Source organism: Cheilinus undulatus, linkage group 3 (assembly GCF_018320785.1).
Source record: "Cheilinus undulatus linkage group 3, ASM1832078v1, whole genome shotgun sequence".
In the NCBI taxonomy this organism is placed as follows: domain Eukaryota; kingdom Metazoa; phylum Chordata; class Actinopteri; order Labriformes; family Labridae; genus Cheilinus; species Cheilinus undulatus.
Window position 1 is genome coordinate 2571435 of NC_054867.1, and position 72089 is coordinate 2643523.

General features: G+C 42.9%; 1 protein-coding gene across 2 annotated transcripts; it reads left to right on the forward strand.

Moving 5' to 3' along the window:
- Window positions 1-10532: 10532 nt before the first annotated feature.
- On the forward strand, window positions 10533-57348 carry LOC121528005 (dystroglycan-like). 2 transcript variants are annotated; one of them, XM_041815108.1, is made up of 5 exons: window positions 10533-10868; window positions 11861-11936; window positions 32932-33598; window positions 49463-49927; window positions 52062-57348. In XM_041815108.1, the coding sequence occupies exons 3-5, from the start codon at window positions 33179-33181 to the stop codon at window positions 53886-53888; spliced, it is 2712 nt and encodes a 903-aa protein (XP_041671042.1). In that variant the 5' UTR covers window positions 10533-10868; window positions 11861-11936; window positions 32932-33178; the 3' UTR covers window positions 53889-57348. The 2 variants fall into 2 exon arrangements, with proteins under 2 accessions (XP_041671042.1, XP_041671033.1); XM_041815099.1 differs by lacking the exon at window positions 11861-11936.
- The last annotated feature ends 14741 nt before the right edge of the window (window positions 57349-72089 follow it).

Below are 72089 nucleotides of genomic sequence, written 5' to 3' on the forward strand. Positions count from 1 at the left end.
TTGACATTGATTGTATCCTTTACAGCAATAAAAAGATTCAATCCTTGCCTCTGAAGTTGATTTCACCCTTAAGAGTTTAAGAGTTAATAAAATATTCCATCCTTGCCTTTGAGGTAGATTTCATCCTTTTAAGCTTTAAAAGTATTCCATCCTTGCCTTTGAAGAATCAATTCATCCTTTCCATTATAAAGATGATGCCATCCTTTTAAGTTTAAAGGATTTTCTATCCTTGCCTTTGACATTGATGTCATCCTTTTAAGCTTTAAAAACATTCCATCCTTTCCGTTTTATGTAAGCATGTCTACCTCTACTGTAAACAGGGACGTTTTAACATGGGTGTAGATCGGGCTTGTGCTGGTTCAAACACAGCCTCTAGTGGGCAGGAGAGGAACAGCAGCCTCTTTGTTCTTCTTTTTCTAAATTACAAACTATGGAGGTCTGTGTCTGGTGTTTCTTCCTCTCTGTGCTCCTCATAGAGCAGCCAGTATGTGGGTTAGGGTGTCGTCCTCCTCTTTAATAATTCATCTCAGAGAAGTGGGCCAACACACAGCAGCTCTAATGGGACAGTGATGTGTATGTGGTCTGATCTATTTTTCATTGTTCCTTTCCTCCTGGTTTCTTAGATCTCCCTCTAACTGTTTAAAAGGTGTTACTATGACGGCTCAGCCTGTTTCTGTGAGCATGTGCAGGGTGTTACTTGTGCTGTAGTGCTGCAGTAGTGACCTGTATTTTAGGCTCTGTAGGTGTGATACATGTATGCATGCCTCCTTCTCTCTTTTCTGTTTTTGATTCCCAGTGTAATCTGAAATGCCTGGGTATCTTAAATCTACTGCACCACCCCAAACTGGACTGGACCAGACCCCTTGGTAAAAACTTGGCGTTACGTGTGGATCATCCACACCTCCACAGGAAGCTCTCAGACTCCTGTAGGAGGAAGTTAAAGGTTTCTGAGTTCCTGTTTCTGAGCATGTGTGAGGTTCGAGTCGACCTTCAGTCCGAGCTCGGCCTCTTTGTCTCATCTCTGCAGGACGGCGTTCCGCTAATGGACATACATCAATGAGGACGTCAGAGAAACTGCCTGTTAAAAACCGGTCTGCTCGATCAGAACGGCATTTTAAAAGGCACTGCTGGTCACAGTATGATGTTGGCGAGGTGAACACAGAAAGAGCCATTACAGCTGCAAAAACACGAGGCTTTTATCACACACAAAGAAGGATTTTATCAATTCATACATCACTTAGTCCGGCTTTTATATCCAATCAAGCCTGATTTCATGCAGCGCTAAGAGCACGAGGCCGTCTAAAACCACTCCAGGTGCTGTCTGCATGTCCACGGCATCGATACGAGCAGACAGGGACACATAATGAGGCTTTTACCAAAGACTGAAGACACTTTTCTCTTTATTTTGCTCACAAAGTGGAGAGAAAACAGCCAGCTTATTTTTGTGTCCATCTCTTTAAAACTGAGAGACGGCGCTGTAGTGCTCATCTGTGTTTAACCACGTCAGACTGAATCTCATCTTTGACTCTGACGATTATTAAACCGTGAATCCATATCTCAGAAACCTTTCGCACGTATTTCCTACCTTAAATTTTAATGAAGGTAGCAGCTGAGATGGGAGAGTCTGCAGACAACAACTGTTGGCCGGGTTCTTCACCAGTCAGAGCTTTATGGGAGAGTGGCAAAGAGAAAGACACTGTTGAAGAAAACTCAGATTCAATCTGGACTAGAGTTCACCAAAAGGCATGTGGGGGACTCCATGGTCAAGAGAAAGAAAGTTCTTTGGTCTGATGAGACCAGAATGGAGCTTTGAGACCATCAGACAAGACACCAAACACTGACATCACCACAAACACACCATCCCCACCAGGGCTGTTTCTAGCTTTGTGGGGTGCCAAATGCTGTTTGGGGGCCCCTAGTTTGCCAGACTATGATGGAAAGATTCCTCATCCAGTGGATGATCCACAAACATGCTAATGCTGCATGCATGGATGATTTGCATGGTAACCTCTCATATTAAAATTAAAAAACTTAAGTTGAGCCACTCAAGCAAAATAACAAGGAAAGCAAAAATCCTCTATGTCAATGAATAAAACACATAGAGTGTTTACTTTAAAAGCAAGAACACAACTGATGTCATTCACTAACTAGCATTCATCCAAGGCTAGCTGAGGGCAAGTAAACTATTTTGGTGACCAACATGAAAAAAAAATGAGAAAATCACCAGATTTTTTTTCCTTTTTGGGGGGGTTCAAGTATAAGCATATATACTGCTTTCCACCTTATTATGCAAATGAAATTTTTCTCTTATTTTCCTTAATATTAATGCAAATGCCATGTCCCAACAAGGCTGTGACATCAGCAAGAAGGGGGCGGAGTCATGTTATGGGCCGGATTCATGAGGAGAGAGCTGGTAGGCCCCTTTAGGGTCCCTGAAGGTGTGAAAATGACCTCGGCAAAGTATATAGAGTTTCTGACTGACCACTTTCTTTCATGGTACAAAAAGAAGAACCATGCCTTCTGTAGCAAAATGATCTTCATGCATGACAATGCACCATCTCATGCTGCAAAGAATCCCTCTGTGTCATTGGCTGCTATGGGCATAAAAGGAGAGAAACTCATGGTGTGGCCCCCATCCTCCCCTGACCTTTAACCCTGTTGAGAACCTTTGGAGCATCCTCAAGCTAAAGATCTATGAGGGTGGGAGGCAGTTCACATCAAAACAGCAGCTCTGGGAGGATATTCTGACATCCTGCAAAGAAATTCAAGCAGAAAATCTCCAAAAACTCAAAAGTTCAATGGATGAAGAATAGTGAAGGTGATATCAAAGAAGGGCTCCTATGTTAACATGGAACTTGGCCTGTTAAGATGTTTTTGATTGAAATAGCTTTGATTTCAGTAAATATGACCTCCTAATGCTGCAAATTCAACAAATGATCATTTTCAGCTCTTTACAACCTATAAAATCTTTTAAAACTCTGTTTTGCTTAATAATGTGGAACAGTGCATTTTGAAGTTTTTATTTTTAATAAAATAACGGTTATCATTATGAAGTTTGTTCAAAAACATTTGAATTATGCTCTAACGGCTGATGACTTGAAAAATATTCTGTCATTTGCATTGGTATTTAGGAAAATAAGAGAAAAATGTCATTTGCTTAATAATGTGAAAAGCGGTGTGAATGAAGGGATAAAGACAGAATCTTAATTCTCGGCAGATAAGGCTGAACATTCAGCTTGGGGCCCCCTATTGGCCTGTGGGGCCCTATGCATTTGAATAGTCCGCATAGCAAGAAATGGCCCTGATCCCCACTGTGGAGCACGGTGGTGGCAGTATCATGCTGTGCTGTGGGGATGCTTCTCAGCAGCCGTCCCTATAAGGCTTGTAAAGGTAGAGGGTAAAATGAACGCAGCAAAATAAATGACAATCCTAGAGGACAATCTTATTCAGTCTGACAGAGAACTTTGGCTTAGGAGAAGATTTTTTCAAAGAAATGGTTTAAAGACAACATGCATGCTGATCTTACACATGCTAATATTAATAAATCAGATCCGGATGGACACCTCCAGGGTTGAGCTGGCTCCTAAAAAACAATAATTCATTACTCATTACCAGAGATGTCAAGTAAGTAAGTACAAATACTTCATTACCTTACTTAGGTAGAAATTTTGGGTATCTATACTTTACTGGAGTAATTATTTTTCAGCCGAATTTTTACTTCTACTCCTTACATTTTCAAGCAATCATCTGTACTTTTTACTCTCTACATTTTAAAAACAGCCTCGTTACTCCTATTTCATTTCAGCTTGTTTTACTTCCGGCTTGGCATCGTTTACAAAAACACAAATAAAAAAAACCAAAACCTATCCAGGTAAATCACGCCATCCGGATAGAGTGAATTTGATTGTGGTTGGATGAGAAGTATAAACATAATACTATTCTGACACCCTATTGGTTTGTATGCAACCCATCACACCTTCAAACATGACAGACCATGTCACACTCCAGTAAGGAAATAGCAGACGTATGTAGCCTAGTACGAAGATGTCCGTGGTAGAGACTCAAGAGAACTGGAGCGAAATGTCCCAACCAATCACAAGCAAGGAGGTTGGTAGTACACGTATATGGTTCTTGAATGTATTTACATTGTACTAAAATGTGTTCATTTTCAATGGGCAAAGATACGGCTGAAACAGTTGCATCCAAAATTTTTCAACATTAACATTTTAATATAACATTATAGTCATTACGGCCTTTAGAAACATGTTTTTTGGGGAGGTGGGGTAGAGCACTGTGGTAGCACGGAATTTATGGAATGGTAGAATGGGAATGGAATGCTATAATGGAATGGAATAGTAGAATGGAAATGGCCCCTGTGGTGCGGCCTAAGGTTTTGTCCTTAATGGTGTTTTTTCCCTATTACATAACTTTTACTTTTATACTCTAAGTAGCTTTGAAACCAGCACTTTTATACCTTTACTTGAGTAAAAAGCTTGAGTTGATACTTCAACTTGTACAGAAGTCTTTTTAAACCCTAGTATCTATACTTCTACCTGAGTAGTGACTGAATATGTAACCAGTGTTTGCTTATTATTGTGTAATAATAATGTAACAGATGTAATAGGTAGTAAATAATGTAGGCTAGAAACAGAAGACTAAGAACGTCTGTTGGAGGGCAGGGACCAGTAAATAAAGACCAGTAAAAAGGGTATTTGAGTTACATGATGTGTATCATACAAATTAAAGGTGCAAATGGGATCCCAATATTTACAACACTGCAGATTTACAAAACAGTTCAAGAGTGTGAAAACTCAATAGTCTCTGACGAATAGTTCAATCAACATGCAAAAATCCAAAAGTCCTTTCTTCCACAAATGTGAAGCAACGTATCATAACCTAGTCCGTTATGTTTATTGTTTAGGGTGGATTGTCCGAGAGCGCATAGATGTCCGAGGAGTTGTAGGTGGATTAGATGCGTAGCTTCGAGTTGGAGGGAGAACAGAAAGACAGGCAGCACAGCCTCCTACCAGACCATGGATAGTTGCACACAGAACAGGGAACGGGGTCAGCTCCAGGCCGATGGCACTAGCTCGCCATCACTTTAAACCTTTCATAGGGCACCTGGCCTGTATACACAAACAGGGCCATTAAGAACCACAAGACATTTCTTTCCTATTCATGTGTGTATATAACATGGTAATAACATGAAATGCTAATAGCTAAGCTAGCATTAGCATAGCTGCAAACACCATAAAATTTACTCTTGAGTACAAAAAATGCTTATGCAATACAACCGACCACATGTTAGCAATTAGCATTGTAGTTAGCATTAGCTTAATCAACTTTAGATAACAAAAATTATACACAGAATACAAAGACAGTTTAATCAAACATGTTAGCATTAGCATGTAGCTTGTGGCTAATGCTAAGGTCATTGCATTCATTTGTGTTTAAACTCACCAGTTCAGTAAGCACAATGCACAAGACAAGACAAGTTCCCCAGTCACAAGATGATCTATTTTGGTTCCTGAAGAGGGGTATACAAACTCTTAGTTTCAACCGACTTAAGATGAATTGTGAATTGTTTCAAATGTTTGGAGGTACTGACCTGTAAGCTGCTGTCCCTTGACTTCTCTCCCACACAACTAAAGGAAAGTAAGTCATGGCAGCTTAAACATTACCTCCAAGGGAATGGGATTCAACAGGGAATGGATTTCAACAGGGAATGGATTTCAACAGGGAATGGGATTCAGCAGGGAATGGATTTCAACAAGGAATGGGATTCAACAGGGAATGGAATTAAACCCTGGGTTACAAATACTTCTGACACCTCTGCTCATTACTAGTTGATTGACACAAACAGTTCTGAGTTACATAACTTAGTTACTCACAGCTAAACTATACAGTCACATTACTTTAACATATCTTCTTCTTCTGGAACGCAACTACCAGCTAAAAATCCGATGTTAAACCTCACATATGCTGGGTGTAAGGATACGTGAGTGATGTGGTTCTTAGTGTATCTGTGCTCCAGGAAAAGTTAGTCATCAGTGGAGTCCGTCTGTCCTGTTCAGTCATGTTGATAAAGTTAGCTAAAGACACTCTCTGTACACAAATCCTTCTAATGAGGACAGATCTCTCCCTGCTGCTCTTTAATAGTTAAAAGGTGAAAATCAGACCAAAACAGATAAATCTGTCCAGAACAAGACCACAGAAGGGAACATTTCCTGCTTCATATCTTCTGCTACAAGCCTATCTGTCCCAGCTTTTGTGGTAACCTGTAAATGGAGCTTTGACTGTTTGGTAAGTGTTGTATCATGCGGTTATGTTGATCCTCTCTCAGGCTCTGGGCATCTCTAGCTTCTAGCTTTGTGTAAGTCTGCTGCCTTTGCAGGAGTGTGGACAGATCTGAGGGTGAGTTCACAGCAGAGAGATGATTCCGTTTAAACTTCACCGTCACATTCTGCTCCTCTTAAGGCCGGCTCAGGCTGCACGAATTCAGCCAGATTTAAGCCCGACTGCAACGTCGCAGCTCATCATCAAAACTCGGGGCCGATTTAGAGCATCAGGAAGGACAAACGGTCTTGTAGTGTGACATAATTAACGACCCGTCCACGACCACGATTCAACAAGACTAGCATGTCAGAATTTTTTGTACATTGTCGTCTAGTTTGATACCCTGACCTGACGTTAACAATGTGAATCCTGACGTCTACCAACAGGAAAACATTTGCCCATTACCTTTGCATCATTTACAAGATTTACCACTTTGATCCACTTTTATTCCCTAACCCCCCAAAGCCAATTGTTTCATATTTGCTACACACTTTTTTGATACCTCTATCTAATCAAATTGATTAACAATTTCCTAAAAAGGATACAGTCCTGCATACAGTCATATAAATGATAAAAATGCCCTCCAGTGGATTATCAGTTTCAAACTTTTCCTAATGTATCAAATGTGGTACAGAACGTGTAAATGTGAAATTGTATGGCCTTATTTCTTATTTCTAAGACAGGGCAAGATTTGGTTACAAGGTCTGGAACGGTGCCGTCATGAACAACCAAAAATATTGTGTAGTCTGAGCCTTAACAGAGCTAAACTAGTGTTTTTATCTCCAGTCATTTAAAGCGGAGTACACACATAAGGAGCTTCTAAATCTGAAGAGATTTTTTATCTGTTAGAGACCACACACACGAAGATAAAATATCAGGCACTGAACAGTTTTGATCGTACTGCGTGTGGTGTGCTCTGATAATCTGAACACAGCACACCACACACATCATGATTCAAAAACCAAGAAGAAGAAACACAGCAACAACAGGAACACACAACGCAAAATGGAAGAGGACATATAAGAAGAGGGAATGATGGTGTTCTTGGGACTATTTTGAACGGAAAAATCCCGAACTATAAAAAAAAAAAAAAAGACTGCAGAGAAAATCCTGGAGACAGCACGAACACGGACTTTACAGTCTACTAGAGGTGAGTTGTTGTCAAATGAAGCTAATGGCTGCTGTTATTAGCCTTGTAACACAGGAACAGAAGTCCGCCGAACTTTATGATGCTTCAGCAGGTCAGCCATGCTTGTTTTTATTTACGCCTGCTTCCTTGTTCCTCACTCAGCTCGCTTCTTGATTGGCTACATTCTGTTCCACGTCACAATGGAGTGGTGCAGGAATGAGTCCTAAAACATGGAAGTGAGTTTGCATTTGACTTCCGGTTCCCTCGTCTGAAAGTCTATAGGAATTTTGAATGCGTTTTCGGTTAAATGCCTGAAATAAGGTCGGTGGTGAACACAAGTTCAAGAGAGTTTAACATTTTATCCTACAACATAAAATACATCTGAAACATGCCTCACCTTTGAATTGTGTATCTTTTCACGTCTTAATAAAAGCAGTTGCTAAAGGTAGCTAACAAGGACTACATACGTCATCATCTGAAGCGCGGCAACCCAGCTGTTCAGTTGTATCCGCGTGTGATGACGTTATATTTAGTTGACCGTGTTGTAGTTCAATATAACATGAGATTAGCTTTTTACTTTCGCCAGTTAGATTAATAAACCAGATACGATTCTAATATTATCAGTTTATGAAGATTATCTTTATGAACAAAATGTGTGAGATTTATAAACTTTTATTGGACACAGATTATTTTCAGCAATGATCCAAAAAAACCATTGAAAAATCCCATAGGCTCGACGCTGAGGGAACCCATGCTACGCGAACTCGAGCTAGCCTGTCAGTCGCCTGGATCAGAGACCGTGGCGTTAAAAGGAGTGTTTGATTTGTTTTCTCCACCAGGAGCCTTTATCATTTTACAGAAACAATAATGTGATAACTTATGGTTTCAGACAGGCCTGCTGACGTTAGAACATTAATAACCTAAAAATCCAGTGTTAATCCTGTTAAATCATTATCCTCATAAATTAACTTTAACCCTTTTGCCCTTCTCAGGTATTTTTGGCCATTTTTCTCATCTTTTTTTTTTTTCAAATTTGCAGATTTACAGCTTGTGGCATGAATTTTTACAGGAACTTTTCTTTCTAGTTAAATTTTACTGTACTCTTAAATGTCATTCATACTCTCTCAATGAATTTTGTACCCTCGGGACACCCTCGAGGCAAAAATGCACGTACAACAAAATTGCTTTTGAATCAGCATACGTCAATATTTTTTTCAACTTTTTTTTTCATAAATCTCTTAAACAACTTCAGACCTGCTCAACACTACCAAACATTCAATAATTTTCAAAATTCTAACCCTTTAAATGCCAGTTTGATTATTTGAAATATTCATTTTTTACTGCTAAAAAAAAAAAAAAAAACACAAAAAGGGAATTATTTTCCATAAAATTAATAGTGGAAAGAAGGGGCTTTGGTGCTGATGAGAGTCTTGGATGGGTCAAAGATTAGCAACAAAACTGATTTTATGCACTAGTATTTTTTATGTAGTGCCGGCTTTGACATTCGGGCAACCTCGGGACACCTTCAAGGCAAAAATGTACATGTTAAAAAAACTGCCATTAAATCAGCATACATCAATATTTTTTCTACTTTTTTCATAAATGTCTTTAACAACTTCAGACCTGCTCAAAACTACCAAACATTCAATAATTCTCAGAATTTTAACCCTTTTAAAAAACTCCCCATAATTTAACAGGCAAAAATAGAAGAATTTGGTGCATGGTCCTACAATGGGTAAATGGTTGGATCTGGTGGAATACGGTAAAAATGTCACATTTCACTAGACTTCTTCACATTGAAATGCTGACATTAAAGAATGCATGATTTTATACTGCAATGACAGTGAGATTAAAAATCCTGGTTTTAATGGAAGTCAGTGGGGGCATTTTTGACTCAAAGATGTCCAGAGGGGATATCTGACATTACGTAAAAAATACTAATGCAATCAAATCAATTTTGTGGCTAATCTTTGACCCATCCACGACTCTTATCAGCCCCAAAGCCCCATCTTTCTATTATTTCTAATATGGAAAATAATTCACTTTTTGCATTTTTTTTGCAGCAAAAAATGAAATATTTCAAATAATCAAACTGGTATTTTTAAAATTCTGAGAATTAATGATTTTTTTGTAGTTTTGAGCAGGTCTGAAGTTGTTAAAAAGATTTATGAAAAAAAAGGTAGAAAAAATTCTGAAGTATGCTGAGTTAATGGCAGTTTTTTTGAACGTGTACATTTTTGCCTCGTAGGTGTCCCGAGGGCAGTAAATCTGAGGAGGGCAGAAGGGTTAATCTCTTTAACAGGTGATAATAATGATGTTTCTATGACTTTGGTCTCATGTATGACTGTAGAACTGTCCTTTGTTTGGACCTTTTTTATTTACAGATTTTGTCATAAATTTGCAACAGTAATCCTGTCTAAAGATTTCTTTAATCTGGTAAAATTATGATGCTAATCTGGTCAATTCATTCTTGTCAAATCAAAATTTAATCTACAGGTTTAATATAGTTTAATTCAGAATTTCTGCCTTTAATCTTGTAAATTTACAACTTCAAAGTTCAACAAAACAACAACTTTAAACCTGAAATCTTATCTTTACTTCTTTAATTTCTGACTCTGTTTAATTTAGAGGGGGTAACATATTTTATTATATCCCCTTCCTCCATTAGTACCCTGGGTAGTTGACCCCTTGGCCCCCCACTGCTGCGCCCCTGTTCGGGTAAAGAAGGAATACCAGAAATAATAAGAGATATGTGATGTAAAAGAGAAGAAGCGGTGACTAAGAGAGAAATAATATACAGGCCCCCTCTTCCATTGGGGCCCGGGGTAGTTGGCCCCTTGGCCCCCCACTGCTGCGCCCCTGTTAGGGTAAAGGCGGAATAAAAGAAAGACAGATGGATGTAGAGGAGATGAAGCAGTGAATGAGAGAGAGAGAGTGAAATACTGAGAGCAGGGGTGAGGGAGGGTGAGGGAGGAGGGAGTCAGTGTGGAGGAGGAGTAATTCAGAGAATGCAGCCCCCCCCCCGCTCCTCCTCCTCCTCATAGACATCCCTCCTCCTCTGGTAGCGGACATTAGTGAGCAGCTACTCGGCAGGAAGACCGCCGCTGCTGCTGTCACTGGGAGGACTGGGAACACTGGAGCTCTGTGGTTTTTCTCCTCGGTGGTTTTTCTCCCATTCCGGTCTCGGTCTGAGGATTGTTCTGGTTCCTGGTCTGGGTGGTTCGGTGGCTTATGTCGGCCCCGGAGAGCCAAGCAGCTCGGAGACTTCGTGTCGCCTGATTCCGTCAGAGGAGATCCGACACCGAGCACCGAGCCGAGATTTATCCGCCCCGAGGAGCGTCTAAACGGGGGACGAGTGGAGGATTTACCCCGGGATTTAACGGAGCCTGGAGCCGCGCTAACGGTAAGTACACCACCTAATCAGCCCCGGTACGCGGACGGGTCTCCTTCGGTAGGATCCGGGTCTCTCCATGGATCCGTGTCTGTGTGGGTCTGTGGTTTCTGGTGTTAGTGGGGCTGTAGTGTGTGTGGATGTGTTAATCAGATTTATTATGAAAGTATGATTAGCCTATATGATTTAGTATTAAGCTACTGTGACCATGCCCCCCCCCCCCTCCCCGTATTTGAGGTCTAAACCCCCCAGCAGGTCTCCGGAGCTCCGGTTGTTGTCAGATCAGCTCTCAGTTATTTTTAGGATGGGTGTTATTAGCTCTCTGCTGCCTGCCTGCTGCCGGTGTTATGGCTTAAACAGTGACCGTGTTCACTGATGACTTTCAGGAGAACGTTGTCGTGGTGACGGCAGAGAACAGGAAGTGTCTCAGTGTTTCTGTGGGTTTTCATTTAAGATATTTTTAATAAATTCATTACAAAAGTAGAAAATAGAAGACTAAAGACATTAGTGATAAATAAAAGTATTATATTATTAGAGAAAATGAAAGACTGAAGACATTTAATAAACGAACATATGATAGTTGTATAGAAATAAAAGATTCAACGTATTTATTATCAATAAACATTTTCATTATCGGAAATAAAAGATTAAAGACACTGAGATATTTAGAGTAAACTTATAGCATTAATAAAGTAATCAAAGGTCGAACTAACTACATTTTTGACATTAAAATGGAATTATTTAAAATGTAAGACTTTTCAAACACATTATCACTTTATAATAAACGAATAAAGATCCCTCAGGACTCTATCGTCATCATAGCTGCTCTGACTAGGACAAATACGGACACATTCAGCTGAATGTCACCAGTTAACACGGTCACTAATTAAAATATAACACCAGGCTACTTAACCTGCTCCCTCCCTGATGCCTCACTCTCTCCCTCCCTCCTCTCTTCTCCTTCGTTCTTTTCCTCGTCTCCTTCCTCTCTGTGGATGGAACAGGTGCATTTTTACTGGTGGGAAACAGGTGGCCCTGGATCCCCATGTGGCCCCCTTCTTGGCTCAATGTGGCCTTCTAGTAAGTACTAAGTATTGGAGACCAGCGTTGGTAATCAGTCTCTTTACTAGGCATGCATTCATGTATCGGTTCAAGATAACTATCAGTCCTATAGTCAAACATCAGCATCAGTAATAAGGATAATGAGGATTTGACCAATATCAGCAGATGTGATATTTTAACACTGCTTTATTGTTTAACCAACTCATGTATACCCCAGTATCCCCCCAGTATCCCCCCAGTATCCCCCCATGTTGTCTGAACTGTAGATTTAAACCTCTATATCTGTACTAGCCATAATTTTTCCAGTTAGTGCAGCTCTACTGTTAACTCTTATAAGACTAATGAATATTTCAGTCATAAATTCTTAATCAAACCAGAGCTGAAAGTCTGACTGTGAAGTGTTAATGGATAATGGTAATGATTTTTAACAGCAAGTTATTGACCAGTCAAAGACAGTTTGAACCACCGCTACAACCAACCCCGGCCGTGGGCCAAAGAACATGGAAGGTTATCCCATCAGGGGGGTCTTTAACCTCGTGTTTTTAAACTAGAGACAGTAAGGTGGTTTTACTACCATCAAAAGTGTTTTATGTTCCCTATCTTAATTAAACTTTCTGACTGAATTAAAGTAAGTTTTTGATGGATATTTACCTCTTACTTCCATGTTTATGTGTGTGTGTGTGAGACAAAGAAAATGCATCATCACCAGATTTAACGACACATCTATACCAGTAAAAAATATCAGTCTATTTCAGCTGTAAATATCAGTCTATGTCAGCTGTAAATATCAGTCTATTTCAGCTGTAAATATCAGTCTATATCAGCTGTAAATATCAGTCTATATCAGCTGTAAATATCAGTCTATTTCAGCTGTAAATATCAGTCTATATCAGCTGTAAATATCAGTCTATTTCAGCTGTAAATATCAGTCTATTTCAGCTGTAAATATCAGTCTATATCAGCTGTAAATATCAGTCTATTTCAGCTGTAAATATCAGTCTATTTCAGCTGTAAATATCAGTCTATTTCAGCTGTAAATATCAGTCTATTTCAGCTGTAAATATCAGTCTATTTCAGCTGTAAATATTAGTCTATATCAGCTGTAAATATCAGTCTATATCAGCTGTAAATATCAGTCTATTTCAGCTGTAAATATCAGTCTATTTCAGCTGTAAATATCAGTCTATATCAGCTGTAAATATCAGTCTATTTCAGCTGTAAATATCAGTCTATATCAGCTGTAAATATCAGTCTATATCAGCTGTAAATATCAGTCTATTTCAGCTGTAAATATCAGTCTATTTCAGCTGTAAATATCAGTATATATCAGCTGTAAATATCAGTCTATATCAGCTATAAATATCAGTATATATCAGCTGTAAATATCAGTCTATATCAGCTGTAAATATCAGTCTATTTCAGCTGTAAATATCAGTCTATTTCAGCTGTAAATATCAGTCTATGTCAGCTGTAAATATCAGTCTATATCAGCTGTAAATATCAGTCTATATCAGCTGTAAATATCAGTCTATTTCAGCTGTAAATATCAGTCTATTTCAGCTGTAAATATCAGTATATATCAGCTGTAAATATCAGTCTATATCAGCTATAAATATCAGTATATATCAGCTGTAAATATCAGTCTGTTTCAGCTGTAAATATAAGTCTATATCAGCCTTAAATATCAGTATATATCAGCTGTAAATATCAGTCTGTTTCAGCTGTAAATATAAGTCTATATCAGCCTTAAATATCAGCCTATATTTGCTGTAAATATCAGTCTATTTCAGCTGTAAATATCAGTATTTATCAGCCTTAAATATCAGTCCATATCAGCTGTAAATATCAGTCTATATGATCTGTCAATATCAGCCTATATTTGCTGTAAATATTAGTCTATATCAGCTGTAAATATCAGTCCATATCAGCTGTAAATATCAGTCTATATGATCTGTAAATATCAGTCCTTATATGCTGTAAATATCAGTCTGTATCAGCTGTAAATATCAGTCTGTAACAGCTGTCAATATCAGCCTATACTTGCTGTAAATATTAGTCTATTTCAGCTGTAAATATCAGTCTACATCATCAGTAAATATCAGTCTATATCAGCTGTAAATATCAGTCTATATCAGCCTTAAATATCAGCCTGTATCAGCTGTAAATATCAGTCTATATCAGCTGTAAATATCAGTCTATATCAGCTGTAAATATCAGTCTATATCAGCTGTAAATATCAGTCTATATCAGCTGTAAATATCAGCCTATATCAGCTGTAAATATCAGCCTATATCAGCTGTAAATATCAGTCTATATCAGCTGTAAATATCAGTCTATATCAGCTGTAAATATCAGTCTATATCAGCTGTAAATATCAGTCTATATCAGCTGTAAATATCAGCCTGTATCAGCTGTAAATATCAGTCTGTATCAGCTGTAAATATCAGTCTGTATCAGCTGTTAATATCAGTCTATGTCAGCTGACAATATCAGTCTATATCAGCTGTAAATATCAGTCTATGTCAGCTGTAAATATCAGTCTATTTCAGCTGTAAATATCAGCCTGTATCAGCTGTAAATATCAGTCTGTATCAGCTGTAAATATCAGTCTGTATCAGCTGTAAATATCAGTCTATGTCAGCTGACAATATCAGTCTATTTCAGCTGTAAATATCAGTCTGTAACAGCTGACAATATCAGCCTATATTTGCTGTAAATATCAGTCTGTATCAGCTGTAAATATCAGTCTGTATCAGCTGTAAATATCAGTCTGTAACAGCTGACAATATCAGCCTATATTTGCTGTAAATATCAGTCTGTATCAGCTGACAATATCAGCCTATATTTGCTGTAAATATCAGTCTGTATCAACTGTAAATATCAGTCTGTATTTGCTGTAAATATCAGCCTGTATCAGCTGTAAATATCAGTCTGTATCAGCTGTAAATATCAGTCTGTATCAGCTGTCAAGATCAGTCTGTATCAGCTGTAAATATCAGTCTATATCAGCTGTAAATATCAGTCTGTATTTGCTGTAAATATCAGCCTGTATCAGCTGTAAAAATCAGCCTGTATCAGCTGTAAATATCAGTCTGTATTTGCTGTAAAAATCAGCCTGTATCAGCTGTAAATATCAGTCTGTATTTGCTGTAAAAATCAGCCTGTATCAGCTGTAAATATCAGTCTGTATTTGCTGTAAAAATCAGCCTGTATCAGCTGTAAAAATCAGCCTATATCAGCTGTAAATATCAGTTTATATCAGCTGTAAATATCAGTCTATATCAGCTGTAAATATCAGCCTGTATCAGCTGTAAATATCAGTCTGTATCAGCTGTAAATATCAGTCTGTATCAGCTGTAAATATCAGTCTGTATTAGCTGTAAATATCAGTCTGTATCAGCTGTAAATATCAGTCTATATCAGCTGTAAATATCAGTCTGTATCAGCTGTAAATATCAGTCTGTATCAGCTGTAAATATCAGTCTGTATCAGCTGTAAATATCAGCCTATATCAGCTGTAAATATCAGTCTGTATCAGCTGTAAATATCAGTCTGTATCAGCTGTAAATATCAGCCTATATCAGCTGTAAATATCAGCCTGTATCAGCTGTAAATATCAGTCTATATCAGCTGTAAATATCAGTCTGTATCAGCTGTAAATATCAGTCTGTATCAGCTGTAAATATCAGTCTGTATCAGCTGTAAATATCAGTCTGTATCAGCTGTAAATATCAGTCTGTATCAGCTGTAAATATCAGCCTATATCAGCTGTAAATATCAGCCTGTATCAGCTGTAAATATCAGTCTGTATCAGCTGTAAATATCTATCCTCTGCTTTGTAAATGTCCATCTATAACTTTGTCTTTTTCAGCCTATACTCTATTCTATATGAACCCTCAGGAGGACGTGTTTTTCCTCCATAAAGGTGAAGTCCTGGCTCTCAGCAGGACGTGTTGGCTCTTCTCTTTTTCATTCTGCTCACGTCCTTTTTGCCATGGAGACGTTAGACAGCCTGCTGAGGTCTGTGTGCCTCCTCTGACCGAGGGGGGAGGATGGGGAGGAGGGGGAGGAGGGGAAGGAAGGAAAAGTGAGAGGAGAGGAAACCACTGTCACTCTGACAGGAAACATTACCTGGATTGAAACATCTCTCCTGGTCCTGAAGTTCAAATCTATCTGAATATCAAATATCTCTGTAGTTCTGTCCTGGAATAATCAAATGGTTAAATATCTGATGTTTACTTTGATTTTTTTATGGTCAGTGTTAGTTTAAGAATCCAGTTTTTCCTCTGACTTTTAAAAGTTTGAGTTTGAGTAATCATTGTGTTCTGGGATGATTCGGAGCTCTCTAAATGATCCTGTGTTTTATATCTTGGGTCGTCAAGATATCAGATAATAATCATTGATATGGTTTTCAGAAATCCATTCATTCAGACCTGTTTGAGAGATTAATCTCATAAGTAGTCCCAGGTCTTGGTCAGTCAGTCTGAGATGGTCTAAAGTGGGTTTTTTTTTGTTTTGTTTTTTTTTGTTAATGTTGCTGAGGTAGTAGAGGAGTAACTCGTCTCTGTAGAGGTCTGAATGTTCTAGAAAGTCCTCAGACCTGGATCCTGTCTCTTACCTGGTGGTGATTTTATTACTGTAGTTAAATGGCTCAACTGCGCCCTCTTGAAATCTCTGCTAAGGCACCTCTGCAGAGGTTCTTTAAGCTCCATGGACTATATTTGGTGGTCTGAGATCTACAGAAAACTCTCTGAGTTCTGACCCTGAGTCCAACAGGAAGTCCACCATCTTTGATAAACTATAGGACAGAGGAACAGCTGTCTGTAGAGGTTATTATAGGTCAGTTAGTGCACCTGTAGATTGACCTGTAGTTACCATGGGTTCAGTGTTTATAGTGATTTAAGTAGGGATGTACCAATGTATCTGTTTAACCTTGGCACTGGTCCATATCAGCCTAGTTTACAAACATCAGACAGATCATAGCCTGAGCAGATATCAGTCACAATAATTATCAGGTGTGTCTGATGCTCCTGTTTGACCTTAAATCGAGTCTCCAGGATGTCGGTACATCCCTAGATTTACTGTTAACTAAACTGTATCAGACTTTAAAGTCTCCAGGATGTTGGAACGTCCCTAGATTTACCGTTAACTAAACTGTGTCGGCGTTTAATACCTCTGGGATGTTGGTAGGTCCCTAGATTTACTGTTAACGTTGTCACCATTTAAGGATGTCAATATCGTGGTCACAGCTCGCCCTCCCTCGGCCCTTCTGTCTGGGTTAAACAGAGAGCTGATTGGCAGTTTAAGGTTCTGATTCATCCCCTGGGGGCCGTTACTCTGACGCCAGCTGAGGGGCCAAGAGGGCCACGAAATTTACTACACCCCCAAATACTCACAAATCAACACTGAGCCGCAGTGACAGACCACACTGGGTCATACTCCAACTATTCTAGTCAGCCTGTCATCTGTGTTTCTGTTGTTGTTCTACAGTGTTGATGTGTCGCTGATTTTCAGGAGCGAGAGCAGCTGAGCACACTCACCATGTGTGTTGTTGTGTTATTGTGTTAGTGTGTTGCTGTGTGTTGGTGTGATGGTGTTAGTGTAAACCTGTGTTGGCTGTAGGGTTAGGGTTAACTTAACTCTGACCACAGAGATCTCTGTTAGTTTCCTGCTCTGATGATGGTCATACGTTTGTGTTAGTTTCCACACTGAGCTGCTGGTTTATCCACTCAGGTGTGTTTTGAGCAAACAGTGGGATGCATGTGTGTGTGTGCTGTTGTGTGTGTGTTGGTGTGTCAGCAGTGCAGCAGTCGTCCTCTGCAGCGTCGTCATGTGTCAGTGAAGCTGCAGCTCTCTCTTAAAGGAATAATCTGAGTTTTTTATTTGATCCAGATTATGAAGTCTAATTATCATAGGGTCCAGAGGAACCCTGGGCTCAAACTGTGACTGTCTTTTATCTAACTGTTTGTCTTGAAGTGAATTTCTGCAGCGGTGCCATCATCCCTAGTTTAAACAGTATTGTTACAAAACTCTAGAGCTCATTTCAACATTCTGAGATCCTGACTTCTTGATTCTGGTCTCAGATTTTTCTTCAGTCTTTCCATTCAAAGTTGCCTTGTCCTCTAAACGACCTCCTTGTTCTGAGATTTCTCAGCTCTGACATCTCAGATCTTTAGATGTTTGTTAAGCGTTGTGGCAGGATAGCTCAGTGGTTTACATCACTGACTGTGTTTCCGGAGATCAGGGTTTGAATGAGTACCTAGCGTGGGACCTTGGGTAAGGTCCCTGACACCTTGAACACCTGATAACACCTGTCCCACATGTACATCGCTCTGAACAAAAGCGTCTCCTAAATAACAGTAGATTTCCTGTTCAGTCCATTCTCCTCTCTTTCAGGCTGATTCTGATCGTCAAACTGACTCTCTAATTTTTCTCTGTGGCGTACAAAACTTTGATGAACCAGCCAATCAGAAAAAGGTAGACAATTGACCGATCATGTTAGCTCTGCCCACCAGGAGACATTTGCTTTGATTTCACTTAGAGAGTCCCAACATTTTATCACACACACACACACCCCCCCCCCACACACACACACACATACATCATCTCAGTCCTATAACTCTGCCTCAGCTCCTCCTACAGACTTTATTGTGGCTTTAAAAGCAGACACATTTTTTTTAGCTATTTATGCTGGATTGACTGTTTTACTATCTTGGACAGATTTGAATAATTTCTGTTAAAGTTTAATGATTTTTGGCTCTCAGAGTGTGTATGTAATAGAATGTTGGGACTCTCTTTGTGACAATTCTGGTTTAGCAGTACTGTACCAGATAGGGTTTTGTCCATCAGATTGGTCATGTGGTAAAAGTTTCAGTGTCTGTTGTTCTTTTGTGGCCATAGAAATAATTCTTGTTGTTGATTTATTATTAGAGATACCGAGTACTGATAATGGAAGTAGAGAGCAGTGTGGTCCTATCATGCAGTTCTCTTTCCGTATCCAGCTGAGTAGATAATGATGATGGTGACGATGATGATGGTGATGATGACAATGATGGTGATGATGACAATGATGATGGTGATGATAGTAGAGAGCAGCATGGTCGTATTGTGCAGTTCTCTCTCCGTATCAGGCTGAGTAGATGATGAGGATGACGATGATGGTGGTGATGACGGTGATGACAATGATGACGATGACGATGATGGTAGAGAGCATCATGGTCGTATTTTTAGTTCTTTCTCTGTGTCAGGCTGAGTAGATGATGATGATGGTGATGACGATGATGATGATGATGATGGTGATGATGGTGATGACGATGATGATGATGATGGTGATGATGGTAGAGAGCGTCGTGGTCATATCGTGCAGTTCTCTCTCTCTATCAGTCTGAGTAGATGATGACGATGGCGATGACGATGATTATGATGATGACGATGATGGTGATGATGATAATGATGATGATGACGATGACGATGATGATGATGACGATGACGATGACGATGACGATGATGATGACGATGATGGTGATGATGATGATGGCGATGATGATGGTGATGATGGTAGAGAGCTGCGTGGTCGTATCTACTCAGTATCAGTCTGAGTAGATGATGACGATGATGATGACGATGATGGTGATGATGATGATGACGATGATGGTGATGATGATGGTGACGATGATGATGACGATGATGATGACTGTGATGGTGATGATGACGATGATGATGACGATGATGGTGACGATGATGATGACGATGATGGTGACGATGATGGTGTTGATGATGATGATGATGGTGATGATGATGATGACGATGATGATGATGATGATGATGGCAGAAAGCGGTGTGGTCATATCGTGCAGTTCTCTCTCTGTATCAGTCTGAGTAGATGATGACGATGATGATGACGATGATGATGACGACGATGGTGATGATGACGATGACGATGACGATGATGATGATGGCAGAAAGCGGTGTGGTCATATCGTGCAGTTCTCTCTCTGTATCAGGCTGAGTAGATAATGATGATGGTGATGATGATGATGACGATGATGATGGTGATGATGATGATGATGATGATGATGATGATGGTAAAAAGCGGCGTGGTCGTATCATGCAGTCCTCTCTCCGTAACAGGCTGAGTAGATGACGATTATGGTGACGACGATAATGGTGATGATGACGATGATTATGATGACGATGATGATGGTAGAAAGCGGCGTGGTCATATCGTGCAGTCCTCTTTCTGTATCAGGCTGAGTACATTATGTTGATGGTGATGACAAAGATGGTGATGATGACGATAATTATGATGACGATGATGATGATGGTAGAAAGCGGCATGGTCGTATTGTGCAGTCCTCTCTCTGTAACAGGCTGAGTACATTATGATGATGGTGATGACAATGATGGTGATGATGACGATGATTATGATGACAATGGCAGAAAGCGGCGTGGTCATATCGTGCAGTCCTCTCTCTGTAACAGGCTGAGTAGATGTCGATGGTGGCAGACTTCTCTCCATCCCCCTCTGATCAGATCCTGATCCTGATCCCCATGGTTCTCTAGGCTAAAACAGGGATGAGACATGTGCCGCGTTTATCCGCCCACACGCTGTTTCTATTCTGTGTGAGTGTGAGTCACGCCGCCGACACGCCTCGCTGTCCACCTGTCCACACACGGCGGTCAGAAATAAACGGCTGTTTGAGGAGCTTTAAAAGGAGCGGGATGGAGTGAGATGACGCCGTCGCTATTCTTAGTCTGACAGGAAGTCAGACACAAACACTCTCCCTGCTGTCATGGTTACATTCCTGGTTAAAATAAACGCCAAGAAAAGTTGGGACAGGCTGTCTGTGTTCTGATTGGCTGATTTACCTCCCTCATCCTGGTAGCAGAAATTTAAACATGAATATTATAGGAGTTAATTCCTGTTAATGATAATAAAACTAGGTGTCCTGTCTGTTCATGATCAGATATTGATGACTCCTACAGGCTGGCTAAATTACACAAAAACAGTTGACAACATCTGTGTAAAGAGAGGTTAGAATGTCCTAACTATCAGTCCTACTGAGAGTTCACTACAGCAGCTGGTCAATATGACAGTAAAGAGGTTTAAGGATCCTAAAGTTTCACTGTTTTACTCCGAGATCCTAGAAAATTAAAATAGTCTGTTTATATTAGATATTAATAAACACAGATACAGGCATATTTCATGTTTTAATCTTTAAACTAGTCCACTAGTATCAGAAAAGGATAAGTTTAACGTCTGTTTAAAACAGCCCTACTGTTTTTGTAATGAACTGATTATTAGCTAGCATCAGCCCTCAATTAGCTGCCTGAAGCCTTTGTTTTCATCACTGCTGTTCAGCTCGTGTCTTTATTAATAAAATAATTCAGTTAAGATCCTCTCATCCTGTTTAGAAGTTCAGGTTATACTTTGACTTTATAGGACTCGTTTAGTGTTGAATATGCTAACTGAAAATTAGCCTCGTGAGGTTATAGGTAGGTGTTGATGCTAACTGAAAATTAGCCTGGTGTAGATGTAGGCTGGTGTTGATGCTATCTGCTTATTTTCCTGATGTAGTTGTAGGCTGGTGTTGATGCTAACTGCTAATTTTCCTCATGTAGTTGTGGGTTGGTGTTGATGCTAACTGCTAATTTTCCTCATGTAGTTGTGGGTTGGTGTTGATGCTAACTGCTTATTAGCCTGGTGTAGATGTAGGCTGGTGTTGATGCTAACTGCTTATTAGCCTGGTGTAGATGTAGGCTGGTGTTGATGCTAACTGCTTATTAGCCTGGTGTAGATGTAGGTTGGTGTTCATGCTAACTGCTAATTTTCTAATCCAGGTTCTCTGGTTCAGTCTTTCGACTTTCCCGTCCATGTTAGAGCTAACTTGTTTTGATGCGAGGCATTCACTCTATCATCCAGTTTCGCCTCTGCTGCCACCTGGTGGCCGTTTTAGTCCCACTGTAGGGGATTAAGCTGCTGTTAAAGCTTCACTGTAAGGACCTGGAGAACATGAAGATCTACCACCGTGTCAATCTGTATTGCTCAGACCTGGTCAGTTTAGGCCCCCTGGTCTGTTTCGGGCCTCTGCTCTATAACAGAGCTAAAGGCCCTCAGGAGGGGCTCCATGGTCAGTCAGTGATCTGCAGATGAATCTGTGAGTTTGCCATGTTTAACCTCTGGATTGGGGCGTTGAGTAACCTCAGTCGGCTCAGGGATGTGGCCTATACCCTGGAGGACTGAAGACTGGCAGTTCTAGCTCTGCTAACACTAACCACAGTGGGCTGGTCTAGGTGTACCTGCTGACTCCTTGGTGGGTCTAACAGAAACAGGTCTTGGTGTTGATGGTTTTCCTTCAGGGAGTCTGTGAAACATCAATTTGACTTCAGTCTCAGCTGATATCAGCCCTGATCAATAACTGATATTTATTATTATTATGATTCTTTCATTCAAAAAAAAATTCTAATGAGTCAAATCCAAACATTAAATCTCTAATTTTTAATGGAAAGGAGCAGAAAGTAGAATAGTCTTCTATCTGAACAGACCAGCTTAACTTTCGAGGTTTACGGGACGTCCAGGACACTAGCAGCTAATACAAAGATGAGGAGGTCAGCAGGAGGACTGACTCTGATCAGTTTTAGGGTCTAACAGGAGAGAAGAGGACTTCACAGTCAGAGTCTGATTGAGATTTTCAAAAACACTGGTACGGGTCTTATCCCTGATTTTAAACTATGAAAACTTCAGACTGCTCATGCAGTCTTCAGACCCCTAAATGTCACCGTTGTTTAGATTTTTATTCTCATTAATCCAATCAATAGTTTTTTTTATACACTCTAGTCAGGCTTTCCTGTGTCTGAGGAGAGTCTTCATCTCCCCGCTCTGCCATAAAGCCCAGATCAGTGGAGGGCTGCAGTGATGTTTGTCCAGCTAGAACTCATGGTGACCAGCTCTAGAAGAGTCCTGGTTGGTCCAGACTTCTTCATGTGAGAATTTTGGAGGCCACTGCTCTCTTGGGAACCTTCAGAGCAGCAGAAATGTTTCTGTAGTCTTCCCCAGATCTGTGCCTGTCAACAATCCTGTCTCTGAGCTCTGCAGCTCTGAGCTGGGCAGTTCCTTTGACCTTTGACCCTTGGTTTTTGCTCAGATATCATTGTCAGCTGTGAGGCCTTCTATAGACAGGTGTGTGCCTTCAGAATCATTCAATCATTCAGTTTATTTTTGATAGATTTACAAAGATTTCTATTATTCTTTGTCATGTTGGGTACTAAGTGTAGATTAATGAGAATAAAAGATGAAATGAATCGACTGTAGCATCAGCATAAAAACAGAACAGAACTGAAAATAGTGGAAGGGGTCTGAATAGTTTCTGATGAGCTGTAATTTAATGTTTAACCACATCATAGAACATCCCTACCTCTGACATTATCACCATCACTGTTCTCTAAATTATTAACCCTCCAGTTCTCCTTCAGTAGTTCTGTTTCCTCCTCTAAACCGTCCCTCTGCTGTCCAATCAGATGAGTTCTCACGGCAAGAGGAGTAGATTTACTGCCTGTCTTTGTCTGCTGCTGTGTCTTTGTGTATCAGTGTATATTTATGTGTATTTCGGTGTGTCTTTGTGTCTTTTGTGTCTTTGTGTGTCTCTGTGGCGCTTCTCGGCTCGGCTGTGAGAGCAATGATTAGTTCTGGAACATTACTCGTGTATCACTGCTCCGTTTTATTAGCCCTCTCTTGTTTTGGCGGCTTCGTTTCACGCACACGCGGCCAAACCGTTTCCTGGTCGACCGTGAAGGAATTCAGCCGTCAGAGCCCGGCCAATCAGAACGCTGGAGGTGGTCAGCAGCTGCCTGATCTTCTCAGCTCGTTTGTGTTTTACAGATACGGCGTGACCGTTGAACTGGTGGTCGACCATCAGATCCTCTGGTCGGAGAAGTTAAACATCTGTGTCAGCGTGGCGTGTTTGAGGAGGTTAAACAGCTGAAGGTGATGAAGCGGCACGTTTACCACCAGTAAATGTTTAAGCAACAAAATCAACCCTGAGTGTTTTTCCTCTGTTTCCTCTCCTGATGGACTCACTGCTCCTGATCCTGGTCTCTAATAATCCATCTTGAAGTGGGGGAAACACATCCACATGTTAAGGCCTGCTCCTGCCGTGGCGCTCGCTAGTCCATGTAAGAATTCGTCCTTAACATGGCCGGCTGAGCGTGTCAGAACGAGCTATTGCGGTTCACATGGAGACACCTGCTGCAGCGTGGCAGGGTTCTTCTCATTCAGGATGACTTAGGGTGTTTTCAGACAGACACGGTTCTGGTTCTGGCACTGGTTCCGTTCTGGAGACTCAGAACCTTGGTGCTTTCTGGCGAAACAGCCCGTGTTTACACCAGATTAAGCAGAACCAAAGCGGGAGGACATGATGGACATGTATTACCACATCCTGCTTCACTTTTGCCAAAGTCTTTCATGCAGTCCCGGTATTCCTTCTTCACTTTCTTAAGTAAATCAATTAATTGGTCTGGTGTTCAGGTGAACCCAGCCTTTGCCATCTCTTCCACACGTTCGGTATATAACGTGCTCTTCCTTGTACTACTCTGCAGCTTCACCTGGAATTCTGTCATTGCCCAGATCACAGCCAAACATTTTGTCTCCCCAGACCACTTTTTCTTTTTTATTTCTACTGATCTTCACAACCTAGAATGTGACACACCCACTGATGATGTCACAGTTTCCAAGAAAGAACCTACTATTTTTGGATCCAGCTGAGACCCAACTTTTCAGGTTCAGAAACAATTTTTCCCAGTTTGAACTCGGTTCAGGAACCGGAACCAGCACAGAGCCCTGCCAGTCCGAAGGCCTAACAGACACTCGTCACAGGTATCTGAATCACACCTCACACAGTAAAACACACAATGATGGTGGAATAAAAAACAACAAAGGTTCTAACCTAAAAAACCATAAAACCTTCAACAGCCCAGGTACTGGGACATATTGACCGTTCAGTACTGTGACGTGTTAAATGTTCAGTACCGTGACATGTTGGCTGTTCAGTACTGTGACGTGTTGGCTGTTCAGTACTGTGACGTGTTGGCTGTTCAGTACTGTGACGTGTTGGCTGTTCAGTACTGTGACGTTTTAAATGTTCAGTACCGTGACATGTTGGCTGTTCAGTACTGTGACGTGTTGGCTGTTCAGTACTGTGTCATGTTGGCTGTTCAGTACTGTGATGTTTTGGCTGTTCAGTGCTGTGACGTGTTGGCTGTTCAATACTGTGACATGTTGGCTGTTCAGTACTGTGACATGTTGGCTGTGCAGTACTGTGACATGTTGGCTGTTCAGTACTGTGACATGTTGGCTGTTCAGTGCTGTGACGTGTTGGCTGTTCGGTACTGTGTTGTTTTGGCTGTTCAGTGCTGTGACGTGTTGGCTGTTCAGTATTGTGACGTGTTAAATGTTCAGTACCGTGACATGTTGGCTGTTCAGTACTGTGACATGTTGGCTGTTCAGTACTGTGACGTGTTAAATGTTCAGTACTGTGACATGTTGGCTGTTCAGTGCTGTGACGTGTTGACTGTTCAGTACTGTGACATGTTGGCTGTTCAATGCTGTGACATGTTGACTATTTAGTATTTTTTCTTGTTTACTTATTTTTTCTTTTTTATTTCCCTCTGTTTGATTTAAATTACCAAAGCTTTGAAACGTTTTATTATTTATATGTCTGGCTAACAGAGAGAGTTAGAGCTTGTTTAATCGCACAACATGATGAGCACCTTTTGCGATTGTTATTTTAGGTTTGATTGTTTTATCCAGAAGTTGCTGACTTATCTGTACAGTTCTCCTGAAGTCCCAAAATCAGTGTTTTTTTTTTTTTACTTTTTCATATTTGATTGACATAACAGTCGCTTAGCAGAAACACATGTTAAGTCCTAGACCTCTCGTTTCTGTGTGTTGCTGTGTAATCAGGCTAATATCTGTGATATTTATACTAGAAAGAAGTGCTTATCATCCGATAAGTAATGACTGCAGAGGAAAACATTACTACTGGGGAGTTAAAGGGTTATATATAAAGATGTAGACTGTGTTCGAGGTGGACTCAAACCACAGACCGGGAGAGTTATTTCTGCAGCAGGGCACCACCATGACTCATCGAACACTGCTTTAAACACAGCCAGGACACGTCAGAGAGCACCCGCCCACCTGGACAAGCTGTTAAAGAAACCAAACATCCATCATCTGGTCAGTCACATCAGTAAGTGTGAGTGAGAGCGAGCGGCAGATTTTAAGTGTACATAAAGTGTGTATTTAGAGTGTGTTTGTGTGTATTTAGAGTGTGTTAATCCAGCCGGCTGAGGAAATGAGCCCAGACACGAGCCCACGTGTTAAATCTAACACACAAACACCATCTCAGCTCCAACTGTGGAGGCTGAATAAACGCTGTTGTTACTCTGACCAGCTGTAAACAGGTAGCTCCTGTAGAATCACCACACCAATGCATGGACTCTCTCAAACCCAGAATGAGAGGCCATGTGGGGGAAAGGTCTCAGGTAACACAAACTCTTCAAGTCTGGACCGGTTCACAGGTTTTTTTTTTTTACCAGACTCGCATATTTCACTGTGAGGGAGCAAAGGGAGTTTTAGAAAAAATCTACATTTTTATGAATTAGCTTAAATTAGATAACCTCCACACTCAACAGAATAAACACAATGCATGGATCCCTCCTTACTAACACACGCAAACACTTTAAAATCATACTGGTGAAACAGCCTCGGGTTTTGACTTGAATTTATAGTAGGAATATGCTTGCATGGCTTCCTCCCATAAATACTTTATCTTTGGTAAGATGCAGCCTTAAAAACTTAATATCATGATAACATACAGCAGTTGTCCCTCCCTGATTGAACAAGCTAAAGTTAGTTTATTATACTTGTTGTTGGACTGGCCCGCAATCATGGACACACACAAACATACTCTCCTCTCTGTTGAGTGGTCATCAGAGTGACTCTGTGACTGTTGAGTGGTCATCAGAGAGACTCTGTGACTGTTGAGTGGTCATCAGAGTGACTCTGTGACTGTTGAGTGGTCATCAGAGTGACTCTGTGACTGTTGAGTGGTCATCAGAGTGACTCTGTGACTGTTGAGTGGTCATCAGAGTGACTCTGTGACTGTTGAGTGGTCATCAGAGTGACTCTGTGACTGTTGAGTGGTGATCAGAGTGTCTTGTGACTGTATAGTGGTCATCAGACTGACTCTGTGACTGTTGAGTATTCATCAGAGTGACTCTGTGACTGTAGAGTGGTCTGTAACTGAATGGTGTTTGTAAATTAGAAATTTTTAGTTTGTGTGAAAGATGAAAAAGTATTCCTTTTTCAGCAGGAAGCAGTGACTGAAACATGACTGAAGCTTGACATGCACATGGAATAACTAAAGTAAAACAGGGTTATGATCAGGGGAATCAGTCCATGGCGGCTTGCTGCTGTGTGGGTGAGGCAGAAGAGGAGCGAGGCGTTCCCTCATGGTGTGGCTGTGGGGTTTATAGACGTTCTGCGTTCCCCAGCTGTGGTTTTCTGTCAAGCAGCAGCTGTTCTCTTACAGCTGTCTCACTAACACTCAAACCTTGCTGACCAGTCATCCCAGCTGTCTCTGTGGATCAGGACTGAGCTGGTGGTCTTGGGGGAAACGGAATCTGAGTCAGGTGTCGATGGTGCTGAAGGAGAACACCTTGGTGATCTGTGATTGGTTTAATATGAATGTCTGAGGGAGGAAAGATGGCAGACTTGGTTATGGTTCTCTTGATCCTGCAGACTTTGTTCTACACAGCTGACATAGAAGCAGACAGAGAAGGCATCATTTTTTAAAGGTGAAGACGGAATGTTTTATAGACTTTGAAGGATGACATCATCTTTAAAGGCTAGGATGGAATGTTTTACCGACATTTAAGAATCACAACATTTTTAATGGCAAGGATGGAATGTTTTTTAGACATTAAAGAATCACAACATCTTTAATGGCAAGGATGGAATGTTTTATAGACATTAAAGAATCACATCTTCAATGGCAAGGATGGAATGTTTTATAGACATTAAAGGATGACATTCGTTTTTAAAGGCAAAGATGGAATGTTTTTTATAGACAGGCAGAGATTACAGAATGTTGGTGAAGCTGGGGATGTTGGGGGCTTTTCCCCCTCGGTTACTTGCAAACAGTCGGCCTGGGTCTGTGACTTTCGGTAAGGTTGATGGATCTGGTGAGGGTCCCTCGCTCCACTACAGGTCACTCGCCAGATATCTGAATCCTTGATTCATCTTTCTGTCGGTCAGTCAACCAGCCGTCCCGCCCTGGTGGCGTGTTTACCCACATGGATCATATTCAAAGTCTCTGGTTGTTTTAGCTCCACCCTTGTCTTCTCCCTGTGTCGTTCCCAGGATCCTCTCTGTTTGATGGTTCAGGTTCACATCTGTTCCAGCTGTTGGTCACTGTCTCATAAACCAGACTGAGGAGAGTCCGGATCTTTCTACCATGACCTCATCTCTCTCTCAGCTGGTCTCTGAATTACCCAGAATTCCCTATGATCACTCCAAATATCAAAAACATGACAGTGGCTCCGCCTCCTCTGTTTGGATGTTATCCCCCGCAGACATCTCCTCTGACTCCAGCCATCAGAGTTTAAACTCTCAGAGATTTACTGTATCTGTTGGTCAGAGACCCCAGGGGATTCCGGAGACCGGTTTGGTACCAGGACTTAAGACTCCTAGGGAACCTTCATTGTCCTCCAGCTTCACAAACCTCTCCAAATGTTGCCAGTGTTTTTGCACAATTTTAGACTGTCTCAAACCTCCCTCTTTACCTCCGCCTCCTCCCCCATCAACTTTCCCCTCCTTTCCGTCTGTCCCCCAGAGGAAGAGTAAGTGAGACTGAGCGTGTCGGATTCTACGGCGTTATTTAAAGACGGCCTGGTTACCTGATCCAGGAGACAGAGAGTCATGTCTGAGAGTATTTTTACCTCTGAGCGGAAACATACAACTGTGGTCCTGTCACAGAGGGCAAACTTAACAGAAACATTGATTATATAATAATCATTTCTGATCAATCACTTTAAAGGATCATCGATTACATAATAACCATGTCTGATCAATAACTTGAAACTTAAAGAAACTTAAAAGTCTGTTTGGACTGTTTCAGGATCCTGTTCAGTTATGGTTTCTTTTTTAACTGTCTGACCACAGAACAGTTTTCCATGTTTCCTCAGTCTGTGTTAAATGAGCTTTGGTCCAGAGAAGACGGCGGTGTTTCTGGATCCTGTTCTTGTATGGCTTCTTCTCTCCATGATCCAGCTTTAACTGTCATTGGTGGATGGCACAGCCAACTGTGTTGACAGACGATGATTTCTGGAACGTTCCTGAGCCCATGCAGTGATTTCACCACAGAATCATGCCTGTTTTTAATGACATGGCCCCTTAGGGCCCCTTCAGCCTTGTCCCTTGCTCAGAGAGATTTCTCCAGATTATCTGAATCTGTTGATGATTTTATGGACTGGAGATGGAGTGAGATTCAAAGTCTGAGCTATTTTATGTTCAGGAATATTTTTCCTGAAATTTTTGTACAATTTTTAGACCCAGTTTCTGACAGATTGGTGAACTTCTGTCCATCTTTACTTCTGAGAGACTCTAAAATGCTCCTTTTATACCCAGTCATGTTACTGACCTGTTGACATTACCCTAAATAGTGTCAAAATGCTCCTCAAGCTATTTTTCATTAGTGCCACTTGTGTTTCCAGTCTTTTGTTGCCCTGTCCCTACTTTTTTGAGATGTGTTGCTGACATCATAGTAAATTTGATGGCATACTGCCATCAATTTTTGGAAAAGGGGTTGCAATTTTGCTGGTTTGAAGGGTCTAAGGTTGTTACTTTCAACCTTTTCTCCATATTTCCAGTATATCTGGGACATTTTGGCATGGTTTCAGTTGTCCCTCTGTCTTTATCTCCGTATTTCCAGTATATCTGGGACATTTTGGCATGGTTTCAGTTGTCCCTCTGTCTTTATCTCCATATTTCCAGTATATCTGGGACATTTTGGCATGGTTTCAGTTGTCCCTCTGTCTTTATCTCCATATTTCCAGTATATCTGGGACGTTTTGGCATGTTTTTGTCGTCAGCGTAGGCGTCGTCTCTCGCCCCTCTCTCTTCAAACTCACAGAGAGCCTTTATCCCCTACCATGACCTCTTTTGTCCCTCTATGAAAAGAGTGGCTCTGTTGTTTTGGGTGAGGTGGGTGAGGATGAGGAGGGGGAGGGAAAGGCCAGGAAGGATTAGGATTTCTGAGAGAGAAGGTGTGGCCTACCTTCAGCTTTCTGAGGAACAAAAAGGAAATGACACGCTGAGAGATAGAAAAGAAAGAGAAAGTCTGAACAAAGGAAAGAAAAGACCAGAGAAGGGGCGGAGCCTCCAGCTACCACATCAAAGACACGCCATTTATCCCCAACAGCCATCTTGGATTAGTTTGAAAGTTTAATGCTGACTTGGTGAGTCAGAAGAGGGGCCGGAATAACTTTGAAAAGACAGACGAGGATTTTAACTGAGCTTTAAAAACCTGGAAGAGGAAGGCTAATCAATAACGCTGTCAGATCTACAGTTTTGATGATCAATAGCTCCATCAATCAACTGTTTTAATAATCGATAACTCTATCAATCAACTGTTTTGATAATCAATATCTCAATCAACAGTTTTACAAATAAATAATTTGATCAGATCTACAGGTTTACTGATCAATAACTCAATCAGATCTACAATTTAGATATTTCATAACTCCATCAATCTACACTTTTAATCATCAATAACTAAATCAGATCTACCAGTTCAACTGATCAATAACTCAATCAATCTACAGTTTTAATGATCAATAGCCCAATCAGATCTACAATTTTTCTCATCAATAACTCAGTCAGATCAATGATTTTATTGATCGTTGGTGTTAAACCTCCAACCTGACCACATTCTGTTTCCAACTCTAGATGTTGATGAAGCCAGGGTTAGGGGTGTTGGGGTTGCTTGTCTGTAGCTGGTGGTTAGGGTTAGGGTTTACTCTGAATCGAGGACTTTATTGTTGCTGCTTTGGTTTCAAATGGACTTCATTGAGACAGCCCTAACAGGAAGTGTTACCATGACGATTCTGATTGAAAGCTAACTCTGTCTAAAGGTGGCTTTGTGAGAGGGAGTGAGCAACAACAAAGAGAGAGAGCCACTCTAAACCCACCTAGGGGGGTGTTGTTGTTACCACAGACAGCCTGATTCCACTTCCTGCAGTGGGTAATGGAGGCACAGTTGGGGGGGCTAAGACCACGGTCTTCCTAAAACCATGGTCCTCTTCAGACAGAGTCTCCTTCATTAACAGCTCAAGGACTCTGCTCCTATATTGTTGGAGAGGTACCATGAAAACTGATATCATAAATATCATATCATTAAGCAATCATAATAATAATAATAATAATAACAATGATAATTGTTAATGTTATTAATATTATTATTATTAATAATAATAATAATAATAATAATATTTTAATTATTACTATTATTTTTAATGTTGTGTAATTTCATTCCTTCATACATGTCACTGCTTTGTCTGAGTCTGTATGGTTGTTTTGTGGTTTTTTTTTTTGTTTTCTGCCTGGGTCATCGTCAGGGTTAAAGTTATATTCTAAGACCAGAGCAAAAGATCCATGCATAATGCTGATTAAACACTATTAAACATCATAACAGAGAGGGATCAGATCAGATTAACCCCTCTATAATCAAATCCCCCCTTTGTGATCAGACTACCTCCTCTTCAATCAGATAACCTCCACTATAATCAGATTACTCCCTCTGTGATCAGACTACATCATCTTTAATCAGATTGCCTTCACTATAATCAGATTTTCTTCACTAAAGTCAGATAACCTTCGCTATAATCAGATTACTTCACTATAATCAAATTACCTTCACTATAATCAGATTACCTCCACCATAATCAGATTGCCTCCTCTATAATCAGATTTTCCTCCCCTATAATCAGAGTACCTCCACTATAATCAGATTAACTCCCTTATAATCAGAGTACCTCCTCTGTAATCAGATTACCTTCACTATAATCAGATTACCTCCACCATAATCAGATTACCTCCACCATAATCAGATTACCTCCTCTGTAATCAGATTACTTTCACTGTAATCAGATTACCTCCACCATAATCAGATTACTTCCTCTATAATCAGAGTGCCTCCACTATAACCAGATTACCTTCATTATTATCAGATTACCTCCCCATAATCAGAGTACCTCCTCTGTAATCAGATTACCTTCACTATAATCAGATTACCTCCCCATAATCAGAGTACCTCCTCTGTAATCAGATTACCTTCACTATAATCAGATTACCTCCACCATAATCAGACTACAGAGCACCTCCTCTGTTTTCAGATTACCTTCACTATAATCAGATTACCTCCTCTATAATCAGATTACCTTCACTATAATCAGATTACCTCCTCTGTAATCAGATTACCTCCACTAAAATCAGATTACCTCCCCTCCAATCAGAGTACCTTCACTATAATCAGATTGCCTTCACTATAATCAGATCACCTTAAGTATAATCAGATTCCCTTAACTATAATCAGATTATTTCCACTGTAATGAGATTACTTCTCCTATAATCAGATTACATTCACTATAATCAGATTACATTCACTATAATCAGATTACCTTCACTATAATCAGATTACCTCCTCTGTAACCAGATTACCTCCCCTAAAATCAGATTACCTCCACTAAAATCAGATTACCGCCCCTAAAATCAGATTACCTCCCCTATAATCAGAGTACCTTCACTATAATCAGATTGCCTTCACTATAATCAGATTACCTTCAGTATAATCAGATTCCCTTAACTATAATCAGATTACTTCCTCTGTAATCAGATTAGCTCCTCTGTCAATGTGACACGCCCTCCTCTAACCCCACCCCTTTCTGTCTCTCCTCTCAGGTCTTAATGCTTGAGCCAACCCACTGAGCCGTGAGGACAAACCGCGCCAAGGAGCCGAGGAGGAGGAGGAGTAGGAAGGACCCCGGTGGATTATAAGGAGGATTTGGGGGATCTTTCATTAAAGGGATTACCTGTCAGAGTGGGTGGAGCTTCCATCATAGGGATTACCTGTCATAGTGAGCGGTGCATGCTTGCCGTGGTCGTTCTCTCTTTGAGCTTCGTGTTGTTTCAGGGGCGGAGCTGAAGAATGAAGCATAAACTGAATGCACTCAGACCCTGGGGCCCCGCCCTCCCCAGGACTACTTCCCTGCTGCTGGGCTTTCTGCTGGCAGCGGCGGGGCTCCTCCCCCCTGCGGCGGCAGTGTTAAGTGAAGAGGCAGAGCTGGAGGTGATGGGGGGTATGGAGTTACTGGAAGCAGGGGAGGGGGAGGGCGTGGCCAGGGAGCTAGAGGCGTCAATGACATCATCGCTGCTGCAGGATTTCCAGGAAGTGACCGAGGGGCTGCGGGCCATGGAGGCTATCACCGTGGAAACCATGGAGAGGGTGGTGTCTCAGCAAAACACTGCGCCCACCGCCTTCCCTGACTCATCGGCGGTGGTGGGGCGGGTCTTTAAGATGAAGGTGCCCAACAAGAAGGAGGATGTTTACCTAGGTGACATCATCAAGGTGAGTCAGACCTTCTACCTGTACGCGCTTTAAATCAAGGCTTCTGATTGGATAACAGCTATGACATGTTTAACCTCTCTTTTTTAGTCTCTTCATCTTCTTTCTGACCCCGTTTATATCTCAAATTAATCACCATTAATTTATTATCCACATCCACGACAGCTGACGTCACTTTGACAACAACCAATTAGAGCTCACCATCAATCCTTTTATCCAGTCAACAGCCTTGGTATCCCTACATGCTGATGAGAATGAATGGAGGCCAATGAGCCACCAGCTTAGAGGCTAGTGGTGCTATTTTAACAGCTTTTCTTCCTCATGATGTCATAAACATGATTCTAAAGAACGCACAGATAAACTAAACTTAAAATAAATAGTAAGGCAATTTGTGTTTGGTACATTATTTCTTTGTTGTAACAATGCTTCTTGGTAATAAATCTTATACTGTTGGAAAGCCTGTTTATTACCCTTTTAAATGATGCCACATTTGTAAGGAGCATGCATTTGTGGGATGAGCAGCAGAGCTGAGTATGTGGGTTGCACCCATGAAAAATATGCCAAATCTTCTCTGCCAATGCCAAACAGCTTAGCCTACCATTGACTCTTGTTTGGTGTTGGACGGATTGGATGATTGAAGTTTGAAAAACAAGACATATTGACAATTTAACAATTTAGTCATTCAACAAACAGGAGCCTCAGTAGCATGTGGAAGAACCATACACAGCCACAACAGCCTGGCTCCTCCTCCTCATGCTGGTCACCAGCCTGGTCGCACACTGCTGTGGGATGGCATCCCATTCTTCAACCAGCATTTGTCGCAAGTCAGCCAACGTGGTTGTGTTGGTCACTCTGGCACTGACAGCACGCTGTCAGTGTTCAGTGGGGTTAAAGGTCAGGACTGCTGGCAGAACATTCCATCCTCTCCACTCCCAGATTCTGGAGGTAGTCTCTGATAAACCCCGCTCTGTGGGGGTGAGTGTTGTCATCTTGGAGGACAGAGTTCTTGCTGAAAGGGTGAGAAAAAATGTATTCTTGGGGTGTTGTCTTCTAGGGACGCCCACTTCGCAGGCTGTCTCTGACATTCCCCGTTACATGGGACTTGGCCTTCAGTTTGGAGATGGTACTAGGGTTCGCTCCAAACAATGCCGCAACTTGGTTTTGCGGAACACCAGCTTGAAGTTGCCCAACCGACGGGCCCTATCCAAACCAGTCAAACGTGGCATGCCGATTCTTGAAGCAGACTTCTACTGACCACTGTAGCAGGGCCCATGCTCACTCAATCAGGTGCCTGATTGGCAGCACCTGGGGTACCAGAGGCTCAAAACAAGAGTCAATAGCAACAGCAAAATAATCTGTTTGGCATTGGCAGAGAAGATTTGGCACATTTTTCAGGGGCGCAACCCATATACTCAGCTCTGCTGCTCATCCCACAAATGCATGATCCTTACAAATCTGGCATCATTTAAAAGAGTAATAAACAGGCTTTCCAACGGTATAAGATTTATTACCAAGAAGTATTATTACAATAAAGAAGTAATGTACCAAACACAAGTTGCCTTATTTTTTGTTTAAAGTTTATTTAGTCTTTTGTTAGTTAGATAATATCATTGTTATAGGCAAGGATGAAGTGTTTATTATCTTTGATGGCATCATCTTCAAAGGAAAGGATGGAATGTTTTTAGGCTTTGATTACATCGTTGTTATAGGAAAGCATGGAGTATGTATGAACTTTAATGCATCATCTCTTTAAAGGCGAGGGTGGAATGTTTATTATATCTGAAGGAACCATCTTTAACAAAAAGGATGGAATGTTTAAAATCTTTTATGACTCCATTAAAGGTAGAGGACAGAACTCAGGACTATGTGTACCTGTGGTGTATGCTGAATCACAGGGTTCACACGGAATCTAAGTCCTGCTCTGAAAGGGGTGGACTGGACTTTATTGAGGTTCTTGAATTGTTTCCCCTGTCCTCAAAGATACTTCCTTGGCCCTGGTTCAGTTCTTCAGAAGCATTTTGGAGAAGAGACAAGCCTTTTCTGGAACCGCTATGGAGTCCAGTGAACCCCCTTTGGATAAGGTTTCAGAGAACCCTGATCCTGACGAGCGGTGCTCTAAAAGCATAGATCCAGCTTTCGAACAGCTGAATGACCTGAGCTGGTTTTCTTTTTTTCAGTTTTGTTGTTTAATCAACTTTTTTTTTTTTTTTTAAGTTAAACTGGTTCTAATGAAGAGCTGATCAGGGGTCTAAAGACTGACTTTCCTTACTGAGCTGACGGAGTATTCTAGATCTCTTTGACCAATCAGAACCCTGTCATTTTGAGCAAGGCTGGATGGATATCCTGTAGATGGATGGCCAGATCAGGACTAAACTGTGCTGAACCAGACCAATTCAGTGGAGGAACGTCGGCATCATGAACCCCATCAGGAATTTAGATTCACAGGAGATCCAGAGATTCAGACAGATGTAAAGATAAAGAAGCTCAAAGGACCAATTCTGTTCTACTCTGACTCAGTGATTAAATGTTCTGGAGGTCAGACATGAACCAGGAGTGGGTCTGAGTCTGCTCAGAGAAAGTTTCCAGCAGCTTCCAGTCTCAGTCCCTCAGAACAAGGATGAGCCAAGACGTAATGACTGGATTTATACGAGTGTATAATTAGGAGCTTGGAGGGAGAAACCCATCTCTGCTGCTGCTTTAATTACATAGCAACAAGTCCACACAAGTCCACAGGAGTCCTCTGGAGTCCACAGATGTCCACACAAGTTTCCAAGAGTCCACATAAGTCCACAGGAGTCCACACAAGTTTCCAAGAGTCGACAGGAGTCCACACAAGTTCCCAAGAGTCCACAGAAGTCCACAGGAGTCCACAGCTGTCCATATGAGTCCACAGGAGTCCACAGCTGTCAATATGAGTCCCCTGGAGTCCACAGCTGTCCATATGAGTCCACAAGAGTCCACAGGAGCACTTGGCTGCAGCCAGGAGAGACGTCAACTGCTAACAGCAGCCCTGACTCAGATGTTCTACTGTTTTCTTTATTCTGGATAAATGTGGACTCTTGATTTAGTTTTGATGTAGAGCAGCCTGGTATCAGTAAGACCCAAACTTAATAAGTTAAAGATGTTTTCAGCAGATGTGTAAATCTCTGCCGTTGTTAAATGTTGATATAGAATGTTATTATAATTTATATCAGACATAGGTATGAGCAGACTGCACTAATGTCCCAGAATGCTTCTCTCTATGAGATTAAATGTACTAGCTGGGTCTTAGACTTCATCAGAATGAGTTGTAATCCTCTAACCTTTAACTCTGTTTAAAGGACTGAGCTCTGATCCACTGATCTACAGTAAAACAGGTGTGTGTGTCTACACAGGTGGCTGAATCAGATTAGACAACAGTGGAAGTATTAGATATCTGTATAAGGCAGATTAAGTTCACCCCTACTTATAAAGATTTTTAAAACACCACAATTGTTTCAGAGATAATCAGGTTTAATTATTCAACAACTGTTCCTGATTCTCAGCATTTATAAAATAAATCTGAATTTAGATATTAACCACCAGTAAAACCAAAAAGGTTCAGATCCTGATCCTGGTCTCTATCCTGTCTCCTCGTGGTTTTAGTCCCCTCTGCTCCTCAAACATGTTTTATTTAAATCTGGCGAATCAGCCATCAGGTGACCCGGTGGCTCCGTTTCAGCTGTCAGCACAGATCAGCGTCACGTTCCTTTAAAACACAGATCTGAGGTCAGCTGACTGCTCCAGCCTCACTGATATAAAGACGGGAAAAAAACGATTCATGAAAAATTAACGAGACGTTCAAACTGAAAATTAAAGTGAGCTGCTAGAGCGATTAGAGAGGAGGGTTCATGTCATTTTATTTAAATATTTTTATTTAGCTGCAGCTGTACATGTCAGCGTAAACCAGAGGCCCGTTTTAAGTGTTCAGAAGGGTTCATTACTTTCTATGTCATGTCGGGGTTCAAAGGTCATGGTTGATCCTCTGGTTGCTGAGGAAGGAGGCTTGTTGTTTGTAGTTTTCAGTGGGTTGTTTTTTGTATTTAGAGCCTCTCAGTAACATGCCACTGTGCAGGAATAAACCGGGTTTAGAGCCTCTCAGTAATGGGCTGCTGTGCAGGAATAAACCTTATTTAGAGCCTCTCAGTACGGGCTGCTGTGCAGAAATAAACCTTATTTAGAGCCTCTCAGTAACGGGCTGCTGTGCACGAATAAATTGTATTCAGAGCCTCTCAGTCACGTGTTGCTGTGCAGGAATAAACCGTATTTAGAGCCTCTCAGTAACATGCTGATGCGCAGGAATTAACCGTGTTTAGAGCCTCTCAGTTACGTGCGGCTGTGCAGAAATAACTTGTATTTAGAGCCTCTCAGTAACTTGCTAATACGCAGGAATTAACCGTGTTTAGAGCCTCTCAGTTACTTGCTGCTGTGCAGGAATAAACCGTATTTAGAGCCTCTCAGTAACCTGCTGATGCACAGGAATTAAGCGTGTTTAGAGCCTCTCAGTTACATGCTGCTGTGCAGGAATAAACTGTATTTAGAGCTTCTCAGTAACGTGCTGATGCACAGGAATTAACCGTGTTTAGAGCCTCTCAGTTACGTGCGGCTGTGCAGAAATAACTTGTATTTAGAGCCTCTCAGTAACTTGCTAATACGCAGGAATTAACCGTGTTTAGAGCCTCTCAGTTACTTGCTGCTGTGCAGGAATAAACCGTATTTAGAGCCTCTCAGTAACCTGCTGATGCACAGGAATTAAGCGTGTTTAGAGCCTCTCAGTTACATGCTGCTGTGCAGGAATAAACTGTATTTAGAGCTTCTCAGTAACGTGCTGATGCACAGGAATTAACCATGTTTAGAGCCTCTCAGTTACGTGCTGCTGTGCAGGAATAAACCATATTTAGAGCCTCTCAGTAACATGCTGCTGTGCAGGAATAAACCGTATTTAGAGCCTCTCAGTAACATGCTGATGCGCAGGAATTAACTGTGTTTAGAGCCTCTCAGTTACTTGCTGCTGTGCAGGAATAAACCGTATTTAGAGTCTCACAGTACCATGCTGCTGCGCAGGAATAAATCTGTATTTAGAGCCTCTCAGTCACATGCTGCTGTGCAGGAATAAACCTTATTTAAAGCCTCTCAGTAACGTGCGGCTGTGCAGAAATAACTTGTATTTAGAGCCTCTCAGTAACTTGCTAATACGCAGGAATTAACCGTGTTTAGAGCCTCTCAGTTACTTGCTGCTGTGCAGGAATAAACCGTATTTAGAGCTTCTCAGTAACGTGCTGATGCACAGGAATTAACCGTGTTTAGAGCCTCTCAGTTACGTGCTGCTGAGCAGGAATAAACCGTATTTAGAGCCTCTCAGTAACGTGCTGCTGTGCAGAAATAAACTGGTCCGAAATAGAGCAGAGACTTTGAAATGTTTTAAATCTAGGACCTCTCACTCTAATCTAATTTTGTCTTTCCAGCTGTTTTTAATCAGCTTAATCACCTCAGTGCTTGTTGGAGTCATTCTCAGTGTTCGGGCGTATCTCAACCACATGATCTTTACGCCAACAGCTGTCCATGCTGCTGTAGGAGCTCTGGCTGTTTTAAGACACCTCGATCATCTGGCTCTGTTTGGTGGAAAGAACTGCTCTGGTTGGTATGATAAAGGCCAAGGTAATTAACCAAGATTTAATTGAAGCATAAAGCCAGATAATGCAGATTAAACTATTACCATTAAAAACAAGACATTCCAGTTCAAACCATGGCCATCAAAACAAGATTGATCAGATGAAACCATGAACATTAAAAACAAGATATTCCAGAATAAACAATGACCACTGAATAAGTGATGCCTGTTGTTTTTTGTTTGTTTTTTTTCTCAGATGTTTTCATGTTTGGCTAATGTTTAACCATTTCAGGACTCTTTTATTAAAGTTGAGTCTTTATGTGAGTTTTTTATTTACTCTTTCAAACGTGGACAGCGCCTCTATGATGTCATCTGTTAGTGACTGAAGAGGATGTTTGACGCTCATCAATTACAGTTGGCCTGTTGGAAACGTTGGGTCCACCTGCTGCTGCCCTTAAATGTAGTAACCATATCACCACATCAGGAGCTTTTCTGAAAGCTTTGAGGCCCTGGGCCCCTGATATGAAACGACTAAAAGGGTGTCAGAAGACTAGTTTTTTTGTGGCGAAAGGACCAGAAGGCTCTAAATCAGTGGGGCCTCAGGACCCTCCAAAAACTGATCAATCAGAGATGTTGACCCAGATGTCTGAAATGCTTGACCAATCAGATTGATTTATTGCAGTGGTTCCCAGAGTTGGGCATGGGCCCCCCAAGGGGGGTGCAGGGTCACGTACCAGGTGACGAATCATTGGGACAGTTTTAAAGAATCCCATAGACTTTCTTTTCTCCAGGAACAGATTCACAACCCACTTTTTAGTCCAGACCCACTGATTGAGAACCCTAAATGCCCCCAGAACATTGGCAACTTTGAAGAAGTTGGAGAAAGAAGGAAAGCCTCACTCCTCGCCAGTTCCACCCCCTTTTCCAAAACTTGCCAAAATATGGCCTACGGTTCTGGCAGAAAAAGCCCCAACATCCCCAGCTTCACCAACAATCCGTCCTCTGCCTTTAAAGGAGTTTAGAAACATTCCATCCTTCACACTGGATACTTCCTACTGGATCAAACTGAGAACGTACACCAGAGTTCTCTAGCAGGACCATGCCACTGACCAGGGTCAGACCGGGTACCAGACCATGGTTCTGATGTGAAAAAACACCTCAGAGTGAAGACAGACAATTGGAGCTGCAGCTCTCTCTGTTCTTTCTCTCCCCCTCCCTTTATCTCTCTCTTTCTCTCTCTCTATCTTTCTCTCTCTCTCTCTTTGACTCCTTGTCCCTGTATTCTCCCTCCCTCTCTCTCCTGCTACCGTGGGTTTGTGGACTGAGGCCATGAATGAATTTTTAACAGTAGAAAATGGGCTGTGAGATGGATTTCCCTCGTAAACATCCTCCTCCTCTTTGCCTCAGACTTTCCATGGAAACACCCATCTGTGCCAGCTTGCCCCCTCCCCCCTCATGTTTTCCACTCTTTACCCTTCGCTTTACTACCCTGATGTTACTGTGATCATTATGACTGTGAGTGCTCTAATATGAAGATGCTGACACATAAATCTGTAGTGAAAAGAATATTTGAACAGATGCCTTCCTACTCCTCTTGTTCATTTCTGATGTTTTTCTAATATTCTAAACGTCACATTGACATCCATTCAGAGTGATCTGAGAGTGGGTGGGGCTACAGGCTGGCTGTTGTACTCTGGTGAGACAGACTAAACCTCCACACGTGCTGTTTGGCTCCACTGGTGACTCATTCGCCTCAGCTACACACCCTTAGCATTGGATATATATCAGGTGTTACTTAACTCTAATGTTTTTACAAGAGGATCAATAAAACATTAATCAATGATTATGATAACTTCACAGCCATGGTCTACCAACATGTGAAGATGGAGGAAAAAAGTCCCCAGCATCTCCAGCTTCACCAATATTCCATCCTCACCCTTGAAGATAATGTTTAACATTAGAATCTATAAAACATTCTATCCTTGCCTTAGAAAGATGATTCGAACTCTAGAATGTAGACGTTCTCAGCATTGCAGATAAAAGACCAACATTGAGTCGTTCCGAGAAGCGAAAGACATTCAGTCACAATTAGGTGGAATGAAAATGACATGTGTAGGAGCTCTCAATCAAAAAGGTTACTTCGCACATCTATTTCTCAGGACAGGTGCATCGGAGGGCAGGGTATCCAGCAAACAGTTCAAGGTAACACCCGCACACTGTCCAACTTGCAAAAAAGGATGTATATATTTACAGCGTTTCGGTGGAACGTTGTAAACCGAACCGAAACGTTGTAAATAAATATCATCCTTTTTTGCAAGTTGGACAGTGTGCGGGTGTTACCTTGAAATGTGTAGGAGCTCTAACATTTGCCAATTTAAGTTTGAAGGCTCTGATGTTAAATGATTTAGGATGAAGGCTCTGATGGTGACTGATTTAGGATGAAGGCTCTGATGGTGACTGATTTAGGATGAAAGCCCAGGTTGTGACTGATTTAGGATGGAGGCTCTGATGGCGGATGATTTAGGATGAAGGCTCTGATGGTGACTGATTTAGGATGAAAGCCCAGGTTGTGACTGATTTAGGATGGAGGCTCTGATGGCGGATGATTTAGGATGAAGGCTCTGATGGTGACTGATTTAGGATGAGGGCTCTGATGGTGACTGATTTGGGATGAAGGCTCTGATGGTGACTGATTTAGGATGAAAGCCCAGGTTGTGACTGATTTAGGATGGAGGCTCAGCTGTTAAATGGTTTAGGATGAAAGCTCTAATGGTGACTGATTTAGGATGAAGACTCTGGTGGTAACTGGTTTAGGATGAAGGATCTAATTGTGGCTGACTTAGGATAAATGCTCTGATGTTAAATGATTTAGGATGAAGGCTCTGATGGTGGCTGATTTAGGATGAAGGCTCTGTTGTTAAATAATTTAGGATGAAGGCTCTGATGGTGACTGATTTGGGATGAAGGCTCTGATGGTGACTGATTTGGGATGAAGGCTTTGATGGTGACTGATTTGGGATGAATGCTCTGATGGTGACTGATTTAGGTTGAAGGCTCTGATGTTAAGTGGTTTAGGATGAAGGCTCTGATGTCAACTGGTTTAGGATGAAGACTCTGGTGGTGACTGAGTTAGGATGAAGGATCTAATGGTGGCTGATTTAGGATAAAGGCTCTGATGTTAAATGATTTAGGATGAATGCTCTGATGGTGACTGATTTGGGATGAAGGCTCTGATGCTGACTGATTTGGGATGCAGTCTCTGATGGTGGCTGATTTAGGTTGAAGGCTCTGATGGTGACTGATTTGGGATGAAGGCTCTGATTGTGACTGATTTGGGATGAAGGCTCTGATGGTGGCTGATTTAGGATGAAGGCTCTGATGGTGACTGATTTAGGATGAAGGCTCTGATGGTGGCTGATTTAGGATGAAGGCTCTGATGTTAAATGATTTAGGATGAAGGCTCTGATGGTGACTGATTAAGGATGAAGGCTCTGATGGTGACTGATTTAGGATGGAGGCTCTGATGGTGACTGATTTGGGATGAAGGCTCTGATGGTGGCTGATTTAGGATGAAGGCTCTGATGGTGACTGATTTAGGTTGAAGGCTCTGATGTTAAATGATTTAGGATGAAGGCTCTGATGGTGACTGATTTAGGATGAATTCTCTGATGGTGACTGATTTAGGATGGAGGCTCTGATGGTGACTGATTTGGGATGAAGGCTCTGATGGTGACTGATTTGGGATGAAAGCTCTGATGGTGACTGATTTAGGATGAATTCTCTGATGGTGACTGATTTAGGATGCAGGCTCTGATGTTAAATGATTTAGGATGAAGGCTCTGATGGTGACTGATTTAAGATGCAGGCTCTGATGGTGACTGATTTAGGATGAAGGCTCTGATGGTGACTGATTAAGGATGAAGGCTCTGATGGTGACTGATTAAGGACGAAGGCTCTGATGGTGACTGATTAAGGACGAAGGCTCTGATGGTGACTGATTTAGGATGCAGGCTCTGATGGTGACTGATTTAGGATGAAGGCTCTGATGGTGACTGATTTAGGATGAAGGCTCTGATGGTGACTGATTTAGGATGAAGGCTTTGATTGTGACTGATTTAGGATGAATTCTCTGATGGTGACTGATTTGGGATGAAGGCTTTGATGGTGACTGATTTGGGATGAATGCTCTGATGGTGACTGATTTAGGTTGAAGGCTCTGATGTTAAGTGGTTTAGGATGAAGGCTCTGATGTCAACTGGTTTAGGATGAAGACTCTGGTGGTGACTGAGTTAGGATGAAGGATCTAATGGTGGCTGATTTAGGATAAAGGCTCTGATGTTAAATGATTTAGGATGAATGCTCTGATGGTGACTGATTTGGGATGAAGGCTCTGATGCTGACTGATTTGGGATGCAGTCTCTGATGGTGGCTGATTTAGGTTGAAGGCTCTGATGGTGACTGATTTGGGATGAAGGCTCTGATTGTGACTGATTTGGGATGAAGGCTCTGATGGTGGCTGATTTAGGATGAAGGCTCTGATGGTGACTGATTTAGGATGAAGGCTCTGATGGTGGCTGATTTAGGATGAAGGCTCTGATGTTAAATGATTTAGGATGAAGGCTCTGATGGTGACTGATTAAGGATGAAGGCTCTGATGGTGACTGATTTAGGATGGAGGCTCTGATGGTGACTGATTTGGGATGAAGGCTCTGATGGTGGCTGATTTAGGATGAAGGCTCTGATGGTGACTGATTTAGGTTGAAGGCTCTGATGTTAAATGATTTAGGATGAAGGCTCTGATGGTGACTGATTTAGGATGAATTCTCTGATGGTGACTGATTTAGGATGGAGGCTCTGATGGTGACTGATTTGGGATGAAGGCTCTGATGGTGACTGATTTGGGATGAAGGCTCTGATGGTGACTGATTTAGGATGAATTCTCTGATGGTGACTGATTTAGGATGCAGGCTCTGATGTTAAATGATTTAGGATGAAGGCTCTGATGGTGACTGATTTAAGATGCAGGCTCTGATGGTGACTGATTTAGGATGAAGGCTCTGATGGTGACTGATTAAGGATGAAGGCTCTGATGGTGACTGATTAAGGACGAAGGCTCTAATGGTGACTGATTAAGGACGAAGGCTCTGATGGTGACTGATTTAGGATGCAGGCTCTGATGGTGACTGATTTAGGATGAAGGCTCTGATGGTGACTGATTTAGGATGAAGGCTCTGATGGTGACTGATTTAGGATGAAGGCTTTGATTGTGACTGATTTAGGATGAATTCTCTGATGGTGACTGATTTAGGATGAATTCTCTGATGGTGACTGATTTAGGATGAATTCTCTGATGGTGACTGATTTAGGATGAATTCTCTGATGGTGACTGATTTAGGATGAATTCTCTGATGGTGACTGATTTAGGATGCAGGCTCTGATGGTGACTGATTCAGGATGAAGGCTCTGATGGTGACTGATTAAGGACGAAGGCTCTGATGGTGACTGATTAAGGACGAAGGCTCTGATGGTGACTGATTTAGGATGCAGGCTCTGATGGTGACTGATTTAGGATGAAGGCTCTGATGGTGACTGATTTAGGATGAAGGCTCTGATGGTGACAGATTTAGGATGGAGGCTCTGATTGTGACTGATTTAGGATGCAGGCTCTGATGGTGACTGATTTAGGATGAATTCTCTGATGGTGACTGATTTAGGATGAAGGCTCTGATGGTGACTGATTTAGGATGAAGGCTCTGATGGTGACTGATTTAGGATTGAGGCTCTGATGGTGACTGATTTCGGATGAATTCTCTGATGGTGGCTGATTTAGGATTGAGGCTCTGATGGTGACTGATTTCGGATGAAGACACTGATGTTGACTGATGTCACGGTGATGAAACTGATGGTGATTGATTTCATTGTGTATGCTCTAATGTTTCCAGATTTCAGGGGGAATTCTCTTTTTTTGGGGGGGGGGGGGGTTCTAAATATTTCTTTCAACTTCAAATTTTATCTCATTGCAGAATTCAGTCATTATCAAGAAGTGATGCTTGTTTCTCGTCCCTCGTGTCCTGTCTCTGGTTTCTTGTCTTCTGCCTCCCTTGTATCATCTCTTGTCTCCCATCTCTCGTCTCTCATTTCTGGTCTATCATCTCTCATCTATCATCTCTTAGCTGTAACCTATTGTCTAACCTAGCTCTTGTCTCTTGTCTCCCGTTTTTTTGTCTCCCATGTCTTGTCTCTCATCTCTTGTCTCCAGTCTCTCGTCTCTTGTGTCTAGCTGTATTAGTCCAGTATTCTGTCACCATCAGACCCGTTGAGACAGATAGAGAGAGATATATAGATGAGATTACAGCACATAATCTCCCTCGTCCTTCATCGTCTCTTTCTGATTTAATTGGTTCTAGCGTGTAAGGAGGCAAGAGGTTCTCCGGCTGTCGGTGACTAATTTAATCTAACATTGCTGCAGGAGCTGAACTTTGATGACACACCATGTATTTTTATTTTCAGCACAGGGGAGTATGTGCCATCATTCTCTCTGCCACATCTCTGCTTGGCATTCAGCTTCAGCTGAGCTTCATATGAAACTAAACACACAGGTTTTTATCTTTTTATGACCTTTTCAACCACGACCAGCCAGCTGGACTTACTTCACCTAGTTACTAAACTTCATTTTCTGTCAGGGACCAATCATCATTAAATGTTCATCATCCATCTGTACATCATTCATCTATCCTTCATCCATCATTCATCCATCTGTACATCCATCCATCCAGCTGAGGAGGGATTATCAGAGTATAAACTGTCACTGAAAACAAGGATCATGGTTCCAGACAGGGTGATCAGAGTCATTCTGACTTGTGAAACTGCAGATTTTTTTATGTTTTAATTTTAATGACATATTTTCCCACAGAGACTAAAGACTGTGTTTTAGAAACGTTCCATAAAAATCTTCCCACAGTAGAGAAAACAGCAGACCCATTCACTGAGACATTTATACACAGTCGGATGAAGAGACAGTAACCAATCGTTTATTAATAATATCTATAAACAAAGAGAATAACAAACTCTCTGATTGGCAAAAAAGATGCCTTTGGATCTGACCTTTGCTTTAAACATAAATTTAACTAGAGGGAATCTTCAAGAGGGTGTAAAATTCTCTGAAAAATTCATGTTTTAAAGTCATTTTAAAGATTGTATGAAAGTGTGGGTCAGATTTTAAAAAGTAAATAAGAGAAATATCGCTTGTTAACTAATAGCATAATATAGTCCGGCCCCCATATATATGAAGGTCCAGTTCTTCCAATAGATGAAGGTCCAGTTCTTACTATAGATGAAGGTCCAGTTCTTACTATAGATGAAGGTCCAGTTCTTCCTATAGATGAAGGTCCAGTTCTTCCTATAGATGAAGGTCCAGTTCTTCCTATAGATGAAGGTCCAGTTCTTACTATAGATGAAGGTCCAGTTCTTCCTATAAATGAAGGTCCAGTTCTTACTATAGATGAAGGTCCAGTTCTTCCAATAGATGAAGGTCCAGTTCTTACTATAGATGAAGGTCCAGTTCTTCCTATAGATGAAGGTCCAGTTCTTCCAATAGATGAAGGTCCAGTTCTTCCTATAGATGAAGGTCCAGTTCGTACAATAGATGAAGGTTCACTTCTTCCTATGGATAAAGGTCCATTTCTTCCTATAGATGAAGTTCCAGTTCTTCCTATAGATGAAGGGCCACTTCTTCCTATAGACGAAGGTCCACTTCTTCCTATAGATGAAGGTCCACTTCTTCCTATAGATGAAGGTCCAGTTCTTCCTATAGATGAAGGTCCAGTTCTTCCTATAGATGAAGGTCCAGTTCTTCCTATAGATGAAGGTCCAGTTCTTCCTATAGATGAAGGGCCAGTTCTTCCTATAGATGAAGGGCCACTTCTTCTTATAGATGAAGGGTCACTTCTTCCTATAGATGAAGGTCCACTTCTTCCTATAGATGAAGGTCGAGTTCTTCCTATAGATGAAGGGCCACTTCTTCCTATAGATGAAGGTCCAGTTCTTCCTATAGATGAAGGTCCACTTCTTCCTATAGATGAAGGTCCACTTCTTACTATACATGAGATCCAGTTCTTCCTATAGATGAAGGGCCACTTCTTCCTATAGATGAAGGTCCAGTTCTTCCTATAGATGAAGGTCCACTTCTTCCTATAGATGAAGGTCCAGTTCTTCCTGTAGATGAAGGTCCAGTTCTTACTATAGATGAAGGTCCAGTTCTTACTATAGATGAAGGTCCAGTTCTTACTATAGATGAAGGTCCAGTTCTTCCTATAGATGAAGGTCCAGTTCTTCCTATAGATGAAGGTCCAGTTCTTACTATAGATGAAGGTCCAGTTCTTCCAATAGATGAAGGTCCAGTTCTTACTATAGATGAAGGTCCAGTTCTTCCTATAGATGAAGGTCAAGTTCTTACTATTGATAAAGGGCCAGTTCTTACTATAGATGAAGGGCCACTTCTTCCTATAGATGAAGGTCCACTTCTTCCTATAGATGAAGGTCTAGTTCTTCCTATAGATGAGATCCAGTTCTTCCTATAGATGGAGGTCCAGTTCTTACAATAGATGAAGGGCCACTTCTTCCTATAGATGAAGGTCCACTTCTTCCTATAGATGAAGGTCTAGTTCTTCCTATAGATGAGATCCAGTTCTTCCTATAGATGGAGGTCCAGTTCTTACAATAGATGAAGGTCCACTTCTTCCTATAGATGAAGGTCCAGTTCTTACAATAGATGAATGTTCACTTCTTCCTATAGATGAAGGTCCAGTTCTACCCATAGACGAAGGTCCACTTCTTCCTATAGGTGATGGTCCAGTTCTTCCTAAAGATGAAGGTCCAGTTCTTCCTATAGATGAAGGTCCAGTTCTTACTATTGATAAAGGTCCACTTCTTCCTAAAGATGAAGGTCCAGTTCTACTTTTAGATGAAGGTCCAGTTCTTCCTATAGATGAAGGTCCAGTTCTTCCTATAGATGAAGGTCCAGTTCTTACTATAGATGAAGGTCCAGTTCTTACTATAGATGAAGGTCCAGTTCTTACTATAGATGAAGGTCCAGTTGTTACTATAGATGAAGGTCCAGTTCTTCCTATAGATGAAGGTCCAGTTCTTCCTATAGATGAAGGTCCAGTTCTTCCTATAGATGAAGGTCCAGTTCTTACTATAGATGAAGGTCCAGTTCTTCCTATAGATGAAGGTCCAGTTCTACCTTTAGATGAAGGTCCAGTTCTTACTATAGATGAAGGTCCAGCTCTTACTATAGATGAAGGTCCAGTTCTTCCTATAGATGAAGGTCCAGTTCTTCCTATAGATGAAGGTCCAGTTCTTCCTATAGATGAAGGTCCACTTCTTCCTTTAGATGAAGGTCCAGTTCCTTCTACAGATGAAGGTCCAGTTCCTCCCATAGATGAAGGTCCAGTTCTTCCTATAGATGAAGGTCCAGGTTTTACTATAGATGACGGTCCAGTTCTTCCTATATTATGTCTGACTTTACATAATTTATCACTGAGGATTCATGTTTAGAGCTATAGCTGATTGCTAGCTGCTACAGTCTGCATGCATTTTTCTCAAGGATTTTTTGAGCCTTTGACTGTACTGAATTTTGTGAATAGATACCTGGTCCCTCCCCCATGACCCTATCCATTGACCTCCTGTCACACAGAGCTTTGATTTGATGAGTTATTTTAATTTTACCAGCATTTAATCCTCACCAGGGCTGTGCTAGCTCTCAGTGTCTGTGTTTATGTGAGTCTCAGAGATGCGACCTCCTCGGCAGAAATATGAAGCAAGTACTGCTTAACCCTGCAGTCCCTATCAAGATGTTTGTAACAAAAGGTATTCATGTGATGTTGGTGAAGCTGGGGATGTTGGGGGCTTTTCCCTCCATTTTTGCCAAATGTTAGGCCATGGTTGGAGGAGTGAGGGACACCCTCACTCGTAGCTTGTTCAATCTACTTTTTCAAAAGTTGCTATCAAGGACAGTCAACATAATGGAAAGATTGTTGGTATATCTGTGGTCTAATAGGGATAGAGTTGAAGCATATTGATTTTTTAAATACTTGTCTGTTTTGGTTTTCTTTGTTTTTATGGTATCAGAGTAATGAGTCAAGGGGTCAGGGTTCTCTCTTGTCCTAGTCTTCATGATCTTAAGTATTATATTCATTAGGTTGTTGAAAATATGTCTTTTGTTTTTATGGTTTCAGATCACAGAGGCGGGCCAGGACTCGCTCCCATCCTGGCTGCACTGGGACGCTTCCAGCAGGATCCTTCAGGGTTTACCATTAGAGGAGGACAAAGGCGTCCATTACATCTCCGTCTCCATTTCCAACCAGTCCAAACCCTCCACATCCTCCTCAGACATGTTTTCCATCGAGGTTCACCCCGAGGACCATTCAGACGCAGAGTCAGCCCAGCTGGCGTCAAACCAAGCTTCGGCAGACGATGACATCCAGCCGTTCATGTGTGGCGAGGAGGAGCCGGTCACTGTGCTAACAGTGATCCTGGACGCTGACCTGACCAAGATGAGCTCTGAGCAGAGGGTGGAGCTGCTCGCCAACATGAGGAGCTTCTCTGGGGTGGAGTTGGAACACATGAGGATCCTTCCTGTGGTTAACAACAGGCTCTTTGACATGTCGGCGTTCATGGCCGGCCCGGGGAATGCCAAAAAGGTGAGGAGGCTGTTAACGTGTGGACATGTCTTATCTAACCTAGAGTTTAACTTCAGCTCCTAACAGAACTGTCAGATTAAAAGTTAATCCTGTTCTTGAATTGCTTTTATTATTTCAGTCATTATTGAACTGTTTAACCTTTTCTTCAAGATGAGAACTTTTAAAGGAAATAAGGCTGAATCCCAATACTCCCCTTAACCCTCAATCTTACCCTCAAGCTCAACCCTTAGTCTTAATTTGCCCCTCAAAACCAAGTGTAAGGGCCATCTGGTGACTTAGAAATGGGACACCCCTTAATAGCAGTTACGATTCCAGACTGTAGAGGGCAGTAATGTGCCAAAACTGCATTGTCTGTCGATTCAGAGGAAAAGGAGAGGAACGAGAACATGTTAATATTCAACCAAATAACATGTATAAACACCACAACCACGGACATCTTCAGCTGAAAGTCACAGTATAACCCCCAATTTCCATATACAGCGTGAGCGCCGCAGAACACCGGCAAATCGTACTGCAGAGCACTTTGCTCCCTCTCTAGTCTATCAGCGCATTTCCATAGCCGGCGCTCTAGACCAGCAGCAGCACTTTGCTCCCCTTCGTTTCAGATACGCTGCAGGTCTATTTCAGCGCCGGCCGCTGCCAAACCTCGTAAATTTACTGTTGTTCAGAAAGCACCAACCATGGAAGTCACAAGAGTAGATCATCTGGTTCTTTCAAAATAAAACACAATGCACGGACTCCTGATCGAAAATCGTCACTTTATGAACATTACGTCTCATCCTGCAGCGAGAGCAAAGGGTCACAGAAAGGTCAGTGGGTCAGTGGGCTACAACGGTACCATTGATGAGGAAAAGTTAACTTTTGGGGTTATTTTAGCCAAAGAATTTTGCATAGAACCACAGATCCTTTAAGCAAACGTTAACCTTTTAACTTCCTAATGTACTCACTCAATGGTGGAAGCAATAATATCATGGACTTATACTGGAAAGGATTATAAATTAACCTCAAAAGTAAAATAGTTCACTATGAAATGCTATTCCTGCGTGAACTCGCAGTTCTCCCATGATCTCTTCCTGCTGATCAAGGCTTACGCACCACGGTGCAGCGCACTAGACTCACTTCCAGTGGGCGAGGTCACTCGCCTTTCAGTCAGAGCAAACTCGCAAAGTTTCGGTGTGCGGCGCTCACACTGTATATGGAAAATTCAGGGTAACACGGCCATTAGCTAACGCCAAACACCAGTTGTAAAAGTGGTGAAAAATAAAAGTAAATGTTACGCTACAAAAAGGCAAATAATCCATAAAATGATGTTAAACTAAGATATTTGTTGGGTTTTTGTAATTTTTAGATCTCTGTTAACAAAGAAATTTACATTTGTAGCTCAGTTTCTTTCCCGGGTTAACCACCATCTTTCTTTGAGTGATAATCTCAATACCGAGGGGGCTCCAGGAACATCTCAAAATTGAGGGAGGTAAAGCCCTCAAACTTGCCCCTCAACTCATCTCTCGGGAGATTTGGGACAGTCCTCGCACTTCACAGGAACATGCATTTTGAGACTGAGGGTTAAGATGGAGGGTTAAGGGGAGAATTGGGATTCAGCCTAAGGCTGTTGGTAAATATTCAACAGTTTAATGTTGACATTGTGATGTGAGGACTGATAAACTTTAACCCATACCTAGAGTGCCATAGTGGCGTCTCTGATTGGTGGATCCTGCTGTTACCATTGAAACTTAGCTCCTGAAATAACAATGTCCCCAGTCCCATCTGTTTTCTCTATTTCATGTTTCTGTGCTGAATCAAATGTTCTACAGTCAGGAGGTTTCGGACAGCTGGTCGTTGAGCTTAGGGTAAAAACACTGTTATAAAGATTTCTTTAAAAGCCGACGAAGGGTTTGGACAGGGAAATGTACTTCAGACGGAAGATTGGGTGGTCACTGTTGAGCTTTATGTCTGAGCTTTAGTCCTTCACACTGGTTTTAGCCACCATGGCATTCCCTTCTCTTTCAATTCCCTAACCCCCCTTAATCTTCTGTCCTTTCAAAATAAAGGCATAGAAAGCCCAAACATAAATCTTAAAGGTGTAAAGGTCACTGAAGAGAACAGACGGTTAATGAACTCTATGTTGTGTCTCCAGGTCGTGGAGAATGGCGCCCTCTTGTCCTGGAAGCTGGGCTGCTCGTTGGACCAGAGCACAGTCCCAAACATCAACAGTGTCCAGGGTCCTGCGAAAGAGGGCACCATGTCCGCCAAGCTAGGCTTCCCTGTGGTGGGCTGGCACATCGCCAACAAGAAGCCCCATGTCCCAAAGAGGGTCAGACGACAGCTGAACAACACGCCGACCCCCGTCCTGGCAGTTCTTCCCCCTACCACGGTGGTGGAGCCTCCTGTCAGGATAGTCCCTACCCTCTCTTCACCATCCATTGCTGCTCCAACAGAAAGCTCTGCTCCCCCAGTTAGAGGCCCGGTCCCCTTGCCAGGGAAACCCACCATCAAAGTCCGGGACCCAATCGCTCATACTCCAACCCTGGGACCCCCTCAGCCAACAAGGGTCATGGAGACCACTAGCACCATCCCCATCCAGCCAACCATGACCAGGCCCACCTATGTAGAGGCTACAGCCACGCCCCCTACACCAACAAGAAAACCTACCAGGAAACCCAAGAGACCAAAAACCACACCAGTCCCCAAAGAGCCAAAGACATCAACAGCTAAGCCTCCCAGACGCACCACTCCATCGCCTGGAGTGGTCCCTGATCCCTCCAACAATAAGCCCACTCTACGGAACCCCATCGACCAGGTCAACGCTCTGGTGGGCACCTACTTTGAGGTCAAGATCCCGTCTGATACATTCTTTGATACAGAGGATGGAACCACAGATAAGCTGCGTCTGACTCTGAGGCAGAACCACAATGAGGTGGTGGGGGAGGGTTCCTGGATCCAGTTCAACACCACCAGCCAGCTCCTGTACGGTCTGCCTGATGTCCAACATGTGGGCAAACACGAGTACTTCATGCAGGCGGCCGACAAAGGTGGTCTGACTGCAATCGATGCTTTTGAGGTCCGTGTGAACCGTTGGCCCCTCAACGACAAGACCCCCGCCATCTTCACGGCTCGCTTTGATGGAGATCCACGTTCAGTTACAAACGACATTCACAAGAAGATCCTTCTGGTCAAGAAGCTGGCGTATGCTCTCGGGGACAGGAACAGCAGCACAGTCAGCCTGAGGAACATCAGCAAAGGGTCTATTGTGGTGGAGTGGACCAACACCAGCCTCCCCACTCATCCGTGTCCCAAAGAACAGCTCCAGGTCATGAGCAGAACTCTTGCCAGTGCTGATGGGAAACCCTCGCAGACCTTCATGCACTCCATGGAGCCAGAGTTCAGACCGCTGGACGTCAGCGTGAAAGGGCGGGCAAGTTGCAGGACCTACTCCTTCATCCCGCCAGGAGAAATTGACATCCCTGAACCTCCAGCTGTCACGCCGGCTCTGGGGACGGGCCGGCAGAGCACTGATGACGTTTACCTGCACACGGTCATCCCTGCGGTGGTTGTGGCGGCCATCTTGCTCATAGCGGGGATCATTGCAATGATCTGTTACAGGAAGAAGAGAAAGGGCAAGCTGACCATCGAGGACCAGGCCACCTTCATCAAAAAGGGCGTGCCTATCATCTTTGCAGATGAGCTGGACGATTCTAAGCCGCCTCCGTCTTCCAGTATGCCCCTGATCCTCCAGGAGGAGAAACCCCCACTCCCGCCCCCCGAGTACCCTAACATGGCCACACCAGAGACCACACCCCTCAACCAGGAGCTGCTGGGGGAGTACACCGCCCTACGGGACGAGGACCCCAACGCACCGCCCTACCAGCCACCACCGCCCTTCACCACCTCCATGGAGGGCAAAGGTTCCCGTCCCAAGAACATGACCCCCTACAGATCCCCGCCCCCCTACGTGCCCCCTTAAGACTAGTGTGACCCTCCTCTGTTGGTGGAGGGGTCAGAGCCTGAGGAACTGTGACAGTTTCCCTCTGGTGGTTGTCGGTGCGGACTTTAACGGGGGTGAGATGACACGGTGCTACAGTACAACACGCTACACGGGACTCTGAACGGGGAGGGGACGGGGATTACAGTGGACATGGGGATGATTGGTTCAAACAGCTGGGAGGGACTAGCCCAGCTACTAAAGTGGCCTAAGACAAACAAGCTGTCGTCTCATTGGCTGTCAGGACACAACGTGATCTGAGACGAAGTGAGGGAGACGAGCTCTCCTTTCCAGCATTTCACTTAATCTTCTGTTGGTTTTAATTCTGGATTTTATTTCATTTTTCATTGTTATCCCCATGTTTGATGTCTCTGTTTGGATTGAATGGTTAGTCTAAAAACTCATCTGTTGTCTTTTAATCAAACTTGGGTTAGCCCTAAACCTAGAACGGGAACTACAATCAGAGTCTGCAGGATCTACGGCAGTCCATCAGACATCTGTAGGCTCAACGATCCAACAATAACAATTTAAATCTCTAAATATTAAAGTGAAACAATCAGATGTCTTTAGGATCAACGACCACATTGATAATGGCTTAAACGTCTAAATATTAAAGTGAAACCACATCTGACAGCAGAATGAGAACCAGCATGTTGGAGTGTTGAGATTGAATCCAGTTTGCCTTTTAACACTAGTTTCTCACCTTTTTCATGATGTCTAGTAAAGATGAGAATAACATGGTAGCCTAAAATGACTTAGAGATGAGTAATCAATAATTTGTTTTTGTTTTATTGGTTTTTATTTCACTGTATATCTTGAACATGTCTGAAAGATTTTGTTATATTTTTTTGGTGGAGGAAGAAAGCAGGAAGTAAGGACCGCCTCTCTGAAATAACCCATACCTGCTCTTTATGACTGTTTAAAACCAGCCAATCAGAAACTACATTCAAACAGCGGCCATGTTCATGTTCAGGAAGCACAAAGTGTCATAACATCAGTGTCTGAGTTCTAAACCACATCCTTTATGCTGTTTATACTTGTAGTCCATCTAGATTTGAATTCTAGTTTGTTAGAAACCCACAGATGCTGACCTGAATCCTCATAATCAATGGTGTCAAAAACTACCAAAGCTTTATAAGAACTACAAAGCACTAGTATCTTTTTTATCTAAGGGACAGAAAACACTGAATCACACAAAAATGTTGGGAAAAGCTCCAGAGTTTCTAGAAACATCTTGTCATGAAACCATAAAAGCAGGGTGTTTAAGTGAACTGGGTAATTAGGAATAAAGCTTAAGGCACCATCAGTAACAACAACAGACCACCAGTCCATTTAGTACACAGTCATACCCAGTATATCCAGTGTGTTTGTAGAACATGGTTTTGGACAAAGCCAGTGTTTATCTGCTGAGGGAATAAACATGGTGAGACTCTAGAGAGGTGTTTGGTCAGAGTCTAATAGGTCGTTTCCACCAAGCGGTCTGGCTCAGTTCGGTGCTGAACAGCAAACTTTGTTTTTTTTTGCATTTCCATTGAGCAAAGTTGGAAAAGGTCCCAAAAAACCGACTCGTACTGTCCCACTTTCGGCATCCTTCTGTAGGGGTACCAATCTTACCTATCCGTACCAAAAAGGTGGAGCTACACACACAACAATAAGGGGTTGTACTGATGTCACGTCAGCACACGACTCAGCCACTCAGCTGCTCAACTCCGGGCTGCAAAACACTGCTCTGTGAGGAGCGGCGAAAACCGGAGAAAAACTGACTGGTATCTCCTTAAATTGGAGATATTTGGACTCAACAGAGATCCAAACTGTTTCCTAGTCTGTGGATATTGGTATCCGGCCTCAAATCAAGTTTTCTGCCGTTTATCTGGACCTGGTTTTAAGAACACAAAGCAGAGCCCGAAGGTTCACATCAGCCTGATCCATCCGCGATGGATGTGAAACTAAATTAATGCTGAAGTTTTGTGAATATGAAGCCTTAGAACAGTTCATTCTCTTTTGTAACTAGTTATCCATCCACTTCTTATGTTAGGTAACCTGTGAAAACATCGCTCTGTGGTTGTTGAACGTACTCATAAAACTTCAGGCTACAGCCTATTTTGAAACGGAATCAGCACACCCCGGATTTCTGACTTATTAGTTTGATTTTAACACCAGCTGAACTTTTGCCTTATATCTAATATGGTGAATTCTCACAGTACAGCTCTGAACTTTCTTATTTTGTCATATAAACAGTTGTAGACTAAATGTATTAACATACTAATGTAATGTTACGACTCTAAACGTTACTGTACACGTATTCCATCAGCTGATGATCTGTGCTGACAGCGGTAAACATCATTAAGATGTAGTTATTTTTTAAAGCACTTTCAGCTGAAATAAAGCTGTTTAATGCTCATTCCCTACTGATTTATGTCACTCATCCTTTCTATAACTCTGCGGCTGGACCAGCAGACTCGCGCTGCATGGGACTTCACATTCATGCCTTCACAGCCCGCCCACCAAGTGAGACACCCATGTCTGTGGAAACACTAACTATTTGGGGGTTTAGCGTACCAAACCATACCAAACCATACTGAATCAAACCGGACCCCCCTGATGGAAACACAGCTTAAGTGTACCTAGGGTCTCTGGTGATCCCTCAGAGATCCTGACATAACAGGACTCATTCTAAGGTAAATTGTCGTTTATATCCTGATGATTTACTGACAGCTCCTCCATCTTCACATCCACCCATAAAAACAGGATAAAGAGTCTGTGGGGTTATTTTGGAGCTGGATAATTATTTTTATATGTTGTGGGGCGGTCCTTCTTCTCACTCTGAGGACAAACTTTGCGTGCCATGACTGTCCATGATGGGACTGCACAGATGTGTATTTACATGTTGGAGGAGACGGCGTTATTGAGACCGAGGCAGAAAGACAAAACAACCCTCCGTTTTCAGAAAATCTCTCTCTGAAAAAGCTCAATGAAAATCTGCTTCTAATTTTTTTATAAAGTTTTTGATACAGCCTCCAAGGGTTCGATTACTAGGAGAGAAAAGTGCTGAGTTAGCCTTCAGTGATTTCTAAAACCTTAGTCTAGAGTTTGAATTCAGTTATGTACTCTTTGTTTTCTTGTTTTTGTCATGGGTCACATATTTGAAACCTTTTATTTTATCTCGTGTGTTTGCATATCAGATGTATCTCCCACTATACAAAGATGAATGACTGACCTTTATGTACTCACTGAGTTGAACTGATTTCTTTGTCTTTCTGTTTGCTAATGAGTTCCACTCAAAGTGACCCTTTGCAATAATACCGTAAGGCACAGTCCACTGGCCGAGTGCTCAGTGACTCTTATTGTCATAATAATGTTGGTTTTTTGCAGGATGCCAAGGCTTTTTTGCTTTTCGAGTGAGCATTGTCATAATAAAACCAACTGGTACGATTTGAACCAATCATCTTCTTTCATTCTTTATTGACAATTCCTTCATGGAGTATGAATCCACAACATCATCATCCATCTCTGAGGGATTTGATCGATCACCACCGACATTTTACCGTGGCCTGAGCACTGACCAGGAGCGAGGTGAAAAGTCCCGACTAAAGATTGGCCTTGATTAAACAAACAACATAAACTACAGAGGTTTAATGTTACCGGGGTAACAGCTGATGACAATGAGATGAGCCAGATCTGTTAATAGACATAAACTCTAGTCCAGTGGTTCCCAACCTTTTTTCCTTTGAGCTCCCTCTACGTCACAGGTGTCAAACTTGAGGCCCGGGGGCCAAATCTGGCCTGTGGTACAGTTGTATCTGGACCGTAAGACCATACAATCTTTCTATTACAATTGGCCCACCAGTATGAGGTCTGCAGATTTTCTCCAGTATAAACCTGTAAACTTTACCTTGATGATTTAAGACATCCTTGTTAAATTATAAAAATCTGAAAATTAAAGAGTAAAGAAGTTAGATAAAAAGTCAGGAAGGTGGGAAAATTAATGTTGTCTTTTAATATATTCAGTGTTGCATCTCACAATTCTGGCTTAAAAATATGGTTTTGACTTTTTTCATGTTTTGACCTTCAAGATTCAAAATTCAAAATTCTAAGTCATATTTTTACCTTTTAATCTTGTAATTTTGACTTCATATTGCATATATTTGCATTTTTAAAACATTATTTTGCCTTTAAATTTCATGTTTTGACCTTTTGAACCAATAAGTTTGACTTTTTATGTCAGACTTTGAGCCTTTAAACTTATCATTTTTACTTTTTTAATCTCAGAATGATTTATTATCAGTGTTATTTGTATTTTTTTCATATTTTACTAATGGTGAAACTGAGGTTGACAGTTTATGTCTAAATGTTGACCTTAGGTAAGGCCTAAATTCAGATTCCGTGATTGACTTTCACAATCCTTGCCTAAATAGTCCGGTCCTCAGGACTTCTCATCGGAGCACATCTGGCCACAGACTCGACACGAGTTTTGACAGCCCGGCCCTACACGTATCTATGAAAACCTGCCCCCCCACCCACCCACAGGACTGACATAAAAAAAATGTTGACACTTTAATCAAAATTATCAGAATTTTTTAACTATTTTTTTGTGTAAATTCAAATAAAGTAGCCCTAAACACAAATTATTTTACCCAAAAACCATTGTATGAGTTATTTTTAAGTGTTACGCCCTGATTCCTTTCAGTATTTGCAAATGTGATTTAAATCAGGGCAGACCCCTAAGGTGGTCCCAGACCCCAGGTTGGGAACCAAGGATGTAGTCCATTTTATTTATATTTATTTAACCAGAAAAGCCTCATTAAGATCACAAATTTCATTTACAAGAGTGTCCTGGCCAAGACAAGCAGCAGCACATTCACAGAGTTATAAACATGAAACATTAAAACACTGCAAAACACAGAAAGCCATCAGTCAAAACATCTACATCCCGATACGTCTTCCTCCAAAGCCTTCAGTCTACTTTTAAAACCATTTAAAGAGACCGGCTCCCCAAGACTTACATTTTCCTGCAGAAGATTCCAGGCTGCACGAGAAGAATACCTGGAACTCTTACCCATCTTAAGACAGACCTTGGTCACAGAGTACCAAAGTAAATCCTGTGACTGAGTCACAGAGCAAGACTGTAGCTTCCAGAACTTTTTACATGAGTAAGATTACACAGCTTTTGTATGCTGTGTCCCATTTATAAAGCAAAAGTGACCCGCTGACCTCCTCTCTGTGCCTAAAGAAGATCCTTGTAATCAAACACTGAAAGTTTAGGCTGTATGGGCCTTGTTTGTTTGGGTAATAGAAATACTCCTGTGTACTGGCCAGACATCAGAATTTCACATATCGTCACAGCCAAACACATAAGTAAAATCAAAATGGCCGTCCTCCTGTCTGTTTTATGATATGGATTTTTTTTGAAGGTCTTTACATGATATTTATACATATGTGGCTGAATGAGCCTCTTAGCAAACAGGTGAAAACTCACAACTCACCAAACTAATGAGCCCTAACTCCCTAACCTTATAATGACTTATAAAATTATAAATCAAATATCTTATGAAACATTTTTTGTATATCTGTAAGTAAAACAAACAAGCAGCGGTCCTAATTCAGTGTCATTAAATCACACTGACAATCAATGTGACAGTTTTTAGAATATACTGGATGCCATCTTCAGTGATGACGGTGAGTTTGAGAGAAGAGATGAAGACCCTGATTACACCCAGCAAAAACGACATGGAGAGTGATGAGGCAAGAGGGTGTGGTGATCTAGAGGGAATCAGAGGATTTAGATGAAGTAACAGAAACAGATATAAACCCAGGGCAGCTACATATCAACCAAAGAACTGACGGAGAAAAAACGACCATTTTCCTGGAGACAAAAACCCTCTGACGCCACATTGAAACCTTTGCATCATCAGCACCATGTTTTAATCATTGTTATCAGTCTCTTTGGCCTTTAACAAAAAACTTTTACTGATTTTATTTTACAGAAAAAAATATGTGTGAACTGAATTAAAGTAAATATCACCTCATTTGGCAGTCAGGTAGTTTATATTTTTGCACCTGCTTTCTGAAGGTTTCTGCATCTGTCTGTCAATATTGGACTGTTTACCTCTCAGTTAGACGGGGGATGACCATGACAATAAATATACCACTGATAGCACTGATCATGATGATAAATACACCGTGTTCCATATTAGTACGCAAATTTGATTTTAGTGTCATAAACATTCATTTTTTGTTTTTCAGTTAAACTCATGGATGGTTTTGTGTCTTAGGACTCTCTGGATCACTAAAATCAATCTCAGACACCTGTAATCATTAGTTTGCCTGGTGAGCCCAATTAAAGGAAAACTACTGAAGAAGGACGTTCCACATTATTAAAGGGATACTTCAACATTTTGGCAAATTCACCCATTGCTATAATAACCTTGCACTGACAACTAAAGGAAACGGACCTATTACTAAGACTATAGGAATTATGGCAATGGTTGAATTTGCCAAAATGTTGCATTATCCCTTTAAGCAGGCCACAGGTTTCAGCAATATGGGAAAGAAAAAGGATCTCTGCGCTGCTGAAAAGCCTCAGATAGTGTAATGTCTTGGCCTAGAAATGAAAACATGAGATATTTCAGGAAAACTTAAGCGTGATCATCATACTGTGAAGACACTAGTGGCTGATTCAGAGCACAGACGGGTTCGCGCAGATAAAGGCATAATGAAGAAGACCGATGAGTGCCGTGCAACCCTGGATGGTCCAGATGGAGGAGTAGTGGATGGTTGGTGGATGGCCACCATGTCCCAACAAGACTGTGATGTCAGTAAGGAGGGGGCGGAGCCATGTTCTGGATAGAGCTGGTAGGCCCCTTTAGGGTCCCTGAAAGTGTGAAAATGACCTCGGCAAAGTATATAGAGTTTCTGACGGACCACTTTCTTCCATGGTACAAAAAGAAGAATCATGCCTTCTGTAGCAAAATGATCTTCATGCATGACAGTGCACCATCTCATGCTGCAAAGAAATCCTCTGTGTCATTGGCTGCTATGGGCATAAAAGGAGAGAAACTCATGGTGTGGCCCCCATCCTCCCCTGACCTTTAACCCTGTTGAGAACCTTTGGAGCATCCTCAAGCTAAAGATCTATGAGGGTGGGAGGCAGTTCACATCTAAACAGCAGCTCTGGGAGGATATTCTGACATCCTGCAAAGAAATTCAAGCAGAAACTCTCCAAAAACTCAAAAGTTCAATGGATGCAAGAATAGTGAAGGTGATATCAAAGAAGGGCTCCTATGTTAACATGGAACTTGGCCTGTTAAGATGTTTTGATTGAAATAACTTCGATTTCAGTAAATATGACCTCCTTGGAATAGTGCATTTTGAGTTTTAAAAGAAATAGTTGTCACTGGGAAGTTTGTTTAATAAAATTAGAATCATGTTCTAACAGTTGATGATTTGAAAATTATACTGCCTGTCATTTGCATCGAGTATTTAGAAAAATCAGAGAAAAATCTCATTTGCATAATAATTTGGAACACAGTGTATGCCTGAGTGCTGATGATTGATAAATGTAGCTGAGCACTGTAAAAATATATATATGAATTTAACTAAGGGCAGACACCTCGTAGCTGTTCTCTGTTAGTGACTTTTGGGTTAACAGTGTGACCCGAAACACCAGGATGGTTGTGAAAGGTGGAGCTGCTTCCTTCAGTCATAAATCAGCTTCATAAACCAACTCCATGTTGAAATATGAGTTCATGTATCAACGCCGTCCTCACCATCCTGCTGAAAATAAAACCTAAATAATCAGGATTTATCACCAATCTGTGAGTGTTCAGATTTATAGCGATTTATTCAGCCACAGTCTGACAGTGATGAACGTTTCACAGACCCTCCTCATGGAGACCAGAGAGCCAAAAATACACAAGCGTGTGTTTTTGTTTATGTGTTTATGTCTGTGGTCAGGGGTGGGGGCAGGGTTGGTGGTTGGTGGTGTGTGAGTATGCCTAAGCCCCGCCTCCTGCTGTTATTTCTGCTGGCGTGTTGGAGACCATGTGTTCTCATAGTTAGACTTTATTAACCGTTTATAGACTCAAAGACATGGAAACTTAAAGGATGGATGATTAATCTCTGAGTTTGGATGGTGTAATCCAAATAATCTCAGAGTTTTGATCACTTATTCTGATTGACCTCTGAATTCAGTAACATAATGGGATTATTCCCTGAGTTTGGATGATCTAATCTGATTATTCTCTGAGTTTAGATGATAAAATAGGATCAGTCTTAAGTTTGGATAATTTAATCTGTTTAATCTCTGTTCAGATGTTCAGGTTTACGTGTGATTTGGTTAAAAATAAGAATAACACACGCAGTGTGCAGTGACATAAAGTCTGGTGTGTGCTCATAAAACAAGTCTATATTAATTTCAATTATTCTTTCTGCTGGCTCTAAAGTTCAGTAAGATGTTGTGGGGGGAGGGCCAGAGTACTATTTTTGAGACTGACAGATGAGGGGAAGAACCAATCACCATGGCTGCAGAGCATATGATAGGCTGCAGCCTGTTCCTGTCCCTCACTGTGGCTGCAGCCCGTTCCTGGCCCTCATCATAGCAGCAGTCTGTTCCTGTCCCTCACCATGGCTGCAGCCCGTTCCTGGCCCTCATCATAGCAGCAGTCTGTTCCTGTCCCTCACCATGGCTGCAGCCCGTTCCTGGCCCTCACCATGGTGGCAGTCTGTTCCTGGCCCTCATCATAGCAGCAGCCCGTTCCTGTCCCTCACTGTGGCTGCAGCCTGTTCCTGTCCCTCACAATGGCAGCAGTCTGTTCCTGTCCCTCACTGTGGCTGCAGCCTGTTCCTGTCCCTCACCATGGCAGCAGTCTGGTCCTGTCCCTCACTGTGGCTGCAGCCTGTTCCTGTCCCTCACCATGGCAGCAGTCTGTTCCTGTCCCTCACTGTGGCTGCAGCCTGTTTCTGTCCCTTACCATGGCAGCAGTCTGTTCCTGTCCCTCACTGTGGCTGCAGCCTGTTCCTGTCCCTCACTGTGGCTGCAGTCTGTCCCTGACCCTCACTGTGGCCACAGCTTGTTCCTATCCCTCACCATGGCTGCAGTTTGGTCTTGTCCTTCGCTGTGGCTGCAGCCCGTTCCTGACTCTCACCATGGCTGCAGTCTGTTCCTTTCACTCACCGTGGCTGCAGTCAAGTCTTGTCCTTTGCCGTGGCTGCAGCCATTTCTGGCTCTTACCATGGCTGCTGCCCGTTCCTGTCCCTCACTGTGGCTGCAGCCTGTTCCTGTCCCTCACCATAGCTGCAGCCCGTTCCTGGCCCTCACCATGGTGGCAGTCTGTTCCTGTCCCGCACCATGGCTGCAGCCCGTTCCCGGCCCTCACTGTGGCTGCAGTCTGTTCCTGTCCCTCACCATGGCTGCAGTCTGGGCCTGTCCCTCACTGTGGCTGCAGTCTGGTCTTGTCCGTCGCCGTGGCTACAGCCCATTCCTGGCCCTCACCATTGGGCAGCTCGTTCCTGTCCCTCATCATAGCAGCAGTCTGTTCCTGTCCCTCACCATGGCTGCAGCCCGTTCCTGGCCCTCACCATGGCAGCAGTCTGTTCCTGTCCCTCACTGTGGCTGCAGTCTGTTCCCGTCCCTCACCATGGCTGCAGTCTGGGCCTGTCCCTCACTGTGGCTGCAGTCTGGTCTTGTCCTTCGCCGTGGCTACAGCCCATTCCTGGCCCTCACAATTGGGCAGCTCGGTCCTGTCCCTCACCATGGCTGCAGTCTGTTCCTTTCCCTCACCGTGGCTGCAGTCAAGTCTTGTCCTTTGCCGTGGCTGTTCCTGTCCCTCATCATGGCTACAGCCCATTCCTGGCCCTCACCATGGCTACAGCCCGTTCCTGTCCCTCACCATGGCAGCAGTCTGTTCCTGTCCCTCACCATGGCTGCAGCCCGTTCCTGGCCCTCACCATGGTGGCAGTCTGTTCCTGTCCCACACCATGGCTGCAGCCCGTTCCTGGCCCTCACTGTGGCTGCAGTCTGTTCCTGTCCCTCACCATGGCTGCAGTCTGGGCCTGTCCCTCACTGTGGCTGAATTGGGCTTGTCCTTCGCCGTGGCTACAGCCCATTCCTGGCCCTCACCATTGGGCAGCTCGTTCCTGTCCCTCACCATGGCTGCAGTCTGTTCCTTTCCCTCACCGTGGCTGCAGTCAAGTCTTGTCCTTTGCCGTGGCTGCTGCCTGTTCTGGCTCTTACCATGGCTGCTGCCCGTTCCTGTCCCTCACCATTGGGCAGCCCGTTCCTGTCCCTCACCATGGCAGCAGTCTGTTCCTGTCCCTCACCATGGCTGCAGTCTGTTCCTGTCCCTCACCATGGCTGCAGTCTGTTCCTTTCCCTCACCGTGGCTGCAGTCAAGTCTTCTCCTTTGCCGTGGCTGCTGCCCGTTCTGGCTCTTACCGTGGCTGCTGCCCGTTCTGGCTCTTACCATGGCTGCTGCCCGTTCCTGTCCCTCACTGTGGCTGCAGCCTGTTCCTGTCCCTCACCATAGCTGCAGCCCGTTCCTGGCCCTCATCATAGCAGCAGTCTGTTCCTGTCCCTCACCATGGCTGCAGCCCGTTCCTGGCCCTCACCATGGTGGCAGTCTGTTCCTGGCCCTCATCATAGCAGCAGCCCGTTCCTGGCCCTCACTGTGGCTGCAGTCTGTTCCTGTCCCTCACCATGGCTACAGCCCGTTCCTGTCCCTCACCATGGCAGCAGTCTGTTCCTGTCCCTCACCATGGCTGCAGTCTGTTCCTGTCCCTCACCATGGCTGCAGTCTGTTCCTTTCCCTCACCGTGGCTGCAGCCCGTTCCTGGCCCTCACTGTGGCTGCAGTCTGTTCCTGTCCCTCACCATGGCTGCAGTCTGGGCCTGTCCCTCACTGTGGCTGCAGTCTGGTCTTGTCCTTCGCCGTGGCTACAGCCCATTCCTGGCCCTCACAATTGGGCAGCTCGTTCCTGTCCCTCACCATGGCTGCAGTCTGTTCCTTTCCCTCACCGTGGCTGCATTCAAGTCTTGTCCTTTGCCATGGCTGCTGCCCGTTCTGGCTCTTACCATGGCTGCTGCCCGTTCCTGTCCCTCACTGTGGCTGCAGCCTGTTCCTGTCCCTCACCATAGCTGCAGCCCGTTCCTGGCCCTCACCATGGTGGCAGTCTGTTCCTGTCCCTCACCATGGCTGCAGCCCGTTCCTGGCCCTCACCATGGCAGCAGTCTGTTCCTGGCCCTCACCATGGCTGCAGCCCGTTCCTGTCCCTCATCATGGCTACAGCCCATTCCTGGCCCTCACCATGGCTACAGCCCGTTCCTGTCCCTCATCATGGCAGCAGTCTGTTCCTGTCCCTCACCATGGCTGCAGCCCGTTCCTGGCCCTCACCATGGTGGCAGTCTGTTCCTGTCCCACACCATGGCTGCAGCCCGTTCCTGGCCCTCACTGTGGCTGCAGTCTGTTCCTGTCCCTCACCATGGCTGCAGTCTGGGCCTGTCCCTCACTGTGGCTGAATTGGGCTTGTCCTTCGCCGTGGCTACAGCCCATTCCTGGCCCTCACCATTGGGCAGCTCGTTCCTGTCCCTCACCATGGCTGCAGTCTGTTCCTTACCCTCACCGTGGCTGCAGTCAAGTCTTGTCCTTTGCCGTGGCTGCTGCCTGTTCTGGCTCTTACCATGGCTGCTGCCCATTCCTGGCCCTCACCATGGCTACAGCCCGTTCCTGTCCCTCACCATGGCAGCAGTCTGTTCCTGTCCCTCACCATGGCTGCAGCCCGTTCCTGGCCCTCACCATGGTGGCAGTCTGTTCCTGTCCCTCACCATGGCTGCAGCCCGTTCCTGGCCCTCACTGTGGCTGCAGTCTGTTCCTGTCCCTCACCATGGCTGCAGTCTGGGCCTGTCCCTCACTGTGGCTGCAGTCTGGTCTTGTCCTTCGCCGTGGCTACAGCTCATTCCTGGCCCTCACCATTGGGCAGCTCGTTCCTGTCCCTCACCATGGCAGCAGTCTGTTCCTGTCCCTCACCATGGCTGCAGCCCGTTCCTGGCCCTCATCATAGCAGCAGTCTGTTCCTGTCCCTCACCATGGCTGCAGCCCGTTCCTGGCCCTCACCATGGTGGCAGTCTGTTCCTGGCCCTCATCATAGCAGCAGCCCGTTCCTGTCCCTCACTGTGGCTGCAGCCTGTTCCTGTCCCTCACAATAGCAGCAGTCTGTTTCTGTCCCTCACTGTGGCTGCAGCCTGTTCCTTTCCCTCACCATGGCAGCAGTCTGTTCCTGTCCCTCACTGTGGCTGCAGCCTGTTCCTTTCCCTCACCATGGCAGCAGTCTGTTCCTGTCCCTCACTGTGGCTGCAGCCTGTTTCTGTCCCTTACCATGGCAGCAGTCTGTTCCCGTCCCTCACTGTGGCTGCAGCCTGTTCCTGTCCTTCACTGTGGCTGCAGTCTGTCCCTGACCCTCACTGTGGCCACAGCTTGTTCCTATCCCTCACCATGGCTGCAGTTTGGTCTTGTCCTTCGCCGTGGCTGCAGCCCGTTCCTGACTCTCACCATGGCTGCAGTCTGTTCCTTTCACTCACCGTGGCTGCAGTCTGGTCTTGTCCTTTGCTGTGGCTGCAGTCCATTTCTGGCTCTTACCATGGCGGCTGCCCGTTCCTTTCCCTCACCGTGGCTGCAGTCTGTTCCTTTCCCTCACCGTGGCTGCAGTCAAGTCTTGTCCTTTGCCATGGCTGCTGCCCGTTCTGGCTCTTACCATGGCTGCTGCCCGTTCCTGTCCCTCACTGTGGCTGCAGCCTGTTCCTGTCCCTCACCATAGCTGCAGCCCGTTCCTGGCCCTCACCATGGTGGCAGTCTGTTCCTGTCCCTCACCATGGCTGCAGCCCGTTCCTGTCCCTCACCATGGCAGCAGTCTGTTCCTGTCCCTCACCATGGCTGCAGCCCGTTCCTGTCCCTCACCATGGCTACAGCCCATTCCTGGCCCTCACCATGGCTGCAGCCCGTTCCTGTCCCTCACCATGGCAGCAGTCTGTTCCTTTCCCTCACCGTGGCTGCAGTCAAGTCTTGTCCTTTGCCATGGCTGCTGCCCGTTCTGGCTCTTACCATGGCTGCTGTCCGTTCCTGTCCCTCACTGTGGCTGCAGCCTGTTCCTGTCCCTCACCATAGCTGCAGCCCGTTCCTGGCCCTCACCATGGTGGCAGTCTGTTCCTGTCCCTCACCATGGCTGCAGCCCGTTCCTGGCCCTCACCATGGCAGCAGTCTGTTCCTGGCCCTCCCCATGGCTGCAGCCTGTTCCTGTCCCTCACCATGGCTACAGCCCATTCCTGGCCCTCACCATGGCTACAGCCCGTTCCTGTCCCTCACCATGGCAGCAGTCTGTTCCTGTCCCTCACCATGGCTGCAGCCCGTTCCTGGCCCTCACCATGGTGGCAGTCTGTTCCTGTCCCTCACCATGGCTGCAGCCCGTTCCTGGCCCTCACTGTGGCTGCAGTCTGTTCCTGTCCCTCACCATGGCTGTAGTCTGGGCCTGTCCCTCACTGTGGCTGCAGTCTGGTCTTGTCCTTCGCCGTGGCTACAGCCCATTCCTGGCCCTCACCATTGGGCAGCTCGTTCCTGTCCCTCACCATGGCTGCAGTCTGTTCCTGTCCCTCACCATGGCTGCAATCTGTTCCTGTCCCTCACCATGGCTGCAGCCCGTTCCTGTCCCTCACCATGGCAGCAGCCCGTTCCTGTCCCTCACCATGGCAGCAGTCTGTTCCTGTCCCTCACCATGGCTGCAGCCCATTCCTGGCCCTCACCATGGCAGCAGTCTGTTCCTGTCCCTCACCATGGCTGCAGCCCGTTCCTGGCCCTCACCATGGCTATAGTGCACCAGACAGTAACCATCGTCTCTGGCCGGGTGCATTTCTTAGGCTGCTGCAGGAAACACACCCTCTGTTGGGCTTTTTTGAGGAGTGAGCTGATGTTGAGCTCCCACTCGAGGTCCTGGGTGATGAGGGTCCTAAGAAAGAGTCCACAGTTGAAAGTGGGGAGTCACAGAGGGTTAAGGGGGCAGCAGTGTTCTTTGTGTTTAGTTTTTATTAGAGATACTCAGCTGATATAATTTTACATTATAGTGAAGACACATGAACATAAGCATTCATTAGTGCTATTGCTGATCTGTTGTAACTATGACAACCACAGAAAAAGCTAGAGGTCACCAGATAACACAGTGACTGCTTAATCCACAACACCAGAAAGACGCCCATCCAGAACCGTGCTGAAGGCGCGTTTCTGATTGAAACCACGTCCCTGAGCACTCTGCACATCTGTTCACCTCAAATGCTGTGTAACTGCAGATCTGATCATAAATCCTTATTATGGTGACAAACAAAGTTATTTATGTTTATTTCTAAATGTCTGTGGTTTGAAAAAGAGAAATGTTATCCAAGGCAGATGTCTGACTAACGTGATGAGGTTTTTATTCAGGTTTACTCTGTCAGGATCTCTACTCTGAATAAACAGATATCTCCAGCTTATTCCATAAAAGTTGGTATTAAAAGCTTTTTAAAGCTTATTATAGAGCAGGGGTGTCGAACTCAATCACAGCAGGGGCTTAACACAGTCAACATTTAACCAGAACTGTCAACTTCATTTTCACCTGTAATAAAATATGAAAAATAAAACAGCACTGATGATAAATCATTTGGAAATTCAAAAGTAAAAATGATAAGTTTAAAGGCTCAAATTTGAGATAAAAATTCCAGTTTATTTGTTTAAAAGATCAGAACACGATATTAAAAATAGAAAAACAAAGTGTTTTTAAAGAGCAAATATATGAGGAGAAAGTTGAAATCATAAGTTTGAAAGGTGAAAATATGAGATCAATTTTGAAATCATATGTCTAAAAGTCAAAATATGACTTAAAATTTTTTTATTGTGAGTTTGATAGTTCAAAATATGGGATTAAAAAGTGAAAATTAGGAGCTGAAAATGTCAAAATATGAGCTAGAATTCAAAATGATGACTCAAAAAATTAAAAATATGACTTAAATTCAAAATTGGGAGTGTATAAGGTCAAAATATGATATAAAAAGTAAAATTAATGTCAAAATATGAGAAAAAAATTCAAATCATGTTTGTTAAAGTCAAAATATGGGATTAAAAAGCCAAAAAAATGAGTTGAAAAGGTCAAAATATGACTTAAAATTTAAAATTGGGAATCTGAAAAGTAAAATTGTGACATAAAGTCCAAATTAGGAGCTGAAAAGGTCAAAGCATGAAATGAAAAGTCAAAATTATGAGTTGACACATTCCTGACTTTTTATGAAATCTTTCTTACTCTTTACTTTTTCAGATTTTTATGACTTAACAAAGATATTTCAAATAATCATGTTCAAGTTTACATTTTTATACTGGAGGAAACCTGCAGACCTCATACTGGTGGGCCAGTTAGAATACAAATATGATCTGACCTCATGGGCTGGATATAATCATTCCACGGGCCAGATTTGGCCCCCGGGCCTTGAGTTTGACACCCGTGTTATAGAGTATTTATAGTTCTTATATGTCTCTCCCTTGCAGCCGTCACCATCAGTGTATGAATGTGTAAATGTGAGCTGTGGTATAATGGGAGCTTTGAATAGTTTTGAGTAGTCACAGCTAACCATGCAAAGCAGATGGGTTTGCCAGACTCAACATCTTCAGCCAAATCCATCTTAACAAGCTCCATATTTGTGCTTTGGGACTATTTTTTCTTCTTCTTCCTTCTCTCTCTGTATATCAGATCGGTATTTGTGCACTAAATATGATCAAGGTGGTGTGTTTAAAGTGTTGCTCCATCATTAACTTTACCTGGACTTCACACATCAGTAAATCAACCCTCAAGATATCAGTTTTTGGAGATCGGTGCCATCGGTGATCGATTAAGGTCAAGTGTCTGCTTGCTCTTCCTTCCTCTCTCTCCCCTGCCCAGACAGCCACACTCACTACTCACACTGCAGGAGAAGAGGCAGCTGCATTTACAAACAGACACTATTTGGACCATTTGGACATATTTAACCCCTAAGAACCCATCGTAACACAGGTGTCACATGACCTTTCAATCAGTGGTTCTCAATCTTTTTTCAGTCGTGTACCCCCTGTGAAGTATTTTTTCAGCCAAGTACCTCCTAAACAGCGCAGAGCTTTCTGGCCAAAAATAAAGACATTAAACAGCGCTGTGACACCCGTGTGATTTATCAAACCTTGTAACTGATAAACTATTATAAATGACAAATATTTTTTCAAACATAATAAACCTTAAAATGCATGACTAAATTCATGGCAAAGCTTCTCATCACTAAATGTGGGAATTCAAACTAATGTATTGAAAACAGTGAGTGGGAAGGCATAAAACCATTTAAACCCAGAAGTGTGCAAAACACTGCTCAGCTGCAGCGATCTCTCTGGAACAATTTGGAAATAAAAACATAGAGCTAGAAAGAACTAAAAACCTGTACAAAAAATTAACTAATTATTAAAAAGACAGCTTAGTGCCCCTTTTTGGGATCATAATAAAGATTTCCTCTCAAACTGAAATCATTAACTTAGTTATAGATCAGCATTTCTTCACAAAAATAAATCATGAACCTTTTTATGAATGGAGAGATTGTGAATGCAGTGATTGACAGGCATGCTCCAGTGTGGGTCAAACCATCCTGCCAACGGGGGAGACTCAGAGGGTTTTAGGGTCATTAGATTTAATTAATTTTAAAAATATAAACTCCACTTCATAAACTTAAGGTCCTTACACTCCAGACGCAAATTTTTTGTGCAAATTATTCACACAAAATATTTACTTTTTGAACCTGTAGCGTATCAATGCAAGCTTCCACACCAGCAACATCATTTCGCAGCACAAAATTGCTGCAGATATTTTTTTCAGAGTTTCACTTCACATGGTGCTGGTGCTGATTTTTAAGGCAGACCAAGGAACAAAAACGTTCTCCTCTCCAACACCACCTGATGTTTGTCCTCTTCTCATATCTGTCTGTATCAGTTCTTGTGTTTTTGCCTCATGTAGCCTGGTAGAGAGGGAGACAGGCAGCAGGCAGCCAGACACGTCCACATGAGCGCAAATGCACTACTCACACAGCTGGAGCTGTTTCCAAACTAACAGGACTTTATTCCAGTGAAATATTTACCAACAGTCTCCTCTGACCTCAGACATACAACTTCTAAATGCTCCGGATCAACCAGCTCACTGAAATGACTCCTCTGACCAGTCTGGAACACAAACAGGTGAGCCAATCTTTGGCTGTAGGAGAGTTAACTCCTCTCACAGTGAGCCTCAGCTGCACCCTTATCACTATCATTGATCATATTTGACATGGAATGGATGAAAAGTCGGTCCCTCCTCATACAAACTTGGCTGGCACAGTGAATGAAACAGTGAAACAAGACGGCACTGATGTCCTGGCTGTGCGTCAAAGTGCCGGGCTACGCATGGAGTGAAGGACAGGGAGGGAGAAACCTTTTATCATCTGCTCCAATAAATATCACTGTTTATCAGAGGACAGAGAAAACACACCGCAGATGCTCACGGCACGAATGTGATTTTAGAATGTATATAATATACTCACAAGAGCACGTCGCTCCGGACATGCATAGAAAGGCGCTACTTTTCTGAAATAGCCGGAATATATTTTAAAATCTCATATACCCCATGGATTGCCTTCACGTACCCCCAGGGGTACGCGTACCCCCATTTGAGAACCACTGTTTTAAACTATGCAGACATGAGGACCTGCGATCACAGCTCACTGATGTGACAGGGAGGATCAGAGATATGGACAGGAGTTTAAATAAGTCTGTAAAGGCATCCAGAGGTTTTAGCGTTTAAAATCAAACTTCGTCCCCGGAGTGGGATTAAAACAGCTGTGCTCAGGATGACAAATGTTTTCTCTGTGTTATTGTACCTCAGCCACAAACGCAGACATCTCGCTTTAGTGAGCGACTCAGTTTAATCTCCCGACTGATTTAATCCTTCTTTATAATAAATTTGTAATGCCAAACTAATATCAACTAATTTTATTTACATACGATTTAGTTTTAAACAAAAACAGTCGTCGCTCAGGTCATGACTCCAGTGGTTGCCATGGTAGCTTCTTCTCTCTCCTCCTTGGCGGGGTTGTTAACCAGCTAGGTGCATACCGCCACCTGCTGTTTCAGACCGA

Bases quoted from the DNA above. Each gene is read 5' to 3' on its own strand.
- LOC121528005 (XM_041815108.1), top strand. From the start codon at position 33,179: ATGAAGCATAAACTGAATGCACTCAGACCCTGGGGCCCCGCCCTCCCC. The intron at 33,599-49,462 runs GTGAGTCAGACC...TTATGGTTTCAG, and splicing joins ACCTAGGTGACATCATCAAG to ATCACAGAGGCGGGCCAGGA. The intron at 49,928-52,061 runs GTGAGGAGGCTG...TTGTGTCTCCAG, and splicing joins GCCCGGGGAATGCCAAAAAG to GTCGTGGAGAATGGCGCCCT.